At 46.7% G+C, this 72089-nt stretch overlaps 1 protein-coding gene across 1 annotated transcript; it reads left to right on the forward strand.

Annotated features, from left to right (window-relative positions):
• The first annotated feature begins 48208 nt into the window (after positions 1-48208).
• LOC127347962 (syntaxin-32) lies at positions 48209-50750 on the forward strand. The gene is made up of 5 exons (XM_051374092.2): positions 48209-48498; positions 49017-49267; positions 49373-49545; positions 50049-50246; positions 50404-50750. The coding sequence occupies exons 1-5, from the start codon at positions 48324-48326 to the stop codon at positions 50561-50563; spliced, it is 957 nt and encodes a 318-aa protein (XP_051230052.1). The 5' UTR covers positions 48209-48323; the 3' UTR covers positions 50564-50750.
• Positions 50751-72089: the final 21339 nt, after the last annotated feature.

A 72089-nucleotide genomic window follows, 5' to 3' on the forward strand; every position in this document is an offset into this window, starting at 1 on the left:
CAAGATAACCATACAGTTTATTATCACGCAACACTTGCAAAACATGTCGAATATGTATAGTATGATCAGATTCATTGCGGCTGTAGATTAATATATCATCAAAATACACAACCACAAACTTGCCAATAAATTCACGCAAAACATGGTTCATCAGTCTCATGAAAGTGCTAGGTGCATTAGTCAAACCAAAAGGCATTACTAACCACTCATATAAACCAAATTTTGTTTTAAAGGCTGTTTTCCATTCATCCCCTTCTTTCATCCTAATTTGATGATAACCACTACACAAATCAATTTTAGAGAACACAGCAGCACCACTCAATTCATCTAGCATATCCTCTAAACGGGGAATAGGATGACGATATCGAATAATAATGTTGTTTATAGCTCTACAATCTACGCACATACGCCATGTACCATCTTTCTTAGGAACTAGAATAACATGAACATCACAAGGACTAAGGCTTATGCGGATATAACCTTTGTCGAGTAGCGCTTGTACTTGCTTTTGTATCTCCTTCGTCTCTTCGGGGTTTGTTCTGTATGGCGCCCTATTGGGCAGCGAAGCTCCGGGAATCAAGTCAATTTGATGCTCAATACCTCGCAATGGTGGTAGTCCTGCGGGTACCTCCTCCGGAAACACATTGCCGAAGTCCTGCAAAACATTAGAAACACCAAAAGGAAGAGGGTTCATGTCGTTAGAAACCAAAACCGTACCCCTGTACAAAAGCACAAGAGGCATGGTCGTAGGATCCTCACTAAATTCTCTCATGTCTTCTTTGGTGGCTAATGAAACTAAGGAATTCACTCGCTCACTTTTCATTATATCACTCACAATATTACAATTTTCTCGCCTATCTAAAGGTGCATCCTCCAAGATTACTTCAATTTTCTGACGAGAGTCATTGACAATCTATTGTGGTGACATAGGCTGTAAGTTGATTTTCTTGCCCTTGTACTCCAAGTGATATGTATTGGCACGACCATTGTGTTGCATAGAACGGTCATAGAGCCAAGGCCGGCCCAATAGTAGGTGACAAACCGTCATAGGAACCACATCAAAATCAATGCAATCCTTATACGGTCAAATCTCAAAATCAACACGCACCATGTGGTTCACCTTCATCTCACCATTGTCGCTGAACCACTGGATATAGTATGGATGCGGGTGCGGTAGATACTTCAACTTCAGCTTGGTACACAACTCCTTGCTTGCTAAATTGCGGCAACTCCCGCCATGAATAATGAGCTTGCAAGCCTTGTCAGGACCAACTAAAACCTTTGTTTGGAACAAATTGCAGCGCTGAGTAGATGCACTAGGCAACACATTAAGAGCACGCTGCGACACAACGATGGTGCGAGCATCAGACGGATATGCATCTTCATCATCAGTGTCATAGTCATCATCTTCTGGAAGCATTAGGATCAACATCATCTCCAGTCTCATACTCATTGTCCTCATTGATAATCATAACTTTATGGTTAGGACAATCTCTCTTGAAGTGACCCTTGCCACCACATGTATGACAAGCCATATCACGGTTGCGTGCGGTAGACATGCTAGAACCACTCGAACTTGCAGCAGAATCGGATTTCTTTGTGTTAGACACATTGGAGACCGGCTTGCTAGGTGGAGTAGAGTAAGGGGCTGAGCGCGTCGCCGGCGCCGGCGCCGTAGATGAGGGCGCGCAAGGCGTGAAGCGCCCAGCTCCCATAGCACGACCTTTGACCTTCGCTTCTTCAGCCATTTGTGATTCAGCCTGATGGGGATATGCCCATAGGGGGTGGGTCGCCAGTCCCACTCGCCGAGGAGACGGAGGCCCAGGCGGACCGCCAGTCGCCCAAGCGACTGGGCCCTAAGGCGACTGGGCCGTGATCCCAAGGAGGTCATCTACGCGACTGGATAAGAAGATTACTTGCAAGAGGGTTAGCGGATCCCGGATTAGTAGCAACTGATACGATTCGGAGTTATCTCCATGTAACCCTAGATCGGGGGTGCCTATATAAACCCCCGGGCTTAAACCCTAGAGGACACCTTACTCGAGATCTAATCTCCCTTTGTAAGCTCTTGGCGTAGCCGCCGACTGTGCCCCCCCATTGTAATTCTCCACTGAGCAATAAGATCTAGCAGGACGTAGGCCTTTTACTCTCCGGAGGGGCTGAACCTGGGTAAAACCCTTGCGTCTCTTGCACCTCGACCCGTAGATGGCGATGTTCCCTTACCCTCGCATCAATGAAGTGCTACCCCCTGTAGCATCTGCCGTGGTCACATCCACGACAGTGGCGCCCACCGTGGGGCATGGGACATCAAGCCTCCGAGCTACGGCGAGGCCCTACTCGCCAGTGCGGCGGCCGGTCGCTTCCGGCAGGATGATCGCCACCGGCAATTTCTTCCACATCCAGCCAAGCACCTACCGGACCACCTCGTCACCTCTCAAGCACGCCTGGATGGTGCCGATCGGCTCCATCAACCTCTTCGTTGGGCTCGCCGGCGTCAGCGACCCCGCCGAGCCCCGCCCCGGTCGGTCGCACGACCCCTTCGCGCCGGGACAACTCCTCACCGCTACTCGCCCGGTCACCGGCGAGGTATACGCGGAGGCTGAGACGGCCCTGGAGGATGACGCCGATTCGGCGGTCGTGGCGCCGACCGCCAACTCCATCGTCGCCTCGACGGCCGCCGACCCCGTCGACACCGTCCCAGTCATCGACTCCGTTATCTTCGCGATCGACGCCGACTTCACCGACATCATCGCTATAACATCGGCCGCCGGGTCCACCGCTGCGTCCCCGACTGCCCGCTCTGTCGCCGCGGCATCGGCCAAGGACTCTATCTCCTTGGTCTCTCACCCGAGCGACTTCGAAGATGGCTTCGAGGACGACTCCATCCTCTCCCTCTTCGGCAGCGACTCCGACCCGGACTCTGTCGACGCCCCACGCTACCGCTACCCGACCGCAGTCTTCATGGCTGGGGGCGAGGAAGAGCTTCCAGTCGACGCCTTCACTACCCCCCTCCCTGCAACCGCCACCGCAACAGAGATCGAGGCCCATCGGGCGGCCCTCGAAGAGCAGAGGAAAAAGGAGCTCACCGAAAGGCAGAAATTTCGTCTCGAGCAAGACGAAGTGAGAGCCGTATCTCATTATCATCAGCAGCGAAACCGCCGGCGCATGGAGCGCGCCCGCGCAAATGACTTCCCCAGTGCACGCCTTAACTTCGACGACCCAGACGGAGAAATCCGGGTCGCCCGAATCCAGAACCCTGACATCCCGGAAGGAAGTCGGGCTGCCGCCGATAGAGCGGCGCGCGGAGCACCTCCGCCACCCCCACCGCCACCACCCGAAGTTCCTCGGGCAGAAGTCGACGCCAACGGCCTACCATTGCACTCGTCTCCAGCCGACAACGTTGCAGCTGCACAGGCCGTCCTCGCAAGAATCCCCGAAACGGGAGACGGTGCAATCCTTGTCCAGCACGCCAAGGCTTTGGTAGCCAAGGCATTGGAGCAGCAGCACGCCGCAGCCGACTCGCAAGGGCGACTCTATTCACGCACATCCGCCAGTCGCGCGGCGTCGTCGGACGCGGCAAACCGCGCAATCGTCAACGCCAACAACGGCCCGCCACCAGCACCGCGCGCGGCCCACTCGTCTAACAACCGAATCGAGCCGCGCCCCGCGCGGGTGATGGTCGCCGCAAATGGACAGCCGGTCGACGCACGGACCCACATCGTCAACAACCAAGAATGGCGGGCGCGAAATCGGTTGAACGACCGCCACGCCGATGAAGCCCCGCGCCAGAGCGCGTTCACTCGGATTGGCCCCGCTTGCTTCGGGCCTAGGATCAGAGGCGAGCCGTACCCGTTGGGTTCAAAGGACCACGTGACATCGAGAAGTACGACACACATATCGACCCTACGGTCTGGATCGACTCGTACGCCATGGCAATGGGGATCCAAGGCCACTCCGAGTTACTCGTAGCACGGTACCTGCCTCTCATGATGGACGGCGTCAATCGCCACTGGTTCAACACCCTCACCGTCAACAGCATTGACTCTTGGGAAGAGGCCCGCGCCGCATTCATCCAGCACTTCGCCAGTGCGTACACTCGTGCTACAACCATAGAAGACCTGGATCGCTGCGTCCAAGGCCCACGCGAATCGACCCGCCGGTGGGTGCAGCGCTGGCAGGACATGTGGACGACCTCCAGCGGCATCAGCACGGACACGGCAATCTATTGCTTCCGATGCTGCTGCCTGTACGAACCGCTAAGCGCCAAGCTCCGTCGCGTCAGCAGGGATAACATCTCAATCTCCGAGCTCTTCGACATCGCCACCCGCTACGCCGACGAAGACCCTACAGTCGACTCGGACGACGAGTACGGCCAGCGACGCAATCGCCGCCCCGCGCACACGGAGCCCCGGCGTGGCGACTACCGATTCGCCGGCCGGTCTAACAACGGCAAGCGCCGCCGAGAGGGAGGACACAATGAGCTGGTCGCCACCACCGACTATGAGCAGCGCGAGCCAAAATCGTTCCGGCGCGACACTCGCGCACCACGGGAAGAGCGGCCTCAGCCCAAGCGCTTCGACGCCCGCAGCCTCCTAGATGCACCATGCATCTATCACAGCAAGGAGGGCAAACCCGCCAATCACACGACGGGAAATTGCTACTCCCTGAAGCAGATAGAAAGGGCCCGCCGCACAAAGGAAAACGACGGTGGTAATCAGCACAAGGACCGCGCCAAAGACCAAGACCAGCACAAGGGAGAAGGCTTCGGTCGCAGCGCCGGCTCGCTCCACACTTTCACTGGGGTCGGTGACCGGCGGGACAGGAAGGTCCTCGCAAGGGCAGTGGCGGTACACGCAGTCATACTTTCTGACGTGCCCCGGTGGCTTAACTGGTCCGAGCAAAGCATCACCTGGAGCCGCGAAGATCACGCCCCCCGCATCGAGTACCCCGGGCGAGTGGCGCTAGTCGTCAGGCCCAAGGTCGCCGACTACTGGCTACCAAAAACCCTGATGGACGGGGGAAGCTCCATCAACATTATGTACTACGAAACCTTCCAGCGGCTTGGTTTACCAGACTCACGCCTCGAGAACACCAAGGTTACGTTCCACGGCATCGTCCCTGGGCGGAAGGCCTTCCCGATCGGCAAGGTGACGTTGCCAGTCACCTTCGGCACGCCCGTGAACTACCGCACCGAGCGGATAACGTTCGAGGTGGTGAACTTCCGCAGCTCCTACCACTGCGTACTCGGCCGACAGGCGTTCGCCCGCTTCATGGTGACCCCCCACTATGCATACAACATGATGAAGATGCCAGGGCCTCGAGGCGTCATCACCGTCCACGGCGATCCGGAGATGGCACTGGAATGCGAGGACGTCAGCGCCAAGCTCGCCGACGCCGTCATCGCCGACGAACAAGACAACTCCGCCGAGCTCGCCAAGTACCCAGTAGATCGCAACGACCCCGCCATCCTGGAGAAGCCAACCGAGCTCGACTCGTCCGCAGCAACCTTCAAGCCTGCAACAGGCACTCGCCAAGTAGATCTTGTAGAAAATGATCCAAGTAAGCAAGTTACCATTGGGACGGGCCTGTCCGCCCAATAGGAAAGCGCGCTCATCAAGTTCCTCCGTGAGAATAGAGATATCTTTGCATGGAAACCGTCTGACATGCCAGGTGTCCCGAGAGAACTTGCTGAGCACAAATTACACGTCGATCCCTCCGCGCGACCCGTTAGGCAGGCAATGCGCCCTGTAGGAGAAGAACGGCGACGCGCAATCGCCGAAGAAGTAAACCGGCTACTCGCCGCCGGCTTCATCATCGAAATCAAACACCCCAAATGGCTGGCAAACCCAGTCCTGGTGCTAAAGAAAAACAAGACGTGGCGAATGTGTATCGACTACACAAGCCTCAACAGCGCATGCCCCAAGGACCCATTCGTCCTACTGCGAATCGACCAAATTATCGATGCGGTCGCCGGGTCCGAGTCGCTATGCTTCCTTGATGCGTACTCCGGGTACAATCAAATAAAGATGGCCAAGGAAGACCAAGAGAAGACAGCATTCATCACGCCCGGGCGCCATCGCTACACGTCCATGACCTTCGGCCTCAAGAACGCCGGAGCAACGTACCAGCGGTGCATGAACAGCTGCCTGGAAAGCCAAATCGGCCGCAATGTGCACGTCTACATCGACGACGTGGTGGTCAAATCGACTCACCAGACTGACCTCATCAATGACCTCGCCGAAACATTCGCCAACTTACGACGATACAAGATCAAGCTCAACCCTCTAAAGTGCACCTTCGGGGTTCCGTCCGGACAACTGCTAGGCTACGTCGTCTCCAAACGAGGCATCGAGCCCAACCCGGAGAAGACACTGGCGGTCATGCGCACCAAGCAACCGACCTGCCTAGTCGACGCGCAGAAACTCGCCGGCCGAGTCGCCGCCCTCAGTCGCTTCATACCCCGGCTCGGCGACAATGCCATGCCACTCTACCGCTTGCTCAAGAAGTCGGAATCATTCAGGTGGACAGATGAGGTGCAGCAGGCCCTGGAAGAACTCCAGCACGCTCTTTCGAATGCCCCTATCCTCGCGGCCCCGCTGCCAAAATAGACTATGCTCCTATACGTCGCCGCGTCGAACCGCGCTATAAGCGCGGTCATGGTTGTCGAACGGAAGGAAGAGGGAAGGGAGCAACTGGTACAACGCCCGGTCTACTACATCAGCGAAGCTCTAATCGAATCCAAGCAGCGGTATCCGCACTACCAAAAGCTGGTGTACGCAGTCCTCAGGGCCCAGAGGCGACTGGCCCCTTACTTCCACGAGCACCCCATCAAGGTAGTCGCCTCAACGCCACTCGCCGACATCATCCGCAACCGCGACGCAACAGGCCGGATCGCCAAGTGGGCAGTCGAACTCGGCGTCCACAACATCACCTACGAGTCGCGCCACGCCATTAAATCTCAGGCACTCGCCGACTTCCTCGCCGACTGGGAAGAGGCCCAGCAGCCAAGCTCCCCCGCGGACCTCAAACACTGGACGCTGCACTTCGACGGTTCTAAGAACCTCGAGGGTGCAGGCGCGGGAGTCGTCCTCACATCACCAAAGGGCGACACCGTGAAGTACGTCCTGCAACTCAGATTCGAGCCCTGCACCAACAACATGGCCGAGTACGAGGCGCTTCTACATGGTATGCGAGTTGCAAAGGAGATGGGCGCAACGCGGCTGCGCTGCCTCGGCGATTCCGACCTGGTCGCCAGCCAGACTTCCGGCACCTGCGACGCAACCGATGCCAACATGATCGCATACAAGCGCGCCGTCGACCAAGCCGGCGCTGGCTTCGCCGGCCACGTCGTCGACTGGGTCGACAGGCGCAAGAATGAAGAAGCCGATGCACTCGCCAGAATCGGGTCCAAGCGACTCCAACCTCCTCCGGGCGTCGTCCTGGATATCCTCAGCCACCCCTCGGTACACGCACCCCGCGAGCTGGACATTGCTGAGCCACCTGCTCCCGACTCCACCCTAGTCGCACTCACCGCCGACAGCATCGATTGGACCGAGCCGTACATAAGCTACCTCGAGCGCCAGACACTGCCAATGGACGAAGCCAAAGCACGGGCCATCGTACGTAGGTGCAAGTCCTTCACAATCATCAACAACGAACTATACAAGCGCAGCGCCTCGGGAGTTTTCCAACGATGCGTCGCTACCGCAGAAGGGCGCAACATTCTGCGCGACATCCACGCAGGGGAGTGCGGCCACCACGCAGGCGCGCGTTCAATCGTCGCCAAAGCCTTCCGTCACGGCTTCTATTGGCCAACAGCCCACGAGGACGCAGTCGCGCTCGTCCGGTCATGCGCCGGGTGCCAAAAGTACGCAAGCCAGTCGCACATGCCAGGATCAGCATTGAAGACCATTCCCCTTACCTGGCCCTTCGCCGTCTGGGGCATGGACATGGTGGGGAAATTCAAAACGGCCCCCGGCGGATATACTCACCTCCTGGTTGCGGTGGATAAGTTCACCAAATGGGTAGAAGCAAAACCCATAAAGAAGTGCGACGGGAAGACAGCCACAAAGTTCCTACGCGAGCTTATCTATCGATACGGCTACCCTCACAGCATCATAACCGACAATGGCACCAACTTCGCCAAAGGGGAGATGGCCGACTTCTGTGAAGAGAAGGGCATCCGACTCGACCTCGCGTCAGTCGCGCACCCCGAGTCGAACGGCCAAGCGGAAAGAGCAAACCAGAGCATCCTACACGGACTCAAGCCGCGCCTGGTCGTGCCCCTGGAGCGCGCAGCCGGTTGCTGGGCAGAAGAACTCTCTTCAGAACTGTGGGGCATCCGCACAACGCCAAACAGGTCAACTGGCTTCACGCCTTTCTTCCTGGTGTATGGCGCCGAGGCCGTTATGCCTACGGACATCGCCTACGACTCGCCTCGGGTCGCCAACTACGCCGAAGAAGACAACGAGCGAGCTCGCCAAGATGACATCGACCTCCTCGACGAGGCCAGAGATCTCGCACTCTCCAGAACCGCCATCTACCAGCAGGATCTCCGTCGCTACCACAGCCGCCGCGTTCGGAGTCGCTCCTTCCAAGTCGGAGACCTGGTACTCCGGCTAATCCAAGACAAGAAAGGCATGCACAAGCTGTCCCCGCCCTGGGAAGGACCATTCGCCGTCAGCCGCGTACTCGGCAACGACTCCTACTACCTCATCGGCGTCCGCAAGGACGACAAAGGCGAACCGCTCACCAAAGAGGTGGAGCGCCCCTGGAACGTCAACCTCCTCCGACGGTTTTACACCTAAGGACAAAATGTAGCCCGCAAATTCAGAGGTTAATAAAAATCGCCGACCGCATTGATCTCCAACTCCGACTGCCTCTCCTTCGTCCGCTAGATATCTCCATCTCACATCCCGGTACATACCGGCCCAGTCGCCGCGATAAGCGACTCGGTACTGAGAGACCTTCGGTCGCCGCTGCTGGAAGAGTGAAGTCCACGATCGGCCAAGTAGCCGGGCTAACAAGGGCATGGCGGCGTGACCGGACGCAACACCAGGTCCGGTCACCCACCACCCCTTACGCCGTCGGGTGAAAACGGCGACTGGAACCCACAGCAGGGCCGCATGCTCGGCCAGCCCCACGGGCCACGGCGACCGTCTCGTGCTACGCTATACAGCACACCAATGCCCTCCTCTACCTTAGGCTGGCAAATTACGCGGCTAAGTACTTCGACTAGGGACCCCGCAAAACGGACCCGCGGCTCGCCAAGGAAAATACGCCCGCAATGACCCCCTTTGGAGTCGCCTAGCGACTGGCTCACCGAGCCACGACGAGTGGCGCGCTAAGTATTAACAGCGCAAACTACAACTTACCGCTACTCCACCCATGAGGCTGCTATTCGAACTATAACGACTACGTACTGCGACTGGGGACGCCCAGCTCGAAAAGGAAAACAGTCAAGTCGATAGCCTTCATCGGGGTCGCAAGGCGACTGGCCTGAAGGCCATGGATAGTCGGAACCAACTCCAAAGCATCGCCGCCACAATAACATAAATTCAAAAGCAACCACCGAATTATAGTTAAGCAAAAATTACCACTTTATGTACAACTGACACCCGCTCGCGGGAATTCAAGTTACTTCTTACACAGGAACTTAGAAACCTACGAGGACGGCCCCGGAGCCCCTTCTACGGCAGGCTCGGCGCCACCATTGCCGTGACGAAATTTCGGTGTGTACAGAACGACCGGGTACGTAGGCAAGGAGCCGGTGGCCGCTGCATGGAAGAGACGCTCCGCGGGGTAGTCCACCGGGCCTGGCTCCTTCTCCGCGTCCCCAGGCGCCGCTTGGCTGGAGATGTGAGTCTCCAAGTCCGCAGTCGCCAGTACCCGGTCGGCAAAAGGGCGCACCGCATCCATCAGGCGCAGCATTTCGGCAACGTCGAACTCGCCAGTCTCCGAGGGGAAGCCAGCGGTGACCTCCTCCACGTCGAACCCCTCGGAGTAGTGCGCCAGCACCATGCTAAGAGCCATGGTAATGCCAACACGGCAGGAGGAGCGGCGGAGCCAGTCAACGACGGCCGGAATGTTGGACACGGCCCTGAAGACGGACGGCGTGTCCCGCGGAATCACCTCCCGCGGACTCAGGTACTGGAGCGCAGCCAGTATCTCCCCCGCACAGGCAATGATGCGCGCGGTCGCAGTTGACAGGCATTCCCGCGGCGTCGCCGTCTCCGTGAAGTCGCTCGTACCTACAACCAACAGTACAACGAAGAGAAAATAAGAACTCGCCCTTGACATCGACTCGCCATGCTCGGGGACTGGCCCCCGAAGCCGACTCGCCATGCTCGGGGACTGGCCCCCGAAGCCAACTCGCCACGCTTGGGGACTGGCCCCCGAAGCCGACTCGCCATGCTCGGGGACTGGCCCCCGAAGCCGACTCGCCACGCTTGGGGTCTGGCCCCCGAAGCCGACTCGCCACGCTCGGGGACTGGCCCCCGAAACCGACTCGCCATGCCCGGGGACTGGCCCTCGGAGCCGATTCGCCATGCTTGGGGACTCGAAGCCCCGGCAATCAAACAGTAAGCGAAAAGACAAGAACTTACCAAGAAGCTGCCGCGACATCTCACGGACGAAAGCCTCGAAGTTGGTCTTCTCGGCCTGCACCGCCAAGACGATGCCTTCGGACGCCTCCTTTTCCGCAGCCAACTCCTTGGCGTGCTGCTGCTTCAAGGCCGCAACCTCTTCCCGCAGAGACGCGGCGGCCCCACGCGCGGAGTCCCGCGCATCAGTCGCGGCCTCCAGCTTTACCTTGTACTCGGCGATGACGTCTTCCAGTTCCCGGCCCTTCTGCTCCAGGACCTTCGTCAATTCCGCCACCTCCGCTTTCGCCCTTTTCCGGGCCTCTTCGGCCTGCTGCGCCCGGAATTTGGCTTCGCGGTAGAAAGATTCCTTGATGAATCCCTCCCGGGCCTCGGCAAGAGCCTTTGCCTGCGCCTCTGCTACAAAAAAAAGAAGACGGTGAGAACGGAAGTTCAGTCAGGGCCGGTGATACCGAGAGAAGAAGGCGAGCGGGCATGACTTACTGCCCAGAGCAATCAACTTCCGGTTCTTTTGCGCCGCCTCCTCCACGAGCGCGATCAATCGCTTAACCTCCGCCTGCAAAAATCCAAAAACAATGCCAAGGTCAACAAAAGAAGACCAGACAGACAAAAGGAGACTCGACTCGCCCTTTCAGACCAAGTCGACCCTCGGGGACTGGGGGTGACTAGACTACGAGTTTAGAGACACTCACCACGTGTGCTTCACCAAGCGCCGTGTGGAGCTCAGTGAAGGTCAAGGTAGAAGGCGGCGGATGGCGCGACTCGGCCGCCTCCCCCGCCTGCATCACCGCCTCAGTCGACGGCACCTCGCCTGCCCGCGTGTCGGCGTCGCTGGGCGGGGCTCGGTCCCTAGCAGCCTTGGACCGGCGCTCCTTCAGCGGCTCCGAGAGGCCGCCCTCCTCGACGATGTTTTCTTCGACCTTGGGCGCCTTCTGGCCCTCGGTCGACCCGACGCCCGCCGACCCCTCCTCCACCACGGGTGGAACGGCGTCCGGTCCCATCGCTGCGCTCGCCATGCCCCCGCGAACCATGCTGGGTAGAGGGAAGACTTCGGCGATGGGCTCGGCGTGGCTGGCGCCCACCTTCTCAGCTTGGCTCGCGGTGACGGGCTCTTCCGGAGCCGACCCCGCGCCCCCAAGGTCGGATGGCGCCGCTTTCTTCTCCGCGGCCTTCTTCTTCGCCTCAGCCGCCCTCGTGGCCGCCACCCCAGCCGCGGCCGGTTTCGCCAAGGTCTTCTTCTTAGACCTACAGGGGAGCAAGGTGAGTCGACACCCAATCCCGCCACAAGGAGAACAAGTTCGACAAGGAGCACTTACTTCACCGTGGGGATTGCTTTCACGCCCGGGCCGGCCCGAGCTCCTGCATCGATCGCGTCCTTCAAGGGGCGCTGAAGCCTCATGGAACCTTCCAGGATAGTTGGGCGCAGTCGCTTCGATGGCGGCTCGGCCCCTTCCTTGGAAGGCTCCGCCTCGCCCTCCGGGTGAGAGGTCGCCTCCTCATCAACCGCGCCCTGAGACGAGGACCCGGTGCCCCTCTTCGATCCGCGCGGAAGTCGGACGAAGTCCCGCGCTTCGGAGTCCAACTCGGTGCGCTCCTCCTCGTCGTCGACCTCTTCTTCTTCGCCTTCGGTCATTTCCGGAGGCTCCTTCCCGGCGAGGGGGGGAAGGTGGTCAGCGATCTTTTGCCAGCGCTACATTCGAATCAAGGAAACAAGTCAGAAGAGAAGAAACGCGGCCAAGCCGCTCGGAGTCACCGTACAAAGCATTACCTGAGGCGCCGGGGTATCTTCGGAGTAGGGCTGCAGGCCGTCCTCGAAGGAGGTAAAGGTGGCCGTGGTGATCTTGGCGAGCGCCTTCCGGTACTCGCTCTCGTCCCACTCAGTCGCCATCGACCGGGTGCAGTCGTTTTGCCCCCGGTATTCCCACATGGGGTGAGCTCGGCACCGCAGGGGGATCAGCCGCCGGCCAAGCCAGCAATTATACATATTGACCGCCGTCAGGCCGCTATCCTTCAGCGCCTAGATCGCCTGGCGCATCTCCTTCACCACTTCCTCCTGCTCGCCGGGCAGCGACCGGACGTTGAGGCGTCGCGGGACGCTGGGCTCGGGGCTGAATTGAGGAATGCAGACCTCGCCGGGGGGAGTGTACTCCTTGGCGTAGAACCAGAAGCGGCGCCACTGCGATTGCGCCTTCTTGGGGAGCGCCATGTCGATGAAGCTTTCCCTGGACTTCACCTGGAAGGTGATTCCGCCGTTCGGGATGAGCGCCTCGCTGCTCTTGCTGGCCCGAGTCGCCCGCCCGTGGAAGATTGATACCCACAGTGGGAAATAGGGCGGACAGCCCAGGTAGCACTCGCACAGCGCCACGAACAGCGAAATCTGTTGGACACTGTGCGGCCCGAGGTCGGAGACCTTGATGTTGTAAAAGGCTAACAACTACCGGAGGAAATCGGAGGTGGGGAGAGCGAACCCGCGGTCGAGGAAGCTCAGGAAGATCACGAACTCCCCGGGCCGCGGGAGGGGTTCCACCTCGTTCGCCGGCGGAACTCGCCACCGCTCTTGCTTGAACTCCGGGATAACCCCGGAGGCGACGTACGGGAGGAGAGACTCCCGCGTGACCTTCGACTTGCCCCAGCCTTTCGCCGCCATGGATGCGTGTGGAGCTTGGAATGAGGATGAGATGAGGAGAAGATGAGAGAAGAGTGCGGAGGAGTGGTGAACCCTAATCCCAGGGGCAGCCCTTTATACCGCCCGCACTCGCCCAGATTAGGGACGAAATCCGTTCGTTAATTCGTCCCGGAATCGCCGCCCCGCAATCAACGGTCAAGATCTACGCCGGCTCCGGCTGAATAGCCGTTAAACTAGCCGTTAGCGGTCACGTCAGGCCCAACGGTCAACAACATGCAAACGGTTCATGCCTCGGTCAACGTGAAATCTAGCCGTTGGCTCCTCCACGTGTCTCCGTGGTGAATGCGCGCCGACTGGCAAACGACGACTGGCTAACACCGACTGTCATACGCCGACTGACCGACCAAGTTCTGGCGACTGGAGACTGGCACCGAACCCGCAACTTTATCTTCGGGAGCCCGGTGGCGATTCACCTTGATCCATCACCGTGCCTCTCCAAGACTCGCTCTAGATCCACGCTTCGTCACCACCGCGCTCGGGGACTACTGATGGGGATATGCCCATAGGGGGTGGGTCGCCAGTCCCACTCGCCGAGGAGACGGAGGCCCAGGCGGACCGCCAGTCGCCCAAGCGACTGGGCCCTAAGGCGACTGGGCCGTGATCCCAAGGAGGTGATCTACGCGACTGGATAAGAAGATTACTTGCAAGAGGGTTAGCGGATCCCGGATTAGTAGCAACTGATACGATTCGGAGTTATCTCCATGTAACCCTAGATCGGGGGTGCCTATATAAACCCCCGGGCTTAAACCCTAGAGGACACCTTACTCGAGATCTAATCTCCCTTTGTAAGCTCTTGGCGTAGCCGCCGACTGAGCCCCCCATTGTAATTCTCCACTGAGCAATAAGATCTAGCAGGACGTAGGCCTTTTACTCTCCGGAGGGGCTAACCTGGGTAAAACCCTTGCGTCTCTTGCACCTCGACCCGTAGATGGCGATGTTCCCTTACCCTCGCATCAACGAAGTGCTACCCCCTGTAGCATCTGCCGTGGTCACATCCACGACACAGCCTCTCTTGCATGATGTAACAATTGATTCATATTGGTGTAATTGTAGTGACGAACAATGCCTTTGATATCATACTTCAATCCGTTTAGAAAATGCTGCATTGTCATCTCTAGAGACTCACGGACACGGCCACGCTGCATAAGCATCTCCATCTCCATGTAGTACTCATCAACAGTCTTCACACCTTGTCTCAATAGGGTCAACTTATCATATATTGTACGCAAACAATTAGTGGGCACAAAACGAGAATTCATCGCCTCCTTCATAGCATGCCATGTGATAATAGGTGGCTCACCATCCTCCTGTCGATTGCGAACAAGTGCATCCCACCAACGCAATTCACAGCCATCAAATTCGGAAGAAGCAAGCTTGATCTTCCTATCTTCAGTGTAGTTCGGATGTAAGTTCCATAACTTCTCAATCTTGAGCTCCCAAGTGAGGTATTCTTCAACATCAGCTCATCCTTCAAACTTGGGTATGGAGAACTTAGGCTTACCCAATCCATCTTCCTCATCATGTCCACGACCTGGACGTCCAAGTTCAGCCAACCACGAGGACGGTTACCACGTCCAACACCACGGCCAGGTACTGCATCCTGTGGATCAAGGTCTTCATCCTCTTGTTGCTGTTGATTTGTAAGATTTTCAACAGACATTTGCAAAGTTTGAAGAGCGCGTTGGATATCCGTCATTTGATCTTTCATTGTAGTGACGGTCTCATTAGTAGCATCTAGCTTCTGGGAGATCCCTTGGACCGTTCCCCTAAGCTCATCACCTTGAGCGCGGAATTCACGTCGCATCTCATTATGAAGAGCTTTATACTCCCTCCATGTGATGATATCTGCAGAATTCTTTTTTTCCTGGTTAACAAGTTTTTGATCACTAGCAGACATCGTTAGTAGATTAGTGCACTAAATCAAAAATATATGGTGGTACTCTCACAACTCACTAAAAAACTGATAAGAAAAGGAAATCTTACCGTTCCAAAGTACATTAGTGTTGCTTACCACTTGTAGTAACAACTAGTGCACAGATGTAGCGAAGCGAATATCAAGGGTATAAGAACAATCACACGGCAAAGAAGGATATATGTGGGGCTGTAGGTAGGCTACCTATTTGCACCAATAACAAGCTCTAGCGCTGACCGTAGACAACCAATGATACTCACACAAGGCGATAAATGTGGCAATGCAACTATATGGAGGAAAGGTTGCAATGCACTCGAGAGACACTAGCAAAGCTCAACGAAACAGGCACAAGACTGCTCAACTACACGTGCATAAAAGTAAACTAGGCGTTCACTTGATCTTACTAGCACTTGACACTTCTTCTTTTTGGAGTTTCTTTTTGGAACACACCCAGCTATGTATCTCTTTTTGCTTCTTTTCTATTTTCTGTTTTTTTATAAGACAAAACTCCTTGATAACACGACCAACAAAATATGCAAAGCACCAAAACCCTAATGAGCAGCCTGTCGAGCGGTAAAACTAGTCTCTTCTGGGAAAGTTCCTAGTCACTTATATCGATCGGCTGTGTCTATGGGTGGGAACAAGCACACTGTACGCTATGTGGACTCGGAGTAGCAAAAACTGAAACTAGATGATAGTGGAGAGTCAAACCCTAACAATACTAGATGGAAGAAAAAGATACACAAAAAGAACTACGAAAAGCACCTAAACTCCAAATTAGTGCAAGCTAAAGCTATGGCAAACCCTAACCCTAATAATTTTGGCTTTTTCTGGATAGGAAAACACTCACAACTCAACTATGGGGTGGATTGTGGATGGCTTACCGAGGAAACCCGAGAATCTGATACCAAGATGATAAGGGGTGGCCCGATCTTCTCAGTAAGCAACAGTGGTGATGATGATCACAGGATGAACATAGAGGATGAACACGACGATGTAGTGGATGATAACTTGTATGACGCAACGAGATCTCTCGATTGGTCCCTGTCACCAATGCAACAACTCTCAACCCTGCAAGATATTCGCAACTCCACACACTTGCGCACGTAGCCGCCGACCACGAAGCGGTAAGTTGCAATCTACTAATTCCCAATGGAACAACAAATCACACAAGACTTTCAGGGATTCCACACCAAATCAATGCAATTGGATGTAGAGATTCAATAGAGTTGCAAAGCAAACAACTATGAACTAGGGTTTATCTTAAACATGGTCTAAAGGAACTTTGGGGGCGTCCTGGGCACTTATATAGGGGTTCAGGACGACCTCAGGTCGAAAAAGTACGAAAATAACCGACCCAGAATAGATCTGGTCGAGACAGACTCGGAGTTGGCCGGTCTGGCGGCCGGTCGACCGGGTCTGGGACCGGCCGGTCCGGTTCAAACCGGACCTGGCACCGGGTGGTGACCGGGCGAGGCTCCCGGGCATACTGTATAGTGCCCGGTTGGCACAAGCGCCGCAGCCGGTTTGGACCGGACGTACCCGGCGCTGGATCCGGTCGGACCGGGCCTGGGACCGGTTGGTCCAGCGGCACGGCCGGTCGGACCGGATCTGGCACCGGCCTGAACTTAAGCTTCCCCTCTCGCGCATGCCTCCCGCTCCTCCCTCGCGCGTCCATGGGATGTCTTCATGTCCAGCTCCATGTCCAGCTTCACGTCCATCTTCTGGTCCAGCTGCTCCTCTCCTCCTCGTGCGATGCTTGCTCCCTCCTCATACATGATCATACATAAGTAATAGCAGTTAGGCAGTATAAAGTTCTCATCAATCAAAGTATCGTTTAGGAACAAGTTCACCTGTTGTTTAAGTAGCTTTGCACGAGCTCGTGTCATTGGTCCAATCCTGACTTCATTGGACTTGAGCTACACAGCAGGATCATCTTCTTGTAATGACAAAGGTAGTAGTGAGGTAGGGATGTCCTCATCATCTCCCCCCCTTCAAAAGGCGTCGACCTCGACACTCCAAGGTCTTCTCCGTCATATGGTGTCAAATTAGCAACATTGAAAGAATTACTGACACCAAACTCATCAACTGGAAGATCTATCGAGTATGCATTATCATTGATGTTGGAAAGCACTTTGTAAGGACCAGCACCACGAGGCTTCAACTTGGACTTCCGCAGCTTTGGAAACCTATCCTTGCGAAAATGTACCCAGACCATATCACGAGGCTTGAACAATATCTCCTTACGCTTCTTATTCATCCTTGCAGCATTGCTCTTGGCTTTCTTCTCGATCAACTCTTTAGTCTTCACATGTATCTTCCGTACAAAATCTACCCTCTTGGATGCCCCCATATTAACTCTCTCATGTATGGGTAGAGGCAACAAATCAAGCGGAGTAATGGGTTTGAAACCACACACCACCTCAAAGGGACACAGCTCTGTGGTAGAATGTACCGCCCTGTTGTAAGCAACTCCACATGCGGCAAACACTCTTCCCACTCCTTCAGGTTCTTCTTGATCATGGATCTCAACAGTTGTGAAAATGTTCTATTCACCACTTCAGTTTGACCATCAGTTTGAGGATGACAAGTAGTGCTGAAAAGCAGCTTCGTCCCCAGCTTTCTCCATAGCGTCTTCCAGAAGTAGCTCATAAACTTCACGTCACGATCAGAAACAATAGTCTTTGGGACTCCATGTAGACGTACAATCTCCCTGAAAAACAGGTTAGCAATATGCGACGCATCGTCGCTTTTGTGGCAGGCAATAAAGTGTGACATCTTAGAAAATCTATCCACTACCACAAATATAGAATCATGGCCTCTTTTAGTACGCGGTAAACCCAACACAAAATCCATACTAATGTCTTCCCAAGGTGTAGTAGGTGCCGATAAAGGAGTATACAAACTGTGAGGCTTCAGCTTGGACTTGGACTTGTTGCAAGTAATGCACCTCTTTACATACCTGTTCACGTCCCGCCTCATCTTTGGCCAATAAAAGTGGTCAGCTATCATGAGTAGCGTCTTCTCACGCCCAAAGTGACCCATCAAACCTCCAGCATGTGATTCCCGCAATAAGAGCAAACGCACAGACGATTCTGGAACACATAGTTTGTTAGCTCTAAACAAGAACCCATCATGCATGTGATATTTTTCCCATGCTTTACCAGGAGCACATAAGCGATATATGGTTCAGCAAAATCATGATCAGTAGCATACAAATCACATAGTATCTCTAAACCAGGAATTTTAACATCAAGTTGAGTTAATAGCATATTCTTCCTAGATAGATCATCAGCAACAATATTATCTTTTCCCTTCTTATGCTTGATAATGTATGGAAAAGACTCAATGAACTCAACCCACTTAGCTAGGAGCTTATGCAAAGTAGATTGGGCTTTCAGATATTTCAAAGCTTCATGATCAGAATGTATGATAAATTCTTTTGGCCACAAGTAATGTTGCCAAACCTCAAGAACTCTAATTAAAGCATACAATTCTTTATCATATATAGGATAGTTCAACTTAGCACCAGAATGTTTCTCAGAAAAATATGCAATAGGGCGACCCTCTTGCATCAACACACCACCAATTCCAATACCACTAGCATCACATTCAATCTCAAATTGCTTATTGAAATCAGGAAGTGCAAGCAATGGTGCAGAAGTTAACAATCTCTTAAGTTCATCAAAAGCATGATCTTGGGCTGCGCCCAACTCAAAGACAACACCATTTTTAGTTAAATCATTCAACGGTGCAGCAATAGTACTAAATTTGGGCACAAATCTTCTATAAAACCCAACTAGACCATGAAAACTTCTTACTTGACTCACATTCATGGGAGTAGGCCAATTTTGAATAGCTTAAATTTTAGACACATCTACTTCTACTCCATGCTTAGAGACAACATAACCAAGAAATATGACCTTATCTTTGCAAAATGTGCACTTCTCAAGATAACCATACAGTTTATTATCACGCAACACTTGCAAAACATGTCGAATATGTATAGTATGATCAGATTCATTGCGGCTGTAGATTAATATATCATCAAAATACACAACCACAAACTTGCCAATAAATTCACGTAAAACATGGTTCATCAGTCTCATGAAAGTGCTAGGTGCATTAGTCAAACCAAAAGGCACAACCACTTATATAAACCAAATTTTATTTTAAAGGCTATTTTCCATTCATCCCCTTCTTTCATCCTAATTTGATGATAACCACTACGCAAATCAATTTTAGAGAACACAGCAGCACCACTCAATTCATCTAGCATATCCTCTAAACGGGGAATAGGATGACGATATCGAATAGTAATGTTGTTTATAGCTCTACAATCTACGCACATACGCCATGTACCATCTTTCTTAGGAACTAGAATAACAGGAACAACACAAGGACTAAGGCTTATGCGGATATACCTTTGTCGAGTACGCTTGTACTTGCTTTTGTATCTCCTTCGTCTCTTCGGGGTTTGTTCTATATGGCGCCCTATTGGGCAGCGAAGCTCCGGGATCAATTTGATGCTCAATACCTCGCAATGGTGGTAGTCCTGCGGGTACCTCCTCCGGAAACACGTCGCCGAAGTCCTGCAAAACATTAGAAACACCAAAAGGAAGAGGGTTCATGTCGTTAGAAACCAAAACCGTACCCCTGTACAAAAGCACAAGAGGCATGGCCGTAGGATCCTCACTAAATTCTCTCATGTCTTCTTTGGTGGCTAATGAAACTAAGGAATTCACTCGCTCACTTTTCGTTATATCACTCACAATATTACAATTTTCTCGTCTATCTAAAGGTGCATCCTCCAAGTTTACTTCAATTTTCTGACGAGAGTCATTGACAATCTATTGTGGTGACATAGGCTGTAAGTTGATTTTCTTGCCCTTGTACTCCAAGTGATATGTATTGGCACGACCATTGTGTTGCACAGAACGGTCATAGAGCCAAGGCCGACCCAATAGTAGGTGACAAACCATCATAGGAACCACATCAAAATCAATGCAATCCTTATACGGTCCAATCTCAAACTCAACACGCACCATTGTGGTTCACCTTCATCTCACCATTGTCGCTCAACCACTGAATATAGTATGGATGCGGGTGCGGTAGATACTTCAACTTCAGCTTGGTACACAACTCCTTGCTTGCTAAATTGCGGCAACTCCCACCATGAATAATGAGCTTGCAAGCCTTGTCAGGACCAACTAAAACCTTTGTTTGGAAGAAATTGCATCGCTGAGTAGATGCACTAGGCAACACATTAAGAGCACGCTGCGACACAACGATGGTGCGAGCATCAGACGGATATGCATCTTCACCATCAGTGTCATAGTCATCATCTTCTGGAAGCATTAGGATCAACATCATCTCCAGTCTCATACTCATTGTCCTCATTGATAATCATAACTTTACGGTTAGGACAATCTCTCTTGAAGTGACCCTTGCCACCACATGTATGACAAGCCATATCACGGTTGCGTGCGGTAGACATGCTAGAACCACTCGAACTTGCAGCAGAATCGGATTTCTTTGTTTTAGACACATTGGAGACCGGCTTGCTAGGTGGAGTAGAGTAAGGGGCGGAGCGCGTCGTCGGCGCCGGCACCGTAGATGAGGGCGCGCAAGCCGTGAAGCGCCCAGCTCCCATAGCACGACCTTTGACCTTCGCTTCTTCAGCCATTTGTGATTCAGCCTCTCTTGCATGATGTAACAATTGATTCATATTGGTGTAATTGTAGTGACGAACAATGCCTTTGATATCATACTTCAATCCGTTTAGAAAACGCTGCATTGTCATCTCTAGAGACTCACGGACACGGCCACGCTGCATAAGCATCTCCATCTCCATGTAGTACTCATCAACAGTCTTCACACCTTGTCTCAATAGGGTCAATTTATCATATATTGTACGCAAATAATTATTGGCACAAAACGAGAATTCATCGCCTCCTTCGTAGCACACCATGTGATAATAGGTGGCTCACCATCCTCCTGTCGATTACGAAGAAGTGCATCCCACCAACGCAATTCATAGCCATCAAATTCGGAAGAAGCAAGCTTGATCTTCTTATCTTCAGTGTAGTTCGGATGTAAGTTCCATAACTTCTCAATCTTGAGCTCCCAAGTGAGGTATTCTTCAACATCAGCTCCTCCTTCAAACTTGGGTATGGAGAACTTAGGCTTACCCAATCCATCTTCCTCATCATGTCCACGACCTGGACATCCAAGTTCAGCCCAACCACGAGGACGGTTACCACGTCCAACACCACGGCCAGGTACTGCATCCTGTGGATCAAGGTCTTCATCCTCTTGTTGCTGTTGATTTGTAAGATTTTCAACAGACATTTGCAAAGTTTGAAGAGCGCGTTGGATATCCGTCATTTGATCTTTCATTGTAATGACGGTCTCATTAGTAGCATCCAGCTTCTGGGAGATCCCTTGGACCGTTCCCCTAAGCTCATCACCTTGAGCGCGGAATTCACGTCGCATCTCATTATGAAGAGCTTCATACTCCCTCCATGTGATGATATCTGCAGAATTCTTGTTTTCCTGGTTAACAAGTTTTTGATCACAAGCAGACATCGTTAGTAGATTAGTGCACTAAATAAAAAATATATGGTGGTACTCACACAACTCACTAAAAAACTGATAAGAAAAGGAGATCTTACTGTTCCAAAGTAAATTAGTGTTGCTTACCACTTGTAGTAACAACTAGTGCACAGATGTAGCGAAGCGAATATCAAGGGTATAAGAACAATCACACGACAAAGCAGGATATATGTGAGCTGTAGGTAGGCTACCTATGTGCACCAATAACAAGCTCTAGCGCTGACCGCAGACAACCAATGATACTCACACAAGGCGATAAATGTGGCAATGCAACTATATGGAGGAAAGGTTGCAATGCACTCGAGAGACACTAGCAAAGCTCAACGAAACAGGCACAAGATTGCTCAACTACACGTGCAGAAAAGTAAACTAGGCGTTCACTTGATCTTACTAGCACTTGACACTTCTTCTTTTTGGATTTTATTTTTGGAACACACGCAGCTATGTAGCTCTATTTGCTTCTTTTCTATTTTCTGTTTTTTTATAAGACACAACTCCTTGGTAACACGGCCAACAAAATATGCAAAGCACCAAAACCCTAATGAGCAGCCTGTCGAGCGGTAAAACTAGTCTCTTCTGGGAAAGTTCCTAGTCACTTATATCGATATGCTGTGTCTATGGGTGGGAACAAGCACACTGTACGCTATGTGGACTCGGAGTAGCAAAAACTGAAACTAGATGATAGTGGAGACTCAAACCCTAACAATACTAGATGGAAGAAAAAGATACGCAAAAACAACTACGAAAAGCAACTAAAACTCCAAATTAGTGCAAGCTAAAGCTATGGCAAACCCTAACCCTAATAATTTTGGCTTTTTCTGGATAGGAAAACACTCACAACTCAACTATGAGGTGGATTGTGGATGGCTTACCGAGGAAACCCGAGAATCTGATACCAAGATGATAAGGGGTGGCCCGATCTTCTCAGTAAGCAACGGTGGTGATGATGATCACGGGATGAACACAGCGGATGAACACGACGATGTAGTGGATGATAACTTGTACGACGCAACGAGATCTCTCGATTGGTCCCTATCGCCAATGCAACAGCTCTCAACCCTGCAAGATATTCGCAACTCCACATACTTGCGCACGTAGCCGCCGACCATGAAGCGGTAAGTTGCAATCTACTAATTCCCAATGGAACAACAGATCACACAAGACTTTCAGGGATTCCACACCAAATCAATGCAATTGGATGTCGAGATTCAATAGAGTTGCAAAGCAAACAACTATGAACTAGGATTTATCTTAAACGTGGTCTAAAGCAACTTTGGGGGCATCCTGCGCACTTATATTGGGGTTCAGGATGACCTCAGGTCAAAAAAGTACGAAAATAACCGACCCAAAATAGAATTGGTCGAGACAGACTCGGAGTCGGCCAGTCTGGCGGCCGGTCGACCGGGTCTGGGACCGGCCGGTCCGGTTCAAACCGGACCTGGCACCAGGTGGTGACCGGGCGAGGCTCCCGGGCATACTGGATAGTGCCCGGTTGGCACAAGCGCCGCAGCCGGTTTGGACCGGACGTACCCGGCGCTGGATCCGGTCGGACCGGGCCTGGGACCGGTTGGTCTGGCGGCACGGCCGGTCGGACCGGATCTGGCACCGGCCTGAACTTCAGCTTCCCATCTCGTGCATGCCTCCCGCTCCTCCCTCGCGTGTCCATGGGATGTCTTCATGTCTAGCTCCATGTCCAGCTTCACGTCCATCTTCTAGTCCAGCTACTCCTCTCCTCCTCGTGCGATGCTTGCTCCCTCCTCATATCTGATCATACATAAGTAATAGCACTTAGGCAGTATAAAGTTCTCATCAATCAAAGTATCGTTTAGGAACAAGTTCACCTGTTGTTTAAGTAGCTTCGCACGAGCTCGTGTCATTGGTCCAATCCTGACTTCATTGGACTTGAGCTTCACAGCAGGATCATCTTCTTGTAATGACGGAGGTAGTAGTGAGGTAGGGATGTCCTCATCATGTTCCTTCCTTAAAATTTGATTAGTGTATCACGTTTGGATAAAGACAGTTATCAGTGTTATTTGGACATGGAAAGTTTGCCATATGGTGTAATAATACTTATGTGGGGGTTGCTTTACTCCACGATGAGCTTTATTTATTGTCCTTGCGTGAAAAAATATTGTCTGTGTGTAAAGTGAATGAACAAATACCCGCGTCGGAAAAAGAACAAAAGAAAAGAAAAAGAACTGATGAATCATCGAAATTACAACACTGTCGCTTAGGTCATATTTCGAGGGGGAGAATAGAAAGACTTGTTAAAAATGATATTCTTCCTCCATTAGAATTCTCAGACATAGAACAGTGCATCGATTGCATTAAAGGAAAATTTGTAAAGCAAATTAAAAAGGGTGCAAATCGAATCACAACAACACTAGAAATAATTCTCACCGAAATATGCGGACCATTTCCTGTGAAAAGTGTGGATGGCTATGATTTGTTCATAACATTCACGGATGATTACTCCCGATATGGCTATATTTATCCAATCAAAGGAAGAACAAAAGCGTTGGATAAATTTAAAATATTCAAAGCTGAAGTTGAAAATTATCATGATAAAAGAATAAAGATAGTCAGATCTAATCGTGGAGGGAAGTACTACGGTCGACATACTCCGTATGGCCAAGTCCCTGGACCTTTTGCAAGGTTCTTACAGGAGACTAGAATAGTCGCCTAGTATTCTATGTCGGGCGAACCTCGGCAGAATGGGGTAGCTGAAAGGCGCAACCGTACCTTTATGGATATGGTGCGCAATATGCTGATCTATTCCATCCTACCATTGAGATTGTGGATTGAGGTGTAAAAAACCGCTATTCACATTCTAAACAGAGTACCAAGCAAATCAGTGCCCAAAACACCGTATGAGCTATGGATAGGGAGAGTGCCTTCTATAAACCACCTGAAAGTGTGGGGGAGCCCTGCTGAGGCCAAAGTATTTAATCCAAATATCACAAAGTTAAATACCAAAACAGTCAGCTGCCATTTTATTGGCTATCCTGAAAAGTCAAAAGGTTATCATTTCTACTGTCCAGACAAATATACAAAATTTGTTGAAATGAGACATGCTATCTTCTTAGAGGACGAAATGATGAGGGGGAGCATGGTAGCTCGGAAAATTGATCTAGAGGATAAGAGGGTGCATGCACCTAATCCGATGACTCAGGAGCCATTTTTTGCGCTACCATGTGCACCTGCACCGATAATCCCTGCGATTATGGTGCAAGCGCCTGTTGTGACTCCACCCATGACAATGATGAGTGAAAATTTGGAACCTATCCGTCAGGAGTCGAATGAACCATTTGTTGAGCATGAAAGGGAGCAACAACAGCCACCTCCAGAAGCTGAGCCACAAGTTGAGGAACAGAATGCTCTAGAGAATGAGGCCCCTAGAAGGTCTACAAGAGCTAAAAAATCAGCCATTTCGACTGATTACAAAATTTACAACACAAAAACAGTTCATATGGAAGGTGATCCCACTTCATATGAATAAGCCATGAGAAGCCCAGATTCATCAAAGTGGGTGGAGGCCATGTAAGACGAAATGAGATTGATGAGTACCAACAATGTTTGGGACTTAGAAGATATTCCTAAAGGAGCCAAAGCAGTGGGCTGCAAATGGGTCTATAAAATAAAATATGACTCCAATGAGAATGTGGAGAAGTACAAAACACGACTTGTGGCAAAAGGATTTACGCAAAGAGAAGGGATATATTACAATGAGACATTTTCTCCAGTCTCATGTAAGGATTCCTTCCGAATCATAATGGCACTAGTTGCACATTTTGATTTAGAGTTGCATCAAATGGATGTAAAGACGGCATTTCTAAATGGGGATTTAGAAGAAAATGTCTACATGAAACAACCCAAGGGTTTTATCATTGAAGGCAAGGAAGAAATGGGATGCCGCCTAAAGAAATCCATTTATGGATTAAAGCAAGCCTCCGGACAATGGTATCTAAAGTTTATTGAGACAATTAAGAGATTTGGATTTAAATAAAATATTGAGGACAACTGCATGCAAAGTTTAAAGGTGGGGAATATATTTTCCTAATCTTGTATGTGGATGATATTCTGCTAACTACAAGAGTCAAAGAAGTTCTTGTCCTCAAATTTTGATATGAAAGATCTTGGTGAAGCATCATATGTTTTGGACATAGAAATTCACCAAGATAGGAAAATGGAGTATTAGGACTATCATAAAAGGCTTATTTAGAAAAGATTCTAACTAAGTATAATATGCATAAGAGCAATGCCACAGCTTCCCCTATAGTCAAGGGCGAAAATTTTGGGAAATTTCAAAGTCCCCAAAATTAATATGCGCTCGATCAAATGAAAGCGGTTCCATATGCTTCGGCAATTAGAAGCCTATAGTATGCACAAGTGTGCACTCGTCCTGACTTAGCCTTTATCACCGGAGTACTCGGTACATATCAAGAAAATCCAGGTTTTGAACACTGGAACATGGTAAAGAATGCATTGCGTTATGTGAAAGGCACAAAGAACTACATGCTAACATATAAAAGATCTTATTCCCTAGAAATAAGAGGTATTCAGATGCAGATTTTGCGGGAGATAAAGATGATAGAAAATCCACATATGGACATAGTTGCATCATCCACGATGTATGCAGAATTTATAGCATGTTATGAAGCCACGAGGCAGGCATTGTGGTTAAAGAAATTTATACCCGACTTGAAAGTGGTAGATTGTATTGAAAAACCACTAAAGATGTACTGCGTGAGCATGCAGTATTTTTATGCTCACAAAAACAAGTCGAGTAATGCTACGAAACCGATTGAGGTTAAGTATTATGTTGTGAAACACAAGGTCTAGGATCAAGCTATAAGTCTCGAGCATATAAAGACAAAAGATATGCTTGCGGATCCGCTAACGAAAGGCTTACCACTCACCGTGTTCAAGGAACACGTAGCCTTCATGGGTTTAAGGGAAAGTCTTACCTATCCTGGATCATAAGAGGCCCAAAAGTTAAACAATTTATTTCAAAACAGAGAAGTGTATTGTGGCTGTCTCATTCTATCAGCAATAGAGCCGTGACGATGAAACATGTCCTATGGACTGATCCAACATGAAAAAAATAAAATGAAAGTATAAAGTTCAAAATAAAATTTGAGATCAAGGGGGAGAATGTTAGATTGATCTCCACCCGATCGAGCCCAACGGTTCGATGGGCCCTTTGACTCGCGCCCTGATCGGGGGCGTCCAACCCTCTTATGGTTGGTGGCCCCCTGTGACCTGCGCTATATAAAGAGGTGGGGCCCGGGGCATGCAGTATGAGGTTGACCGCGTTGTCAGTCACCCCACCAATATCCCGTACCGATCTAGGGTTCGCGCAGTGCTCACGGGAAGCACCACCACCGCTGCCTCTCACTCTATCCGCCGCCACCATTTTGACATCCGAAGGGTCCTCCTCGAATGGAGAAGGTGTGCCTCTGTCTCTCTCAATCTCTCTCAGAACTCGCAGTATACATACATCAATAGTATCTACCGATTGCATCTAGCCTAGCAGATCTAAGGGATTCAACAGTAGGCTCAATATAGCTTGGCAGAATCCTTTGGATACCTTTCAAAGAGACCAACCCCTAAGAAAGGCTCTGAGAAAGACGTGCAAGAGAAGATGAAGCCTTATCTATGGTTATAATGCTGCCTCTAATGTTGCAGTCTAGGAAGTTTGTGAGTTGGTTCGGGATAATATTTAGTCCATGTCTTCTTAAGGATAGGCACAAGCACTCTTTTTGTTGCGAGAGTAATCTTGAGGTAGTGGAGATTGGCTTCGTTGGGTACGAGGTGTTTTCGATGGTCTTGGGCCTAGGAATACTTGTATCTGGCTCAGACGATGTTCCCTAATTGCTAGTCGGGCATATGTTGTTTTGCCGGTTTTTCTTAATTAATCATGCTTTGTATTGTTTTTGGTTTGGTTTTCTTTATTAGTTGAACTAATTTTCTTCTTCTTATAATACAATGCGGAAGCTCTCCGCCATCTGACGAGGTTCTGTAAAAAAAGTTTATTATAAACAAAAAGACATAAACAATAGTATAGTAGCAAGCAGGCACAATATTGATGGATCGATCAGCTGTGTGCATCTATGATTTGCCTTTTTTTTCATTTCTTGCACTACATTTTCAAGCAGCATGTTCGATATGGCCTTTGAGGGCCAGTGACTTCTTGCTGAAGTTGATCACGAGGTGCTGGTGAAGTTTAAAGCTTTCATGAACATGCATCAAGAAATTCGTGACAACCTAGTCCATATCCAACTTTGCGATGATCCAGTGGAGAATTTGTGAACGAGAAAAGTAAACTTCTCTTGATGTGGCTCTTGAACTATTGAATTGCCTAATTAATTTTTGTTTGTTTGAATTATTGTATAAACTATTTGATTTGATGTGTAAATTATTGAGTTTATTTGCTTCAAATTATAGTAATAAACAAATTATTTGATTGAATTACACAATTTAGACCACATAAAATTTGGGGCTCTATTTGGGCAGAGGCATCAGTGTGGACAGCCACGCCCCCAAACGGCGACAGTTTTTACCGGAGCCTCCAAATGGCCAAATGGTTCTTCCAGCGCAGTTGTCGGGCGCCGTTCTGAAGCCACATGTGTGGATGCTCTAAGCTATCTCCAACGGCAGCCCGCAAACAGAAAGTTTATGTCCGTTGCTATCCATCGGGATCGACAGCGAGACCCAACGGTGACCCGCGAATAGACTGCACCCCGTGGACATATCCGTTTTGGAGCAAACCCGACCCAAATTTGAGGCAGATTTGCGGCGGCGCGGACGGGTCGCGAACACTTCCGCGGCCCATAAGTCAATGAACCAAATTGCCATTTCATTTTTTTTGGGATGGTACATGTTTCCATTACATTCTAAACTTAATTAACTAAATTAAACCTAGAGATGCCCTGTGCCGCCTCTAGCCTCGTTGCCGAAGCATCCTGTCGCGGGCGGCTTGACTCTACACATGGTGCGGGCGCTGCTCATGGATTCCCACTACGGCACCTGCCGTCATGAGTGGCAGCCGCACGCCTCCCGCTCCAAGGGCGCCTTCTGATGCGACAACTCGACTGTCGTCGTGGTGGAACAGCAGATGCCATAGGATGGCTTAAGTTGGGGCCGAATGTGCGCTAGAGGATTCGGGGGAGGGTTTGTGTTACAGGGAGAGGTGGAAAAGAAACCGGATTGTAATGATGAACTTAGCCAAATGGCCAGAGGTTGAAGATAGTACGGTACAATCTCCCTCTGGATCTCTCTCTCTCTCTTGTTGTCCGATGTTCGTCGTCCCGCGCAGGGGTGTGCCCCCTCTTCTTATATAGGGGAGAGGTTGGCTTACAAGGGAATAAACCCTAATGGAATCTAAGATGAGCTAAGCTACTTTATAAAGCTACTTTGGCCCAGCTGGCGCCGGTTATGACTTTAAACAGAGAGCGATGACCTCGTCCGGTATCTTTTACGTCATCTTCTGCTTTGGCGCGAGATCTTCGTTTAAAGCTGAAGTGCTTCGCTCATCCTTGTCCTTTAGTTCTTGATGGAATCTTTGACCAAAGTGCCGACAGGCTATAGTGACCGCTGGTACCGGTTTGCCGGTACCTTTACCTCTGGTTCCGGTACCTTGGTACTTGGCGGTACAAACTTCCCGTTGCCAAGACTCCGGTACACCCCTCTTAGGATATCGGTTCGTACCAGCTTTGCTTAGCTGAACTTAAGTTTAGAATCTGGATCACTCTTTGATCCGGTTAACCACTACCATATTATGGCTAACTTGCCATAGCTTTGGCCTACCAGGGGCCATCCCCCCGACATTAGTCCTCGAAGCTGGTATAGCCTAGAGGATTCTCTCCAACGGGCCATGCCAGGTTCCTACTCAAAATGTACCAGATTAATTCTTCCGGTTTCCTTTTAAACACACTCGGCCTCTTGCCGAAACCACTCCACATTATATCTCCGGCTTCTTTTTGCCGTTTTCTTTGTCATTAAGGCTCACCTCGACGAAGTCGAGAATAACTCAAAGTCCGCATATGTCAGAGACATGCGCACTGTGCCCTGCGCACCAGTGTCAAACGTCAAATCCTTCGACTCCCGCGCGCAGTTAATGTGCCACAGTGGATCCATGTGGCCTTCTATGTGGCAACCTTCTGCGGCACGTGTATTCCCGCGCCACGTGGCGGCCCATGAGGCGAAGCAGCGCGGGCCTGGCCGTTTTCGGCCCATGATCCACTTCTCCATATAAGGGCGCGACGGTTCCTCGTCGCCCCTACGCTCTCACTTCTTCTCCCATCAACCTCTCTGCGCACTCTGCTGCTCAAGCTCTCCGCGCCGCCGTTCGCCGCTGCGCCCAAGCTCTCCGGCGAAACTCCGCGGGAGTGCATTGCGGAGCCTGGCCTGCTCCATCTTCTTCGTCAAGATTGCGCAGTGCTGTTCTTCCTCAGCCCAGGGACGCACCACCGTGCCCGATTCCGCCTCCTCGTTCTCCGCCATTGACCTCCTTCTTGACGAACTCCGGCGAACCCTTGGGCCCGTTGACCCTCAGGACCTCCGCCGCCGTTCTCAGGTCAGTTTTCCCAGATCTGGCCCTCTCCTCTTCTTTCTGTTCTTCTCGGGTGCGGTAGGGTATTTATCCCCTCTTTTCTTTTCGTTTTTTTCTCTTGCGTAGATCTTCGCGAGGAGGTAGATTTGGGGAAATCGGTTTTTAGTTAGCCCCAACACTTAGGGAAAATGTCTTCCGAAGAAACCGAAGGGCAGCATTCCGGAGACACCCAGTTTAGCGAATCTCCCGAGATATCGTTGGGGGGAGGAGCCATCCGTGGCCCAAGAATCCGACGGGCTTGAGGAAGAACTTGCCCGGATGGATGAAGAATCCGGCGCCCCGGACGAAGATACCGTTCGGGACCAGGAAGCCAGCAGCTCTGGCCAGGCTTCCGGCGTGAACTTGGCAGCGTACACCCGCAGGGCCTAGAAGGGTTCCGATGTAAATCAAGCCGAGATTGACTGGCTCTACTGGTCCAGGAGGATACCGGAGGAGGTGCTCTACCGGATCCCCGGCGAAGAGCTGGAGCCTGCACCCGAGCCAGGCGAAGTCGTGGTCTTTGCCGCTCATTTTGAGCGCGGCTTTGGCCTCCCGGCGTCGAACTTCTTCTGCGAGTTCCTAGACTTCTACGAGCTCTAGCCTCACCACCTTCCTGGCAATGCCATCTTTTACCTCTCTTCTTATGTTTCGTTCATGGAGGCTTTCGTTGGCCTCCTTCCTACGGTTGAGACTTTTGCTCGCTTCTACAATCTTCGGATCAACTCGGTCCAAGATAAGAAGCTTCCGAACACCAATCCCGTTATACAGTGCGGGGCGTGTATCCTCACGCCCTGCCAGAGGGGCCCCTTCTACAAATTCTCCATTTTGGAGTCTTGCCGGTCATGGCAAGAAACTTTCTTTTACGTTAGGAACCTTAGCTCCACCGATTTCATCAACCTTCCGACATACGCTCCCGGCGTACCCTGATGTCTACGCACGCTTCTATTCCTGTAGACAGTGTTGGGCCTCCAAGAGCAGAGGTTTGTAGAACAGTAGCAAGTTTCCCTTAAGTGGATCACCCAAGGTTTATCGAACTCAGGGAGGTAGAGGTCAAGGATATCCCTCTCAAGCAACCCTGCAATTAAGATACAAGAAGTCTCTTGTGTCCCCAACACACCTAATACACTTGTCAGATGTATAGGTGCACTAGTTCGACGAAGAGATAGTGAAATACAAGTAATATGGATGATTATAAGTAGTAATTGCAATCTGAAATAAAAATGGCAGCAAGCGAACATGTAACAGAACTTGTTGGAAACGGTGTTTCAATACTTAGAAACAAGGCCTAGGGATCATACTTTCACTAGTGGACACTCTCAACAATGATCACATAATTGAATAAATAAATGCTACTCTCAAACACTCTCTTGTTGGATGACAAACACCATTCATTGTTGATACGTCTCCAACCTATCTATAATTTCTCATGTTCCATGCTACTTTTATGACAATACCTACATGTTTTATTCACACTTTATATCGTTTTGATGCATTTTCCGGAACTAACCTATTAACAAGATGCCGAAGTGCCAGTTCCTATTTTCTGCTGTTTTTGGTTTCAGAAATCTTACACAGGAAATATTCTCGGAATTGGACGAAATTAATGCCCACGATCTTATATTTCACGGAAGGTTCCAGAGCACCGAAGAGGGGCCAGAGGGGAGCCAAGGGGGCCCCACCCCACATGGCGGCGCGACCAAGGGGGGGGCGCCCCCCTATGGTGTGGGTCCCCTGGGACCCCTCCGAGGCTGCCCTTCCGCCTATAAAGTCTCCCCGACGCGAAAACCCTAAGAGGATAAGCCACGATACGAGAAAAGTTACGCAGCCGCCGCCATCGCGAAGCCAAGTTCGGGGGATAGAAGTGTCTGTTCCGGCACACCGCCGGGATGGGGAATTGCCCCCGGAAGCCATCTCCATCGACACCACCACCATCTTCATCGCCGCTGCTGTCTCCCATGATGAGGAGGGAGTAGTTCTCCCCCGAGGCTAAGGGCTCTACCGGTAGCTATGTGGTTCATCTCTCTCTCCCATGTACTTCAATACAATGATCTCATGAGTTGCCTTACATGATTGAGATCCATATGATGAGCTTTGTAATCTAGATATCGTTATGCTATTCAAGTGGATTTTACTTATGTGATCTCCGGAGACTCCTTGTCCCACGTGTGTAAAGGTGACAGTGTGTGCACCGTGTGGGTCTCTTAGGCTATATTTCACAGAATACTTGTTCACTGGGTTATGATTTGAGTTGGATGTCTCTATGAAATTGTGGTGTGTTAGTACCTCCTATGAATGCTCACAGTGACAGCGTGGGATGTTTATTAGTATTTCATTCTTTGTCTTTGCAATACATAGCTCATGGGAAAATAGCTTAAAAACTATTGTGGTATTGCTTGTATCTTATTTCTTATAAGTTGCTTGTTGAGCGGTAACCATGTTTCTGGGGACGCCATCAACTTTTTACACCTTTGTTGAATATCATGTGAGTTGCTATGCATGTTCGTCTTGTCTGAAGTAAGGGCGATTTATCATGATCAAATGGTTTGAGTATGCATATTGTTAGAGAAGAACATTGGGCCTCTAACTAAAGCCATGAATCATGGTGGAAGTTTCAGTTTGGACACTAATCCTCAATCTCTTATGAGAATATTATCTGTTGTTGAATGCTTATGCATTAAAGAGGAGTCCATTATCTGTTTTCTATGTTGTCCCGGTATGGATGTCCTTAGTTGAGATCTATCAAAAACGAGAAATCAAATGCGATCTATCTCCTTGGACCTTTGTACAGGCGGCATAGAGGTACCCCTTTGTGACACTTGGTTGAAACATATGTTATGCAATGATAATCCATGTAAATCCAAGCTAATTAGGACAAGGTGCGAGCACTATTGGTATTCTATGCATGAGGCTTGCAACTTGTAGGATGGCTTATGCATAACACATATGAATTATTACTACCGCTGACAAAATTGTTTCTATGTTTTCAAAATAAAAGCTCTAGCACAAAAATAGTAATCCATACTTCCCTCTGTGAAGGGCCATTCTTTTACTTTATGTTGAGTCAGTTTACCTACTTCCTTCTATCTTAGAAGCAAACACTTGTGTCAACTGTGTGCATTGATTCTTACATGTTTACTTATTGCACTTGTTATATTGCTTTATGTTGACAACTATCCATGAGATATACATGTTACAAGTTGAAAGCAACTGCTGAAACTTAATCATCCTTTGTGTTGCTTCAATGCCTTTTACTTTGAATCTATTGCTTTATGAGTTAACTCTTATGCAAGACTTATTGATGCTTGTCTTGAAAGTACTATTCATGAAAAGTCTTTGCTATATGATTCAGTTGTTTAGTCATTGTCTTTACCATTGCTTTGAATCGCCTCATTCATCTCATATGCTTTACAATAAGTATTGATCAAGATCATGTTGGTAGCATGTCACCTAAGAAATTATCCTTGTTATCGTTTACCTATTCGAGGGTGAGTAGGAACTAAGCTTGGGGATGCTTGATACGTCTCCAACGTATCTATAATTTCTTATGTTCCATGCTAGTTTTATGACAATACCTACATGTTTTATTCATACTTTATATCATTTTGATGCATTTTCCGGAACTAACCTATTAACAAGATGCCGAAGTGCCAGTTCCTATTTTCTGTTGTTTTTGGTTTCAGAAATCTTACATAGGAAATATTCTCGGAATTGGACGAAATTAATGCCCACGATCTTATATTTCACGGAAGGTTCCAGAGCACCGAAGAGGGGCCAGAGGGGAGCCAAGGGGGCCCCACCCCACATGGCGGCGCGACCAAGGGGGGGCGCGCCCCCCTATGGTGTGGGTCCCCAGGGACCCCTCCGAGGCTGCCCTTCCGCCTGTAAAGTCTCCCCGACGTGAAAACCCTAAGAGGATAAGCCACGATACGAGAAAAGTTACGCAGCCGCCGCCATCGCGAAGCCAAGTTTGGGGGATAGAAGTCTCTGCTCCGGCACGCCGCCGCGACGGGGAATTGCCCCCGGAAGCCATCTCCATCGACACCACCACCATCTTCATCGCCGCTGCTGTCTCCCATGATGAGGAGGGAGTAGTTCTCCCCCGAGGCTAAGGGCTCTACCGGTAGCTATGTGGTTCATCTCTCTCTCCCATGTACTTCAATACAATGATCTCATGAGCTGCCTTACATGATTGAGATCCATATGATGAGCTTTGTAATCTAGATGTCGTTATGCTATTCAAGTGGATTTTACTTATGTGATCTCCGGAGACTCCTTGTCCCACGTGTGTAAAGGCGACAGTGTGTGCATCGTTTGGGTCTCTTAGGCTATATTTCACAAAATACTTGTTCACTGGGTTATGATTTGAGTTGGATGTCTCTATGAAATTGTGGTGTGTTAGTACCTCCTATGAATGCTCACAGTGACAGCGTGGGGTGTTTATTAGGACTTGGGAATAGATCTTTAAGGTTTGCTCTTGTAGCCCTACACGGTGAATTAGTGTTCGTTATCCCGCCAGAGAGTAATTCCGAATAGCATAGTGAAGTGCTTATTTATATTCAATTATGATTGCAATGTTGAGAGTGTCCACTAGTGAAAGTATGATCCCTAGGCCTTGTTTCTAAGCATTGAAACACCGTTTCCAACAAGTTATGTTACATGTTTGCTTGCAGCCATTTTTATTTCAGATTGTTATTACCACTCATATTCATCCATATTACTTGTATTTCACTATCTCTTCGCCGAACTAGTGCACCTATACATCTGACAAGTGTATTAGGTGTGTTGGGGACACAAGTGACTTCTTGTATCTTAATTGCAGGGTTGCTTGAGAGGGATATCCTTGACCTCTACCTCCCTGAGTTCGATAAACCTTGGGTGATCCACTTAAGGGAAACTTGCTGCTGTTCTACAAACCTCTGCTCTTGGAGGCCCAACACTGTCTACAGGAATAGAAGCGTGCGTAGACATCAATTGTGTATGGCTACAAGAGCACCCTCTAGCCGGAGTAAACAAGCTCCACAACGTCATAAAGGAATCACACACGATGCGCACACTGTCACCGTCACACCGTGGAGAGTGAATCCGGAGTTCATATTAAAGTAACCTCTAGAGTGCATAATAGACCGTTGCAATTTAGACCGAGTACTAACATAGCATACACACTGTCAACAATAGCTATGAAAGTGGGAATAGATCACATCAATACTATCATAGTAATAGTTAACTTCATAATCTACAAGAGATTAGAATCATAACCTACACCAAGTACTACATGATGCACACACTGTCAACTTTACATCATGGAGGAGGAATAGACTACTTTAATAACATCACTAGAGTAGCACATAGATTAATAGTGATACAAAGCTCATGATCACATAAAGATCACACAATGGGAGAGAGAGATGAACCACATAGCTACCGGTAGATCCCTTAGCCTCGGGGGAGAACTAATCCCTCCTCATCATGGGAGACATCAACGGCGATGAAGATGGCGATGGAGTCGATGGAGATGGATTCCGGGGGCAATTCCCCGTCCCGGCGGCGTGCCGGAACAGAGACTTCTGTCCCCCGAACTTGGCTTTGCGATGGCGGAGGCTACGGAACTCTTCGTGGAATATGACTTGTTGTTTTAAGGTTTTCGCGACGGGGAGGATATATAGGCGGAAGGGCGGCCTCGGAGGGGTCCCGAGGGGCCCACCCCATAGCTGGGTGCGCCCCCCTCTTGGCCGCGCTGCCAGGTGGGGTGGCCACCTCGTGGCCCCTCTCCGTCTCTCCTTCGGTGTTCTGGAACACTCCATGGAAAATAAGGCCTTGGGCTTTTGTTTCGTCCAATTCCGAGAATATTTCCTGTGTAGAATTTCTGAAACCAAAAACAGCAGAAAACATGAACTGACGCTTAGGCATCTTGTTAATAGGTTAGTTCCAGAAAATGCATAAAAATGATATAAAGTGTGAACAAAACATGTAGGTATTGTCATAAAACTAGCATGGAACATCAGAAATTATAGATACGTTTGAGACGTATCAAGCATCCCCAAGCTTAGTTCCTACTCGCCCTCGAGTAGGTAAACGATAAAAAGAATAATTTCTGAAGTGACATGCTACCAACATAATCTTGATCAACACTATTGTAAAGCATATGAGATGAATGAAGTGATTCGAAGCAATGGTCTATAGTTTGTTAACAAATAGATAATGACTAAACAACTGAATCATATAGCAAAGACTTTTTATGAATAGTACTTTCAAGAAAAGCATCAAAAAGCTTTGCATAAGAGTTAACTCATAAAGCAATAGATTCTTAATAGAAGGTTTTGAAGCAACACAAAGGAAGATTCAAGTTTCAGCAGTTGCTTTCAACTTTCAACATGTATATCTCATGGATAATTGTCAACACAAAGTAATATGATGAGTGCAATAAGTAAACATGTAAGAATCAATGCACACAGTTGACACAAGTGTTTGCTTCTAAGATAGAAAGAAGTAGGTAAACTGACTCGACATAAAGTAAAAGAAAGGCCCTTCGAAGAGGGAAGCATGGATTACTCATGTGCTAGAGCTTTTATTTTTGAAAACATGGAAACAATTTTGTCAACGATAGTAATAATTTATATGTGTTATGCATAAAACCTCCTATAAGTTGCAAGCCTCATGCATCGAATACCAATAGTGCCCGCACCTTGTCCTAATTAGCTCGGACTTCCATGGATTATCATTGCATTACATATGTTTCAACCAAGTGTCACAAAGGGGTACCTCTATGCCACCTGTACAAAGGTCCAAGGAGATAGATCGCATTTGATTTCTCAATTTTGATAGATCTCAACTTGAGGACATCCATACCAGGATAACATAGAAAACAAATAATGGACTCCTCTTTTATGCTTTAAGCATTCAACAACAGATAATATTCTCATAAGAGATGTGAGGATTAATGTCCAAGCTGAAACTTCCACCATGATACATGGCTTTGGTTGGCGGCCCAATGTTCTTCTCTAACAATATGCATACTCAAACCATTTAATCATGAGAAATCTCCCTTACTTCAGACAAGACGAACATGCATAGCAACTCACATGATATTCAACAAAAGTGTAAAAAGTTGATGGCGTCCCCAGAAACATGGTTACCGCTCAACAAGCAACTTATAAGAACTAAGATACATAAGCGACATATTCATTACCACAATAGTTTTTAGGCTACTTTCCCATGAGCTATGTATTGGAAAGACAAGGAACGAAATTTTTAAAGGTAGCACGCAAGCAATTTACTTTGGAATGGCAGAAAAATACCACATAGTAGGTAGTTATGGTGGACACAAATGGCATAGGTTTTGGCTCAAGGTTTTGGATGCACGAGAAGCATTCCCTCTCAGTACAAGGCTTTGGCTAGCAAGGTTGTTTGAAGCAAACACAAGTATGAACCGGTACAGCAAAACTTACATAAAAACATATGTCAAGCATTATAAGACTCTACACTGTCTTCCTTGTTGCTCAAACACTTTTACCAGAAAATATCTAGACTTTAGAGAGACCAATCATGCAAACCAAATTTCAACAAGCTCTACGGTAGTTCTCCACTAATAGATTTAAACTACATGATGCAAGAGCTTAAACATGATCTGCTTGAGAGCTCAAAACAATTGCCAAGTATCAAATTATTCAAGACAATATACCAATTACCACATGAAGCATTTTCTGTTCCCAACCAAATAGCAATAAATGCAGCGGCTTTCAACTTTTGCCATTGAACATTAAAAGTAAAAGCGAAGAACACTAGTGTTCATATGAAAAAGCGGAGCGTGTCTCTCTCCCACACAAGGATTGCTAGGATCCGAATTTATTCAAACACAAACAAAAATAAAAGCACAGAGACGCTCCAAGTAAAGCACATAAGATGTGACGGAATAAAAATATAGTTTCACTAGAGGTGACCTGATAAGTTGTTGATGAAGAAGGGGATGCCTTGGGCATCCCCAAGCTTAGATGCTTGAGTCTTCTTGAAATATGCAGGGATGAACAGCGGTGGCATCCCCAAGCTTAGTCTTTTCACTCTTCTTGATCATATCATATCATCCTCCTCTCTTGACCCTTGAAAACTTCCTCCACACCAGACTCAAAACAATCTCATTAAAGGGTTAGTGCATAATCAAAAATTCACATGTTCAGCAAGGACACAATCATTACCAACACTTCTGGACATTACCCAAGGCTACTGAAATTTTATGGAGCAAAGAAATCCACTCAACATAGTAAAAGAGGCAATGCGAAATAGAAGGCAGAATCTGTGAAAACAGAACAGTCCGTAAAGACGAATTTTTTCGAGGCACTTAACAGGCTCAGATGAAAAAGCCCAAATTGAACGAAAGTTGCGTACATATCTGAGGATCACGCATGAATGTTTTCAGCATTTTACGAGTTTCCTACAGAGATATCAACTCAAATTCGTGACAGGTAAAAATCTGTTTCTGCGCAGGAATCAAAATCTAGTATCAACTTTTCTATCAAGGACTTTACTTGGCACAAAAACGAAATAAACATGATAATGAGAGGTTGCTACAGTAGTAACAACTTCCAAGACACAACAAAACAGTAGCAAAATAAGAACATGGGTTATCTCCCAAGAAGTGCTTTCTTTATAGCCATTAAGATGGGCTCAGTAATTTTAATGATGCTCGCGCAAGAAATAAGAGTTGAAGCAAAAGAAAGCATCAAAAGCAAATAAGAAACACTTTTAAGTCTAACCCACTTCCTATGAAAAGAAATCTTGTAAATAAACAAGTCATGTAAGCATAATGCAACATGAGGCACCTTACCCTGATAATGTGCAAACCATACCAGATCAACCCAAGGTAATGCCTTCCTATTATAGAACTTATCCAGGAATTTAATGAGTAGTGCAGCATTCTGCTTTTGGAAGTTGACAATCCCCAATCCACCTTTTAATTTAGGTTTACATACCAATTCCCATGCAGCCAATGACTGTTTTGCCATACCATCCTTATCTCTCCACAGACACTGTCTCAAAATTCTATCCAATTGGTTAGTCAGCCCAATAGGCAATTGCAAAGAGCACAGGAAATGCAATGGCATAGAAGACAGAGCAGAGTTAATGAGCTGCAAACGTGCCCCTTGAGATAAAAAACTAGAGTTGGATGTTAACTTCCTCTCAAGACGACACACCAATGGTGACAATTCAGTGATTGTTGGTTTAGTAGTGCCAACAGGCAAGCCCAAGTAAGTAAAAGGCATTTTACCCACCTGACATTGAAATACATCCACCAGTTCTTGGAGTAAATCCTCTGGAACATTAATTGGCAACATCTGAGACTTATCAAAGTTGATCTTTAATCCAGTTGATAATGAAAACTTCCTCAAAGTATCCTTTATGAGCAATAACTGATCCTTATCAGCAGGCAAAATAAGTAAAGTATCATCAGCATATTAGACAATAGGGAAGTCAGGGTCATTTGTATGAATAGGCAGTGTCAATAACCCTTGCTGTACCAAGTCATTCAGCACAGACTGCAACAGATCAGAACCAAAGAGATAAAACAAACGTGAAATTGGATCCCCCTGCTGACTCCTCTTTTGCACTCAAATTGTTTCCCAGGTATACCATTCAATAGAATAGAAGATGTACCAGTGGATAAGATGATTCTAGCCCAATTTATCCATTTATCATTAAAACCTTTATACCTCATAACTTGCAGTATAGCCTCATGCTCAATAGTATCAAATGCTTTAGCAAATCCAACTTAAGGAGTATGATTGGTTTTTTAGATGCATGGCACAAAAAGAGATATTCAAAAGACCAAGCCAAACAATCTTGAATGGACCTACCCCTCAAGAAACCATATTGGTTCTTATGAATACAAGAGAGGATTTTATCTTGTAGTCTATTTGCAGCTAGCTTAGTGAGAAATTTCACACACACACACACTTGTCAAAGAGATAGGTCTAAAGTCATTGACCTGCACTGGGACAGGCTTCTTAGGTACCAAGGTGATGAAAGAGCCATTAATATTCTTTAGCTGAACAGTCTCATCATAAAAATCAGCAGCTAGTTTATAAAAGTCTTGCTTGACAATAGACCAACACTTTTTTAAGAACAAACCATTAAAACCATCAGGCCCAGGAGCCCTATCAGCTGGCATATGCTTGATTATCTCATCCATCTCTGCCTCTTCAAAGGGTCTAGTTAGCTCCTGCAAACCATCCACTTTGCGCAAGATTCTATCCAAGTCAAATTGCATGGAGATGGACTCAGATCTGCCCATCCTCTCCTTATACTCCCTCCAAAACAATCCTGCCATACTATCATGATCAGTTACTTCATTCTCATCAACATCTCTGAGCATAGCAATGGTATTCCTCCTATATCTTTCAGTAGCCATGGCATGAAAGAATTTTGTGTTATCCTCCCCAAGTTGAATCCACCTAATAGTGCAACGTTTCCTCCAGTAATTACACTCAGCCAGGAGCAAGCTATCCAAATGCTCCTTAACAATTCTCCTGAAATTAAATTCAGCCACATACAAAGGCCTCTGCTCCTCCAAAGAGTCCATTGATAAAATCACTGAATTACAATTCTTGATCATCTGTTTTAATTTAGCCATACTAACATGCCACTTCTTCAGTTCATGTCTTAAAGTCTTTAATTTGTCTGCCAAAATAGCTGATCTATAATTCTTTTTAGACCCCTTATCCCATGAACTCTTAACACATTCCAAAAACCCAGGCATATTAACCCAATAGTTTTCAAATCTAAACAGTGATGCTTTGGGTATATTGGTATCCACATTTAAAACACATGGCACATGGTCAGAACCAATTTTTGCTAGGGGAAACACCATGGTATTGGGATAATATGTTATCCAGTTAGCACTGGTAAAGAACCAATCCAACTGCTCTAATAATGGCTCCTTCTGCATATTAGACCAAGTGTAAGCTCTGCCTTTAATAGGTAATTCAAGCAACCCCAAGTGACCAATAATTTCATTAAACAAGAACATATCATTTATATCACCTCCAGGCATGTTCCTATTATCTTGTGATCTCACAAAATTAAAATCCCCCAAAATAATCCAGTTCTCTTCAGCTGGAATATGTAAATTATAAAGCCAAGACACAAAGTTATCCCTTTCTTCCCCTTGGCAGGGCCCATAAACACAAATCAAATTCCAAGACTCATTATTATGCACGGAAGTAAATTCCACTTGCACCCCATACTTGACAGATTGCACCAACATACCAGTGAACACAGAGGAATTCCAAATGAAAATTATACCCCCAGAAGCCCCCACATATGTGCCCGGCTTGTTGTTTTCCGGCCAAAACCGGATCATACACAGTCATCTGCTGTGCATTTGCATCTTTTTCTCTTCTTCTGTCGGGATGGGCGGATGATGCCTGCCCATGCGACTTGCTTCCGGCATTCTTTGCCGAGCGAACCGATTTTTGACGCTGGAGCTGCTTTGTTAATTCGAGCTAGCTCAGCATTTTGTGCCACAATCATATCAAGCAACTCTCTGACTCGATCTTGCTGTTTTGCTAAGGCCTCGCCAGAAAGCGATTCACACATCTCTACTGCAGCCCTAGCAGCTTTTATCATTTTATCCGGACTGCTGTACTTAGGTTTCTCTACCATGCTCAAAGACACCGACACAATCTTACCGGGAAGAACCTCCCAGCGCAGATCCTGATCTAGGTTGCGACCTCTAAGCCGGTTTCCAGCTACTCTAGCAGGGTTTGCGCTAACGGAAGCAAAGCCATGGGCAGCGTTGTACTCACGTAGGGTCAGGTTGAGCTCTTGCTGGGCCTTGACGATGTTAGCCGCACCGGAGAGCAGCTTCTGCCGCTACGCCTCCAGTTCGACCTTGGTGACCGCGGCGTCGGCGTTCTGCGTAATGGGCGTGGCCAACACGCTCATGGCCGCTTGCAACGGGGTCGCTTCCGTGGCGCGGTAGAAGCTCCGGCGATGATCTCGTCGCGCTCGGTTGGAGGCTTGGTCGTGCGCGTGGACTTGGTTAGCCCAGCGCCCTCCCCTGCAGCTTCCTTGCCGGTTTCTCCTGCACCAGCCATCATCACCTCCACGCTGCCGGCGGCGCGGTCGGCGTGCGGCCCGCGAGCAGCTGAAGACCATGGCGGGTCCGGTGCCACCAGCACATGTGAGTGGTACTGGCGCTCCTTGACGGTGCCGAGGTAGATGCGGTGGGAGCCGAACTCGATGATGCAGTCGTTCTGGGGGAAGCGTCTGCCGTTGGCGAAGCAGCCCGCGTTGTCGTTGATGAAGTTCAACGAGCCGAGGCGCTGGACAAGGACATACACCACACGCTCGCCGGAGACGGTGAGGATGCCCGCCCGAATATGAACTCCAGCAAGCGCAGCTGCTGGCCCCACAGTGGGCGCCAACTGTCGTTGTGGTGGAACGGCAGATGCCATAGGATGGCTTAAGTTGGGGCCGAATGTGCGCTAGAGGATTCCGGGGAGGGTTTGTGTTACAGGGAGAGGTGGAAAAGAAACCGGATTGTATTGATGAACTTAGCCAAATGGCCAGAGGTTGAAGATAGTACGGTACAATCTTCCTCTGGATCAATCTCTCTCTCTCTTGTTGTCCGATGTTCGTCGTCCCGCACAGGGGTGTGCCCCCTCTCCTTATATAGGGGAGAGGGTGGCTTAGAAGGGAAGAAACCCTAATGGAATCTAAGATGAGCTAAGCTACTTTGGCCCAGCTGGCGCCGATTATGACTTTAAACAGGGAGCGATGACCTCGTCCGGTATCTTTTACGTCATCTTCTGCTTTGGCGCGAGATCTTCGTTTAAAGCTGAAGTGCTTCGCTCATCCTTGTCCTCTAGTTCTTGATGGAATCTTTAACCAAAGTGCCGACAGGCTACAGTGACCCCTGGTACCGGTTTGCAGGTACCTTTACCTCTAGTTCCGGTACCTTGGTACTTGGCGGTACAAACTTCCCGTTGCCAAGACTCCGGTACACCCCTCTTAGGATACCGGTTCGTACCATCTTTGCTTAGCTGAACTTAAGTTTAGAATCCGGATCACTCTTTGATCCGGTTAACCACTACCATATTATGGCTAACTTGCCATAGCTTTGGCCTACCGGGGGCCATCCCCCCGACATCGACAATGCTGGAATTGGCCGGCAAAGCTCTCTACCGCGCGCTCCGGAAGGTCTTGAGGACGATAGGCTCCTCTGCGCTGTCTAGAGAGCAGTGGGGACATATGGCCCCACAAAATATGCGGCATCATAGATGTTGCTGCCACCCGCAAAGGAATGTGTACTAATGGCATGTCCATATGCTGACGCAAACAGAACAAATTCCTTGTTTTCTTTCCCTGACTGGATGCCCCATATTGGCCCGTATATGACAAGTTGGGCCAATATGCGGTTTTCGCCTGTTTTTTTGCCAGGCCAGACACCACATCGGTGGTATGAGAGCATCTCCACTCGTCTCCCCACAGAGCCTCCACGGCCACTTTTTTTCATCTGGACGGCGAAAAACGGCCCAGTTAGGCCCCCGGTTCCTCGTTTTGGTCCGGATTTGAGCCTATTTTCGTCCGGACTCCCCATGCCATCCTCGGTTTCCCGGGGGTCTCCCGGGGACTCCGGATGAAGCTAAACCAACCGCCCACGCCCACGTGTCTCCTCTTTCGTCCGGATTCCCCGAGCCATCCTCTTTTTCCCCGAGAAACGCCGCTTGGGGAGCACACGACTGGGAAACTACTCCTCCCCACGCCAAATCTTCCTCCAATCCGGACGAAAATTTCGCCGGATTTGGGCGTGGGGAGCGCCAATGAGTGGGGATGCTCTGATCTGGACAAAATTTTCAGGCCACAGCCCAAACCCTCAGCGAGCCGCTATATATGGCGTTCGGCGGCCGCGGATGGGGGTCGAACCCCATTCGTCTCTCCACCCGCTCCGCTCCCGCCGACGAGCAATCCGCGCGCACCGGTGAGAAATCCGTGGGCCATGGTGTCCAGCGGAGGTCGAGAAGGCCGCGGCGAAGGGAGGGTGGGCGGCGCTGGATCCGCCACTGTGCGTAAGGAGCTTGAGTACCAGCGGCGCACCTCCAACGCCGCCCGCATACGCTGGTCGTACCGCTGGCTCCACCAAGGGCTCAAGCCGCCGCGCGTGTTCGCGTGGCTCGAGTCATAGTACTACCGCGAGCTCGAGGTGTCGAGGTCGCGGGATCCGCTGACACGCCGCTCGAGGTCCTGCGATCTGGAGGCGTAGGAGCTCCTCGGCGCCGCGTCGCCTCACCTTCTCCGAATCGAGCTCAAGCGCCCCGCCCCCGGCGCCGCGGTTCGACCCCAGTGACTAAACGGAGGACGACGACAACCCCACCCTCGCCACGAAGCTAGAGGTTGCTGCGCCCGCGCTGATGGAGGGCGACTTCGTCCACGACGCGGCCCTGGGCATGGTGACCGCGCTAGTGGAGGAGAAGAGCTGCCGCGACGTCGAGCAGAAGGCGGAGTAGCTCCGCGAGCAGGCGGCGCAGGACGCCTGCTACATCGAGCTCGATAGCGACTAGGCTGCCGGCTCCACCACCGCGGCACGTAGCTCCCCGGTGAGGTCCATGTTGTTTACCGGCCGCCGCGGCGCCATTAACATAGAGAAGCGGAGCACTAGGCTCTGCTGTTTATTTCCCCTATGTAACGAACAATTTCTGGCGCGAATGAATTTTTAAATTATGCAGTTTGTTTATGGCGGTTCTGAACTGCGCTTCCAAATTTAACCTGTATATATCGTTTGGGGTGGCCTCTGTTAGAGATGCTCTAAGGGCAACTCTAGCAGATCCCCCATATCGATCTGGATACGCGGTGGCGGGCCGATATAGGGGTTACGACCGTTTTTTTGGGCCAGACTAGACCCCGCATCGGTGGTCTGGCCCGGAAAATGTATCCAGGTCGCAGCCTAAATCGCCAAAACACCCGCATATATAGCGGTCGGCGAGGCGGATGGGGGCCAAACCCCATCGTCGTCGTTGGGGTCAAGCTCCCGCCAGCGCCCGTCGACGGCGTTGGTGGTGAAGATGGAGGTCGACGCAGAGTTGGAGCCGCCGCGCCTTCCGCATTTCGCCTCCGACGACTACCTCGACAACGAGCAGCTGAAACTCGTCATCCCACAGCTCGGCGTGAACGCGGGGCTCGCGCCTTGCGACTTCGTCGAGAAGCGCGACCTTGTCACGGTGGTCGGCCTCGTCGAGCGCTCGAGCCAGCAGGACGTGGACAATGCCGCCGAGTGGAAGCACATCGTCAAGGAGCAGGGGCGCATTTTCGTCGACCTTGTTAGCGACGAGGAGTGAGGAGGCTGCTCCGATGCGCCGCCGCCACGGCACAGCCGCACAGGGCTCCGGTGAGTATCCCGAAGCCGATTTTGCTGCAATGTGCTCCCGTGGCGGCGGATTTCAACTCGGATTTAGGAAATTCGAGTTCCTTTTGATGTAATGTAGATGAATTTAGGGTCAATAATGTAGCATGAATTGTCCCGTGTTTTTTGGGCACCACTAGGAATCGGGATCCGATAAATAGCTTCACATCGGACCTGGGTTTAGCCGTGCGATTCGAAGCACAAGGACGTTAGATTCTCACGAGGCCCCCTTGACTGTTTCGCTAAAATGTTGCCCAGATTGCATGCTTCGGTATTAACTGCCTAATGCTAAATTTCCTCAACAGAATCCGTAATTAGTGGGATACGAATTAACTGCTCACCAATCTAATTCTCGCTGATTTATTTTGATACAAAACATCTTTTGAAGGAAACTAACAACGTTAGCGAAATTTCATGCATGGGGATTTGCTTCCCTGGTAGGATTTTTTTTGTTTCCAACTATATTTAATTTTGCTTCCTGTTAAACTGATGAATCTTGCTTCATTACGAAACATATCTCGTTTCCAATGTTGTGCAAATCTTCTTCCGAGAAGCAAAACAAATCACGTTTCCAATATTATGCTAATGTACCTCCGATGAATGACAGTTTCCTCCAAATGCATCAAAACTATGTTTCCATTCAGTGAAGAATATGCATTCGTATGAATGAAATTTGCTTCCTTTTAATAGAACTAATATACAAATAGTTTGCTTCCAGATGAACCCAATTAAGTTTCGAATGGTACAATACTTTGCTTCCTGCCCAACTGAAGTTTGCTTCTATGAAATACATATATCTTTTACATTGTTCCTGCTAGCTACTTGCTTCCTACATAAGGAATATAGTTTCCTATGCATATTAGTATGATGCAGCTACTGCATCATTAAACTAAGTTGACCCAGAAGCTGGTCGACGTTCGTCGCAGGTTGATTTTCTGTAGCCCATGACGGGTGAGGACACTCCACGCTTGTATCTTGATGGTCGCTTGCTCAAGAATGTGTCACAAGTTGACGTAGCAACACGGCTGACGAGCTTCACCATGTCCTGGGTCAACTACTAGTTCCATGATGGCGATTCTATGTTAGAGTAGGAACTTAGGAGAATGGTAAGCATTGCATGAAGCACAACTTATGTACAATATAACCATTTACAAGAAGGAAGCAATATGTGTACATGGAAATATGCTACTATGAAGCACCTTAATGCTTGCTTGTGGGAAGCAGATTCTATGCGACAGGAACCTGTAATACGAAAGAAAGAAGCATGGCACATAACAAATTTTTATTGCAAAGTATATTGTTGTTTGCTTCCACTACAATTGATCGTATTCGTTGCAGCCATGAGAGCACTACTAGAATCCAAGTTGAGCGCGCGGACTCGCTACAAGGAAGAGGGGTGACGGCATGAAGTTCGGATTGGTTGCACGCGCATGGCCACGTCGTCTCGGCGGCGGGAAGAGGGGTGATGCCAAATGAACGTCGCACTCCACACTGATGTAGGGAAGCAGGGATTCAACTGTCTGGATTCATAAGATCCACCACATGCCGACGCTACACTAACCTAGAAGCACCACACCATGTCGAAGGTCGCGAGATACCAGCCACGCCAGCCTCCGCCGTCGACGTGGTCGGAGCTGTGCGGCACTCGGCCCTGACGTGCCCGGCTGATGCCTCAGCTGCGGTAAAACTGATTTCACAACTGCATGTACAAGGAAGATAGATTTAACGTCTAAAATATGCAGGAAACATTCACACTAGTTCTGTCACAATTACCTTCAATTCTTGCCGAATTGTGTTATCGTTGGAGGGATTGAGAGGGCTCCCGTGAGCGCAATGGAAGCAGCAAACGACCCACTGCTTCGGGCGGGGCTTGGAAGCCGAGCCACATAGGTGATTCGTGAGCGCGGACGCGAGAGCCGCAGGGGGAGGCGCGATCTGCAAGCTGAAGCTGAAACTAAGGAGGACGCTCAGGTGGTGCGTGTTCGTCGGGGTCGTGCATCATCGCTCACAGTACCGCGTTGAGCACGCCGGTGACGGGAGGTCGTAGAGGTGACGATGCGGGGATGCATGTCAATGCGGTTCGCTTGATTAGGGGAGGAATAATTAATGGGGCTTGATTAGGGGAGAAATAATTAATGGGCCAGGGGAGGGGCGTAGGGGTGGAAAGATGCAAAACCAGTCATTCGATCGTGAAAAGATCGACGGCGCCAGGCAAGTCCGACGATTTGTTTCCATCGGACCCCGAAATTTAGTGTTTACCTTTTTTAATTTACAGTTTTATATGTCATATCTGAACTGCGTTAGTGTTTTTCAAACTCCAAATCCGGGTTAAGGTGTCCTGGATATGGGAATTTGGGGTTTGGGATTTGCCCGTATCTGGCTCTAAGTAGGAGAAAATAGTTTCATATATAAGTCTGAAACTTTGGCTGTTCCTCGTCTTCTTTCCGTGTTTTCTTCCGAGACCCCAAGTCGTGGTGCTTCCCCCCTCCCACCGGCCGACCCAGATCCGGTGGCGGCCGGCAGCCATGAACCCGTTGTCCTTCCGAGACCGCACCAACGAGTTCCGCTCCGCCGCCAAGACCGTCGCCCCATCCCCCTCCGCCGACTCACGCTCGGCGCACTCCGACTTCAGAAGCCGCGCGTCCAACATTGCGCTCGGGATCCAACTGACCTCCCAGAAGCTCGCCCGCCTCGCCAAATGTATATATCGGACGACGTTTTTTTTTTTTTGGCTTAGCCGCCTAATTATTTTGTTCATCTTCCAGTGCTTAGTTTGCATATGCCTCACGCATGTCATGCCACTTATGTGCATTACTACTACTACTTGGTCTGATAATAGCTGTCACTTGCTAGATGAGCAATTGTTTAGCCATTGCTATGTACGTACTGAAGGAAGATAGATGAACGTTCTTTTCAGCCTCACTAGGACAGCATGTGTGATATGAGCGCAAGAGTATTATATTACGTGTAAACTGGTACTTTATCTCTAGATTATTTGTGTAATATATCTGCTCAACTGCTGTGCAGTAGTCAGGTCCCACTAATTTCATCTTTTCACCGGTACGAGGATGCATCCCTTTACCACTAATACTTTCGCCTTTTTTGGAGTGAAATGTGGGTATTCATATAGTTGCTAGTACTAATTTGTACCATCTTGTGTTGTTTCTCTCAATGGAGAGTATGAATTCACACTGATCCTGCGACATGATTATTTACAGTGGCGAAGAGGAGATCTGTTTTTGATGACCCAACCTTAGAGATACAAGAGTTGACGGCACTTGTTAAGAATGATATCGGTGCTTTGGATAATGCTGTAATTGACCTACAAGTTCTCTGCAGCTCGCAGAATGGGAGTGGTAACCTTTCCAGCGATACAACAAATCATTCCGCTAATGTCGTGGACAACCTGAAAAATCGCCTGACAAGTGCAACGAAAGAGTTGAAACAAGTTCTTACCATGCGGACAGAGGTCAGATAAAAGTTGCAACTGCTTTCAGTATTCAGATATGATGATCTACTACTTCCTTTTTCTGCTGATATCCTATAGTTCCTTGATTTTCCCTGAATTTTGCAGAACTTGAAGGTTCATGAAACTAGAAGGCAAATGTTCTCCTCCTCCTTATCCGCTGCCAAGGATACATCAAATCCACTCATGCCTCAGCGTCTGCTTGTTGCCAGCGAGGCATCCCACTCGGCGCCTCCAGCACCATGGGCCAGTGAATCTGCGTCTACGTCTTTGTTTCAGAGGTACCCTTGCGACTGTTAAAATTGCAGTTGTGTTTACTTCCGTTCCGAGCAAGTATGCACAACCACTTTAGTTTAGGCCTTTTGTGTGCTTTTGCTAGGAGAGTACAATGAAAACCAGTAAACACTTGTTGTCAGAGATTTGCGAAAACAAAAGATGGTGCCTGGGAAACTTGCTTTGTCAAACATGTCCCAATAGAGGCATTAATACCGTGAAGGTTATACTGTTATAAATAGATATGTGCAATTCGAGGTTGAGTCCTTGAACCCTGCTGTGTAGGTGCCGTTGTGGGCTGATGGTCACGGTCAATGAAAGATGTCTATGGACAACGAAAGTAGATAGTCAGGTAGGGGCAAGCGGGCAATAAAATTGTTCTTATTCCATTGCTTGATGAGAACTAACATGTAGACAAGTGCATATATGACCTGTTTAACATACTGATGGTATCAAATTGGACCGACTACAGAATAATAAAGATAACATGAGTTCTGCTTCTGTTCACCAGGAAGAAGACCAATGGAGCATCATCATCATCATCATCGACTCCTGCTTTCATGCAGCAGCAGTTGGCAGTACAGCAGGACAGTTACATGCTTAGCAGAGCAGAGGCTCTTCGAAATGTTGAGACAACTATCCATGGGCTGAGTAGCATATTTACTCAGTTAGCAACCATTGTGTCTCAGCAGGGAGAGCTAGCAATCAGGTGAGCTTTTCTGCTTTTTAAGTTCATTTCATCTAGTTTCGTGAGTAGTCAATGGTAGACTAAGTCATGTCCATACCTTCTGAAATATTTATTTACAACTTCAGGCTGTGGGACTTGAGTCTTTGCTAAACTGTATTGTCTATGGTATGTATGACAGAATCGACGACAACATGGTAGAGACAACAGCTAATGTCGAGGGAGCGCAGGGTGAACTCCTGAAGTACCTCAACAACATTTCATCAAACAGGTGGCTGCTGATGAAGATATTCTTCGTGCTGATGGTTTTGCTCATGATCTTCATATTCTTTGTCGCTTGATCCCCTTGTAATACCAGACCCCCGCTCTCGTTGTTCCGCATAAGTATATTTTTTGATTTTTACTGAAGCACCAGATACACCATTTCACTTGGATGATGAGCAGCCATCTAGCCTCTCTCAGTTGGTCATGTAAATATGGAGAAGCTCCAACTCTTAACTGTTACAATTGAACGACGATGTTTGTACATTTTGCTATACTCTCGAAGTGCGAGACGGGGTCCTTCAGAAATTTTCCAAACTTAAAAATAAGATGTTTTTCACCTGTTTGAAATTCGGTTCATGAGTGTACCCGTTTCCACATGTCTATTTCCCTGCTAAATATTCAAGTTCATTTGTCCTCGACTCCTCAAGTACCCAGGCGTGCATCCAGAAAATATTCATCTCCAAAAGGAACCCAACAGATCCCGAGGACAACAAGGTATACCTCGTGTCCGTCATGGTCTTTGACATCACGGAGCAGTTGCTGCGTTCGCATGAATTACCACCGCCAAGTTCCAAGCTGAATGACAATTCCTATTTATTCCTCAGAAATATCAGATGCATTAGCCTTTTTTTGCCCCCAACTTGCCAATGAAATGAAATTTATAATACAAAGTTCTGTTGACCGGTCACCCTCTCTGCTTTGCTTTGTTTGTAATTCCCTGTAGCTTATTCCCATCAGCCTTGGCTAAATTTTAGTTATTTAGAGTTGCGCGTCCATGTCCCTTCCTTCAACTGTATGGCACAATTAATTTCTGTGAAACGGATGCTCAAGTTTACCCATGTGTCTTTGTTCAGAAGTATCAACGCCTCTTGCATTCTAGAATCATCTGTTTAATTATATTTAAAATTGACAATACTGACATGTGGATTTTTTTTTTAATTTGTTAGATTGATGCACTCTCGAATTTTTGGAGTAGGAGATACTAAAGTTTGTTTACATTTAACGTGAAATCTATTGCAACAAAATAGTTTTAAGCATTTCAAATGAAAATATAATAAACATAATTATTTTGACTAAATATAGTTTTACTTTAGCACAAAATATAATATTTATTTGTAAGTCTTACATGACTTGTGCACATTCTGATTGTACTACAAATGTCTATTTTAACATATAGGAGTGTGATTACATTCTAAGTTTTTAGTTGTTAGTGAAAATATCATGAAGACATTATTCAGGATGTATATATAACAAACTACATAGAAATAAATTAGTATAGGATATACAAAAAAATGAAATTGTTCAATATAAATATACACGATTTTAACCTGGACTAGATCTAAAAAATGGAATCCAAGAAAATATGAGAAGCTAGGCAAACCATAAATACAAACACAACATTACATCTTCTTTATACACATCACGGTAGACACCTACAAACACGACATTGCAAGAACATGAGAGAAGTTGTAATCCTATTGGTTGGGCATCTACCAGGTCACATCTCTAGCGTTGTTAGCCCTTATTACCCGTAATTCCCCCTTCTCCACCATCTCCTGGGTCATCTAGCTTGGGGGGGGCAACTTCGGAGGTTCCATATTAATCTCCTAGCGAGAAGCCACCGATTGCTTTCTCAGGAGAAAAAAAGTGTCTTGTGCAAATATTTTTAAAAACATAAAAAATAAAAAATTGAGGTCCTTGTTTTTTGACCACTTCTGCAACTCGTGCATTCCTAGTTTACTACATACTACACGCACGCTCCGTAGGTCTTCTAGTGATGCCAACTAACTCTCTATCTGCGCACAATAAGAACATTAAAATGGTGAGTGTTGATGAAAAACAAACTTTGTTCGCACATGCACGCCGATCGATCCGTGAATCCTGATAGCCATATTTTTATTTTACTTTTTTTGGCTTAATAATAATATATTACATTCAGACACATGTCCAAGTATTTTGAAAGAATTTACATTTGTGACAATTTGAGCACCCATTGAACATGCTTTTAAGTGCAAAATAACCACGCTGGTGAAGCTTGATGGTATATTAGCATGACCACAAATGCAAGCTTTTGCACAAAAAATACGCAAGTGCAAATGGAATGTACCAATCTATCAAAATATGGATGTATTTGATACAACTTTTGATGAGTCGGAGAGAGTAGAAACTAACACACAGACTAGGAGAAAACAACTATTTGTAATTCACGATTTAATTACGAAACTCGCAGCTTGTAATATCAGGGTTGCAATTTTTTTTTGGGAAAGGACCATATTGGCAAAATAAAGAAAAGAAAGAAGTTATGCGAGAACACCTTTCATTAATTAGTTAGTACGAGCCAGTGCCTTGTTAGGTAGCCAAAAAAAAAAAAACATATCGAGTGTGGGGGCAGCGGGTGGTCAACCGCGCGCCCGGGCAGAGCTCCCGCGCCGGCCACCGCCCAATGAACACCGGCGCACCGCGCGCGACGCCCTCCCCCCCGTCTAACAATAGCCCGCGCGCACGTCCTGCATATATATATATATATATAAACACCACGTACGCTCAATCACCCATAGCACACACGCATATTCCATCTGCAGCTCGATCTCACGGACACGCACCCACCAAATAAACCCACCAAAATGGCTCGCGCCCTCTTCCTCGTCGCCCTCCTTCTAGCCGCCGTCGCGGTGGCGCCGTTCGCCCAGGCGCGCAACGTTGTCACGGAGAAGAAGCCTGCCGCCGGTGATGCCGAGTCGCCGGCGCCGGCCGCCGACTCGCCTGGCGAGGAGCCCGCCGCCTCGGAGCCCTCTGCGGCGGACGCACCGGAGCCTAGCAGCTCCGACTGAGAGAGATCCAGACCGCGCGCGCGCTTTGGTCCGTCCAGGAGGACTCCAGGGGATAATTAATGGATTCGAGCTCTCGTTTCCATCTTCACTTGTAATAATGCGCGCGGGCTGATTGATAATGATAGTACGTCGCGCCGCTCGATCAAAGCTTTTTTTCTTCCTCATGCTAGTTTTTCTTTCTTTTTGTCAATATATATGTTGTAATTATGTATATGCTGCACAACGTCGGTGGTTAAAAACATTTGGCATTCTTCTATTGAAAAGGATAAACAGTATTAGCTTGACTAATTCGCCATGTATGTGGGATAATAGGGGACGTTAATTTTTCGAGAAAGGGTGCTTCGTTACTCAATAGGCTTAATCATTACACCCAGCCTCTGCATAACTAAGATGCACACAGCCGTTCAAAGTATCAAAATAATCAAACACAGGAGTACACGTACAGTCGATAGAAAGATAAACGCTAGAGAATCCGGCACAGCCTAAAAAGCCTGAGATGCCTATTATGCTGCCACCCATGTTGGAAAATAAACTCCTTCGCCGTGTTCTCCAATCGCGTAGACACCTCCATACAAAGGTCGCGATCCTCCAAACGCTGGAGTGGCGACCATGAACGGAGCAAAGCCGTAGCGCGGTAAACAACCTGCAAAAGAGAAGAATTCTTGTCATTAAAAACTTTGTCATTTCTACATAGCCAAAGTGATCATATAACAGCAATCGCACCCATCCTGATAAGCGTTTTATACCTAGTTTCAACCCCGTTTAGGCAATTTTTGAAAATGTTTGGAACGCTACAGGGAGTATATAGGGTAGAACCTATCTGAATGATTGACCATATAGACCTAGCAATTCAACAACTGAAGAAAAGATGTTTTATTTTCTCATTTTCATGACAGAAAATACATTTCGTACAACCTTGCCAATTGCGTTTGGCAAGGTTATCTTTAGTGAGAATCACACCTCGACGAAGATACCATGCAAAGACTTTTGTTTTCAGAGGTATCTTCATCTTCCAGATGGATTTGTTATTAACAACCGGTTGACTAGGTATGATTAAAGCTTTATACATGGAACTAACCGAGAATTTACCATTCTTGGTAAGATTCCAACGAAATTCATCGCCCCCCTGAACCAGCTGGATTGAAGCTAATCACTATAGCAATTCATTCCATGAAGCCAGCCTGGGACCAATGAGATCACGCCTGAACGACATAGAGGGTGGAGAGGTTTCCATCACCTTCTGTAAGGTATCTCCTTTATGTCGAATAATATTGTACAAAGCGGGATATTGTTCTCGAAGAGTAGTTGTACCCAACCACCTATCCTCCCAGAACCTTATCTCAGACCCATTCCGAATGGAGAATGAACCGAATGGGAAAAAGTGCTTTTTAGTCACCATGATGCCAGCCCAAAAATGCGAATCTCCAGGTTTTCATATAACCTGAGATATTGCTTTCGAGCCCACATACTTTTTCCGCAACAGTTGTTGCCACCGACCATCCTCAGTTAACAACCTGGCCAGCCATTTTCCCAACAAGGCCCTGTTTTTAACTTCAAGATCATGAACTCCAAGTCCACCTTGATCCTTTGGACGGCAGACAACACTCCATTTGGTTAACATATATTTTTTCTTTTTATTATCCCCTTGCCAATGGAATCTTGATCGGAAATAATCCAATCTATGCAAGACTCATTTGGGCAATTGGAAGAAACAAATCATATACAGTACCATATTTGTCAGTACTGAATTTATGAGAACCAATCTTCCTCCAAGGGATAATAATTTACCTTTCCAACTACTCAGGCGTTTCTGGAGTCTCTCCTCCACAATTTTCCATTCGGCCAGCGTCAGCCTTCGATAATGAATCGGAATGCCAAGATAGGTAATTGGAAAACTCCCGAAGCCACATCCGAAAAGCTCGGCATATTGGTTGGCATCGTCTTTAGCCTCACCAAAACAGAACAATTCACTTTTATGGAAATTTATCTTTAGACCGGACAACTGCTCGAAAGCTGAAAGAATTAACTTCAGATTCATTGCCTTGTCCAAATCATGATCCATAAATAAAATTGTATCATCGGCATATTGAAGGATAGATAAGCCCCCATCCACCAAACGGGAAACCACTCCTTCAATCCGGCCATCAACTTTAGCCCTTGATGTCTACGCACGCTTCTATTCCTGTAGACAGTGTTGGGCCTCCAAGAGCAGAGGTTTGTAGAACAGCAGCAAGTTTCCCTTAAGTGAATCACCCAAGGTTTATCGAACTGAGGGAGGTAGAGGTCAGAGATATTCCTCTCAAGCAACCCTGCAATTACGATACAAGAAGTCTCTTGTGTCCCCAACACACCTAATACACTTGTCAGATGTATAGGTGCACTAGTTCGGCGAAGAGATAGTAAAACACAGGTGGTATAGATGGTGGTAATATTGCAGGAAGTAAAGATGCAATAAAACAGTAAACAAGCGATGTTTGCAGTATTTGGAAACAAGGCCTAGGGATCATACTTTCACTAGTGGACACTCTCAACATTGATCACATAACAAATAAATAACTTCTCCTCACTTGTGCTACATACACTCTCTTGTTTGATAACAAACACCATTCATTGTGTAGGGCTACAAGAGCTCCCTCAAGCCGGAGTTAACAAGCTCCACAACATTCGGCATTCATATTTAAGTAAGCTCTAGAGCATAATAGACCGTTGCAATTTAGACCGAGTACTAACATGGCCTACACAATGTCACCTTTAAGCTATGAAAGGGGGAATAGATCACATCAATACTATCATAGTAATAGTTAACTCCATAATCTACAAGAGATTACAATCATAACCTACGCCAAGAACTACATGATGCACACACTGTCACCTTTACATCATGAAGGAGGAATAGACTACTTTAATAACATCACTAGAGTAGCACATAGATTAATAGTGATACAAAGCTCATCATATGGATCTCAATCATGCGAGGCAGTTCATGAGATCATTGTATTGAGGTACATGAGAGAGAGATTAACCACATAGCTACCGGTAGAACCCTTAGCCTCGAGGGAGAACTACTCCCTCCTCATCATAGGAGACAGCAGTGGCGATGAAGATGGCGGTGATGTCGATGGAGCTGCCTTCTCGGGGCACTTCCCCGTCCCGGCGGCGTGCCGGAACAAAGACTTCTGTCCCCCGAATCTTGGCTTCGCAATGGCGGCGGCTGCGTAACTTTTCTCGTCCCGTGGCTTATTCCTCTAGGGTTTTCGCGACGGAGGTAATATATAGGCGGAAGGGCAGCCTCGGAGGAGTCCTGGTGGAGCCAGACCATAGGGGGGCGCGCCCCCCCTTGGCCGCGCCGCCTTGTGGGGTGGACCCCCCTGGCTCCCCTCTGGCCCCTCTTCGGTGCTCTGGAAGCTTCCGGGAAAAATAAGATACTGATACGTCTCAAACGTATCTATAATTTCTTATGTTCCATGCTTGTTTTATGACAATACATACATGTTTTATTCACACTTTATATCGTTTTTATGCATTTTCCGGAACTAACCTATTAACGAGATGCCGAAGTGCCAGTTCCTGTTTTCTGCTGTTTTTGGTTTCAAAAATCCTACAAAGGAAATATTCTCGGAATCGGACGAAATCAATGCCCAGCATCCTATTTTTCCACGAAGCTTCCAGAATACCCGAGAGCCGCCAGAGGGGAGCCCTGGGGGACAGGAGTCTCTGTTCCGGCACGCCGCCGGGACGGGGAAGTGCCCCCGGAAGGCTTCTCCATCAACACCACCGCCATCTTCATCAACGTTGCTGTCTCCCATGAGGAGGGAGTAGTTCTCCATCGAGGCTATGGGCTGTACCGGTAGCTATGTGGTTAATCTCTCTCCTATGTACTTCAATACAATGATCTCATGAGCTGCCTTACATGATTGAGATTCATATGAGCTTTGTATCACTATTAGTCTATGTGCTACTCTTGTGATGTTATTAAAGTAGTCTATTCCTCCTTCACGGTGTAATGGTGACAGTGTGTGCATCGTGTAGTACTTGGCGTAGGTTATGATCATAATCTCTTGTAGGTTATGGAGTTAATTATTACTATGATAGTATTGATGTGATTTATTCCCCCTTCATAGTGTAAAGGTGACAGTGTGTATGCTATGTTAGTACTCGGTTTAAATTGCAAAGATCTATTATGCTCTAAAGGTTACTTAAATATGAATGCCGAATGTTGTGGAGCTTGTTAACTCCGGCATTGAGGTGCTCTTGTAGCCCACACAACGAATGGTGTTCATTATCAAACAAGAGTATATGTAGCACAAAGGAAGAGAACTTATTTATTTATGTGATCAATGTTGAGAGTGTCCACTAGTGAAAGTATGATCCCTAGGCCTTGTTTCCAAATACTGCAATCATCGCTTGTTTCTTTGTTTTACCGCATCTTTACTTCCTGCAATATTACTACCATCAATCGCACGCCAAAGCAAGCACTTTTGTGGCGCCGTTACTACTGCTCATATTCATTCATACCACTTGTATTTCACTATCTCTTCGCCGAACTAGTGCACCTATACATCTGACAAGTGTATTAGGTGTGTTGGGGACACAAGAGACTTCTTGTATCGTGATTGCAGGGTTGCTTGAGAGGGATATCTTTGACCTCTTCCTCCCTGAGTTCGATAAACCTTGGGTGATCCACTTAAGGGAAACTTGCTGCTGTTCTACAAACCTCTGCTCTTGGAGGCCCAACACTGTCTACAGGAATAGAAGCGTGCATAGACATCAAGCACTTTTCTGGCGCTGTTGCCGGGGAGGAAAGGTAAAAGGCACTCATACTTCGGTCCCAGGTAACTAAGTACTTTTCTGGCACCATTGTGTGAGTGCTCGAAGCTAATTCCTTTAGATCCTGCAATTGCATCTTTTTGTTTCTTGTTAAACACTAGTAAGGCTTAATGGAAGACAACAACAAAATGAGAGATCTTTATGAACTTTATCTTGAATTAGGACATGATGTGTTTGAAGAGAAATTAAAAAACCCATGGAACTTATGCATGCTAATGGGAATGTTATTAGTATGAATGCTTTGAACACTATTGTTGCTAATGCTATGGAAAATTCTAAGCTTGGGGAGGTCGGTTTTGATGAAAATCATCTCTTTAGTCCTCCGGGTATTGAGGAGAAAGTTTATGTTGATTATGATATGCCTCCTATTTATGATGATTATAATGATAGTGGTCTTTTGGTGCCGCCTACTATGGAGGATAAGTTTAATTATGATTACAATATGCCTCCTATATTTGATGATGAGAATAATAATGATAGCTAGTTTGTTGAATTTGCTCCCACTACAACTAATAAAATTGATTATGCTTATGAGGAGAGTAATGATACTTTTATGCATGTGAATAAGAATGCTTTATGTGATACTTATATTGTTGAGTTTGTTCATGATGCCTCTGAAAGTTATTATGAGAGAGGAAAATATGGTTGTAGAAATTTTCATGTTACTAAAACACCTCTCTATATGCTGAAATTTTTGAAGTTACACTGGTTTTATCTTCCTATGCTTGTTACTTTGCTCTTCATGAACTTGTTTATTTACAAGATTCCTATGCATAGGAAGCATGTTAGACTTAATTGTGTTTTGAATTTGCTTCTTGATGCTCTCTTTTACTTCAACTCTTATTTCTTACGAGTGCATCATTAAAATTGCTGAGCCCATCTTAATGGCTATAAAGAAAGAACTTCTTGGGAGATAACCCATGTCTTTATTTTGCTACTGTTTTGTTGTGTCTTGGAAGTTGTTACTACTGTAGCAACCTCTCCTTATCTTATTTTATTGCATTGTTGTGCCAAGTAAAGTCTTTGATAGCAAGGTTCATACTAGATTTGGATTTCTGCGCAGAAACAGATTTCTGTCTGTCACGAATTTGGGCAGGGTTCTCTGTAGGTAACTCAGAAAAATCTGCCAATTTACGTGCGTGATCCTCAGATATGTACGCAACTTTCATTCAATTTGAGCTTTTTTATCTGAGCAAGTTAAGTGCCTCTGGAAAATTCGTCTTTACGGATTGTTCTGTTTTGACAGATTCTGCCTTTTATTTCGCATTACCTCTTTTGCTATATTGGATGGATTTCTTTGTTCCATTAACTTCCAGTAGCTTTGTGCAATGTCCAGAAGTGTTAAGAATGATTGTGTCACCTCTGAACATGTGAAATTTTTGATTATGCACTAACCCTCTAATGAGTTTGTTTTAAGTTTGGTGTGGAGGAAGTTTTCAAGGGTCAAGAGAGGAGGATGATATACTACGATCAAGAAGAGTAAAAAGTCTAAGCTTGGGGATGCCCCGGTGGTTCATCCCTGCATATTTCAAGAAGACTCAAGCGTCTAAGCTTGGGGATGCCCAAGGCATCCCCTTCTTCATCAACAATTTATCAGGTTTCTTCTCTTGAAACTATATTTTTATTCGGTCACATCTTATGTACTTTACTTGGAGCGTCTGTTTGTTTTTGTTTTGTTTGAATAAATTCATGCTTGTGTGGGAGAGAGACACGCTCCGCTGTTGCATATGAACACATGTGTTCTTAGCTTTACTCTTAATGTTCATGGCGAAGGTTGAAACTGCTTCGTTCATTGTTATATGGTTGGAAACAGAAAATGCTGCATGTGGTAATTGGTATAATGTCTTGAATAATTTGATACTTGGCAATTGTTGTGCTCATATAGATCATGTTTAAGCTCTTGCATCATGTACTTTGTACCCATTAATGAAGAACTACATAGAGCTTGTTAAAATTTGGTTTGCATGATTGTTCTCTAGAGTCTAGATATTTTCTGGTTAAGGTGTTTGAACAACAAGGAAGACGATGTAAAGTCTTATAATGCTTACAATATGTTCATATGTGAGTCTTGCTGCACCGTTTTATACTTGAGTTTGCTTCAAACAACCTTGCTAGCCTAGCCTTTGATACGTCTCCGACGTATCGATAATTTCTTATGTTCCATGCCACATTATTGATGTTATCTACATGTTTTATGCACACTTTATGTCATATTCGTGCATTTTCTGGAACTAACCTATTAACAAGATGCCGAAGTGTCAGTTGCTGTTTTCTGCTGTTTTTGGTTTCAGAAATCCTAGTAACGAAATATTCTCGGAATTGGACGAAATCAACGCCCAGGGTCCTATTTTGCCACGAAGCTTCCAGAAGACCGAAGAGGAGACGAAGTGGGGCCACGAGGTGCCCAAACCCTAGGGCGGCGCGGCCCCTCCCTTGGCCGCGCCGACCTGTGGTGTGGGGCCCTCGTGCCCCCTCCTGACTTGCCCTTCCGCCTACTTAAAGCCTCCGTCGCGAAACCCCCAGTACCGAGAGCCATGATACGGAAAACCTTCCAGAGACGCCGCCAACGCCGATCCCATCTCGGGGGATCCAGGAGATCGCCTCCGGCATCCTGCCGGAGAGGGGAATCATCTCCCGGAGGACTCTACGCCGCCATGGTCGCCTCCGGAGTGATGCGTGAGTAGTCTACCCCTGGACTATGGGTCCATAGCAGTAGCTAGATGGTTGTCTTCTCCCCATTGTGCTTCATTGTCGGATCTTGTGAGCTGCCTAACATGATCAAGATCATCTATCTGTAATTCTATATGTTGCGTTTGTTGGGATCCGATGAATAGAGAATACTTGTTATGTTGATTATCAAAGTTATATCTATGTGTTGTTTATGATCTTGCATGCTCTCCGTTACTACTAGATGCTCTGGCCAAGTAGATGCTTGTAACTCCAAGAGGGAGTATTTATGCTCGATAGTGGGTTCATGCCTGCATTGACACCTGGGACAGTGACAGAAAGTTCTAAGGTTGTGTTGTGCTGTTGCCACTAGGGATAAAACATTGATGCTATGTCTAAGGATGTAGTTGTTGATTACATTACGCACCATACTTAATGCAATTGTCTGTTGCTTTGCAACTTAATACTGGAGGGGGTTCGGATGATAACCTGAAGGTGGACTTTTTAGGCATAGATGCAGTTGGATGGCGGTCTATGTACTTTGTCGTAATGCCCAATTAAATCTCACTATACTCATCATGATATGTATGTGCATGGTCATGCCCTCTTTATTTGTCAATTGCCCAACTGTAATTTGTTCACCCAACATGCTGTTTATCTTATGGGAGAGACACCTCTAGTGAACTGTGGACCCCGGTCCAATTCTCTATACTGAAATACAATCTACTGCAATACTTGTTCTACTGTTTTCTGCAAACAATCATCTTCCACACAATACAGTTAATCCTTTGTTACAGCAAGCCGGTGAGATTGACAACCTCACTGTTTCGTTGGGGCAAAGTACTTTGGTTGTGTTGTGCAGGTTCCACGTTGGCGCCGGAATCCCTGGTGTTGCGCCGCACTACATCCCGCCGCCATCAACCTTCAACGTGCTTCTTGGCTCCTCCTGGTTCGATAAACCTTGGTTTCTTTCTGAGGGAAAACTTGCTGCTGTGCGCATCATACCTTCCTCTTGGGGTTCCCAACGAACGTGTGAGTTACACGCCATCAGCCTTGTATTGAGAGGAATTCTTCTCGTGCATCCAAATCCTTGAGCCAAAAACTATGCCATTTGTGTCCACCATACCTACCTACTACATGGTATTTCCTGCCATTCCAAGCAAATACTTCATGTGCTACCTTTAAACAATTCAAAAGCTATTATCTCTTATTTGTGTCAATGTTTTATAGCTCATGAGGAAGTATGTGGAGTTTATCTTTCGATCTTGTCATTTACTTCGGACAGACTTTCACAATGGACTAGTGGCTTCATCCGCTTATCCAATAACTTTGCAAAAAGAGCTGGCAATGGGTTTCCCAGCCCCAATTAATTAACTTGCATTAATAATTCTCTTCACATGTTTTGCTCTGATTCATCAGTAATCAACTTAATTTTGCAAATAGACACTCCTCCATGGTATGTGATTGTTGGAAGGCACCCGAGGATTCGGTTAGCCATGGCTTGAGAAATCAAAGGTTGGGAGGAGTGTCATCCATAAAAAAAACTAAACTAAAGTACATGTGTAAACAAAAGAGAAGAGGGATGATCTACCTTGCTGGTAGAGATAACGTCCTTCATGGGAGCCGCTCTTGAAAGTCTGGTTGATGAGGTAGTTAGAGTACCCGCTACCATTCGTTGAAAACAACAAACACCTCTCAAAACTTTACTTTTATGCTCTCTATATGATTTCAAAACTTGAAAAGCTCTAGCACATGATTTAATCCCTGCTTCCCTCTGCGAAGGGCCTTTCTTTTACTTTATTGTTGAGTCAGTTTTCCTACTTCTTTCTATCTTGGAAGCAAACACTTGTGTCAACTGTGTGCATTGATTCTTACATGTTTACTTATTGCACTTGTTATATTGCTTTATGTTGACAACTATCCATGAGATATACATGTTGAAGTTGAAAGCAATTGCTGAAACTTAATCATCCTTTGTGTTGCTTCAATGCCTTCTACTTTGAATTTATTGCTTTATGAGTTAACTCTTATGCAAGACTTATTGATGCTTGTCTTGAAAGTACTATTCATGAAAATTCTTTGCTATATGATTCAGTTGTTTAGTCATTATCTTTACCATTGCTTTGAATCACTTCATTCATCTCATATGTTTTACAATAGTATTGATCAAGATCATGTTGGTAGCATGTCACTTAAGAAATTATCATTCTTATCGTTTACCTACTCGAGGGCGAGTAGGAACTAAGCTTGGGGATGCTTGATACGTCTCAAACGTATCTACAATTTCTTATGTTCCATGCTTGTTTTATGACAATACCTACATGTTTTGTTCACACTTTATATCGTTTTATGCATTTTCCGGAACTAACCTATTAACGAGATGCCGAAGTGACAGTTCCTGTTTTCTGCTGTTTTTGGTTTCAGAAATCCTACAAAGGAAATATTCTCGGAATCGGACGAAATCAATGCCCAGCATCCTATTTTTCCACGAAGCTTCCAGAATACCCGAGAGCTGCCAGAGGGGAGCCCTGGGGGGGCCACACGCCAGGCCGGCGCGGCCCAGGCCCTGGCCGCGCCGCGCTATTGTGTGGTGGCCCCATCAGCCTTCCGACTCCGCCTCTTCACCTATAAGAAGGTCCCTGACCTAAATCTTCGATACAAAAAAAGCCACGGTACGAGAAACCTTCCAGAGCCGCCGCCATCACGAAGCCAAGATCTGGGGGACAGGAGTCTCTGTTCCGGCACGCCGCCGGGACGGGGAAGTGCCCCCGGAAGGCTTCTCCATCAACACCACCGCCATCTTCATCAACGCTGCTGTCTCCCATGAGGAGGGAGTAGTTCTCCATCGAGGCTATGGGCTGTACCGGTAGCTATGTGGTTAATCTCTCTCCTATGTACTTCAATACAATGATCTCATGAGCTGCCTTACATGATTGAGATTCATATGAGCTTTGTATCACTATTAGTCTATGTGCTACTCTTATGATGTTATTAAAGTAGTCTATTCCTCCTTCACGGTGTAATGGTGACAGTGTGTGCATCGTGTAGTACTTGGCGTAGGTTATGATCATAATCTCTTGTAGGTTATGGAGTTAATTATTACTATGATAGTATTGATGTGATTTATTCCCCCTTCATAGTGTAAAGGTGACAGTGTGTATGCTATGTTAGTACTCGGTTTAAATTGCAAAGATCTATTATGCTCTAAAGGTTACTTAAATATGAATGCCGAATGTATTGGAGCTTGTTAACTCCGGCATTGAGGTGCTCTTGTAGCCCTACACAACGAATGGTGTTCATTATCAAACAAGAGTATATGTAGCACAAAGGAAGAGAACTTATTTATTTATGTGATCAATGTTGAGAGTGTCCACTAGTGAAAGTATGATCCCTAGGCCTTGTTTCCAAATACTGCAATCATCGCTTGTTTACTGTTTTACTGCATCTTTACTTCCTGCAATATTACTACCATCAACTGCACGCCAGCAAGCACTTTTGTGGCGCCGTTACTACTGCTCATATTCATTCATACCACTTGTATTTCACTATCTCTTCGCCGAACTAGTGCACCTATACATCTGACAAGTGTATTAGGTGTGTTGGGGACACAAGAGACTTCTTGTATCGTGATTGCAGGGTTGCTTGAGAGGGATATCTTTGACCTCTTCCTCCCTGAGTTCGATAAACCTTGGGTGATCCACTTAAGGGAAACTTGCTGCTGTTCTACAAACCTCTGCTCTTGGAGGCCCAACACTGTCTACAGGAATAGAAGCGTGCGTAGACATCAGATACTGGGCGTTGATTTCGTCCAATTCCGAGAATATTTCCTTTGTAGGATTTCTGAAACCAAAAACAGCAGAAAATAGGAACTGGCACTTCGGCATCTCGTTAATAGGTTAGTTCCGGAAAATGCATCAAAACGATATAAAGTGTGAACAAAACATGTAGGTAATGTCATAAAACTAGCATGGAACATAAGAAATTATAGATACGTTGGAGAGGTATCAAGGATCCCCAAGCTTAGTTCCTACTCGCCCTCGAGTAGGTAAACGATAACAAGGATAATTTCTTAAGTGACATGCTACCACAACATGATCTTGATCAATACTATTGTAAAGCATATGAGATGAATGAAGTGATTCAAAGCAATGATAACGATAATGACTAAACAACTGAATCATATAGGAAAGACTTTTCATGAATAGTACTTTCAAGACAAGCATCAATAAGTCTTGCATAAGAGTTAACTCATAAAGCAATAGATTCAAAGTAAAAGGCATTGAAGCAACACAAAGGATGATTAAGTTTCAGCAATTTCTTTCAACTTGTAACATGTATATCTCATGGATAGTTGTCAACATAAAGCAATATAACAAGTGCAATAGGTAAACATGTAAGAATCAATGCACACAGTTGACACAAGTGTTTGCTTCTAAGATAGAAAGAAGTAGGTAAACTGACTCAACATAAAGTAAAAGAATGGCCCTTCGCAGAGGGAAGCATGGATTACTATTTTTGTGCTAGAGCTTTTCATTTTGAAAACATAGAAACAATTTTGTCAACGGTAGTAATAATTCATATGCGTTATGTATAAGACATCCTATAAGTTGCAAGCCTCATGCATAGAATACCAATAGTGCTCGCACCTTGTCCTAATTAGCTTGGATTAACACGGATTATCATTGCATAACATATGTTTCAACCAAGTGTCACAAAGGGGTACCTCTATGCCGCCTGTACAAAGGTCTAAGGAGAAAGTTCGCATTGGATTTCTCGCTTTTGATTATTCTCAACTTAGACATCCATACCTGGACAACATAGACAACAGATAATGGACTCCTCTTTAATGTATAAGCATTTCAACAACAGATAATATTCTCATAAGAGATTGAGGATTGATGTCCAAACTGAAACTTCCACCATGATTCATGGTTTTAGTTAGCGACCCAATGTTCTTCTCTAACAATATGCATACTCAAACCATCTGATCATGATAATCGCCCTTACTTCAGACAAGACGAACATGCATAGCAACTCACATGATATTCAACAAAGGTGTAATAGTTGATGGCGTCCCCAGAAAGATGGTTATCGCTCAACAAGCAACTTATAAGAAATAAGATACATAAGCTACATATTCAATACCACAATAGTTTTTAAGGCTATTTTCCCATGAGCTATATATTGCAAAGACAAGGAATGAAATTTTAAAGGTAGCACTCAAGTAATGTACTTTGGAATGGCAGAGAAATACCATGTAGTAGGTAGGTATGGTGGACACAAATGGCATAGTTTTTGGCTCAAGGATTTGGATGCACGAGAAGTAATCCCTCTCAATACAAGGCTTTGGGCTAGCAAGGTTGTTTAAAGCAAACACAAGTATGAACCGGTACAGCAAAACTTACATAAGAACATATTGCAAGCATTATAAGACTCTACACTGTCTTCCTTGTTGTTCAAATACTTCACCAGAAAATATCTAGACTCAGAGAGATCAATCATGCAAACCAAATTTTAACAAGCTCTATGTAGTTCTTCATTAATAGGTGCAAAGTACATGATGCAAGAGCTTAAACATGATCTATATGAGCACAACAATTGCCAAGTATCAAATTATTCAAGACAATATACCAATTACCACATGAAGCATTTTCTGTTTCCAACCAAATAGCAATTAACGAAGCGGTTTTCAACTCCGCCATGAACATTAAAGATAGAACTAAGAACACCAGTGTTCATATGAAAAAGCGGAGCGTGTCTCTCTCCCACACAAGCATGAATTTATTCAGAGAATGAAAATAACAAAACGAAAATAAAAGCACACAGACGCTCCAAGTAAAGTACATAAGATGTGACGGAATAAAAATATAGTTTCACTAGAGGTGACCTGATAAGTTGTCGATGAAGAAGGGGATTCCTTGGGCATCCCCAAGCTTAGATGCTTGAGTATTCTTGAAATATGCAGGGATGAACCACGGGGGAATCCCCAAGCTTAGACTTTTCACTCTTCTTGATCATAGTATATCATCCTCCTCTCTTGACCCTTGAAAACTTCCTCCACACCAAACTCGAAACAAACTCATTAGAGGGTTCGTGCATAATCAAAAATTCACATGTTCAGAGGTAACACAATCATCCTTAACACTTCTGGACATTTCCCAAAGCTACTGGAAGTTAATGGAACAAAGAAATCCATTCAACATAGCAAAAGAGGCAATGCGAAATAAAAGGCAGAATCTACCAAAACAGAACAGTCCGTAAAGACGAATTTTTCTGGGGCACTTAACTTGCTCAGATGAAAAAGCTCAAATTTAATGAAAGTTGCGTACATATCTGAGGATCACGCACGTAAATTGGCAGATTTTTCTGAGTTACCTACAGACAGGGCTGCTCAATTTCGTGACAGTAAGAAATCTGTTTCTGCGCAGTAATCCAAATCTAGTATCAACCTTACTATCAAAGACTTTACTTGGCACAACAATGCAATAAAATAAAGATAAGGAGAGGTTGCTACAGTAGTAACAACTTCCAAGAAACAACAAAACAGTAGCAAAATAAAAACATGGGTTATCTCCCAAGAAGTGCTTTCTTTATAGCCATTAAGATGGGCTCAGTAATTTTAATGATGCTCGCGCAAGAAATAAGAGTTGAAGTAAAAGAGAGCATCAAGAAACAAATTCAAAACACATTTAAGCCTAACCCACTTCCTATGAAAAGGAATCTTGTAAATAAACAAGTCATGTAAGCATAATGCAACAAGCATAGAAAGGCAACACAAGCGTAACTTCAAGATTCTCAACATAAAGAGGGGGAACTTAATATTATTAAGATGCATATAACCATGTTTCCCTCTCTCATAATAACTTTCAGTAGCATCATGAACAAACTCAACAATATAACTATCACATGAAACATTCTTATCATGAGCTACATGCATAAAATTATTACTCTCCACACAAGCATAATCAATTTTATTAGTAATAGTGGGAGTAAAACTACCACAACCATCATTGTAATTGTCATAAATTGCTGGCATGGTATAATCATAATTAACTTTATCCTCCATAGTAGGTGGCACCAAAATACCACTATCATTATAATCATCATAAATAGGAGGTAAAGTATCATCAAAGAAAATTTTCTCCTCAAAACTTGGGGGACTAAAAATATCATGCTCATCAAAACCAGCTTCCCCAAGCTTAGAATTTTCCATAACATTAGCAACAATGGTGTTCAAAGCATTCATACTAATAACATTCCCATTAGCATGCATATAAAGTTCCATGGGTTTTTTAATTCTCTCTTCAAACACATCATGTCCTGTTTTTAACAACAAGATCATGAACTCCAAGTCCACCTTGATCCTTTGGACGGCAGACAACACTCCATTTGGTTAACAGATATTTTTTCTTTTTATTATCCCCTTGCCAATGGAATCTTGATCGGAAATAATCCAATCTATGCAAGACTCATTTGGGCAATTGGAAGAAACAAATCATATACAGTACCATATTTGTCAGTACTGAATTTATGAGAACCAATCTTCCTCCAAGGGATAATAATTTACCTTTCCAACTACTCAGGCGTTTCTGGAGTCTCTCCTCCACAATTTTCCATTCGGCCAGCGTCAGCCTCCGCTAATGAATCGGAATGCCAAGATAGGTAATTGGAAAACTCCCGAAGCCACATCCGAAAAGCTCGGCATATTGGTTGGCATCGTCTTTAGCCTCACCAAAACAGAACAATTCACTTTTATGGAAATTTATCTTTAGACCGGACAACTGCTCGAAAGCTGAAAGAATTAACTTCAGATTCATTGCCTTGTCCAAATCATGATCCATAAATAAAATTGTATCATCGGCATATTGAAGGATAGATAAGCCCCCATCCACCAAACGGGAAACCACTCCTTCAATCCGGCCATCAACTTTAGCCCTTGATGTCTATGCACGCTTCTATTCCTGTAGACAGTGTTGGGCCTCCAAGAGCAGAGGTTTGTAGAACAGCAGCAAGTTTCCCTTAAGTGAATCACCCAAGGTTTATCGAACTCAGGGAGGTAGAGGTCAGAGATATTCCTCTCAAGCAACCCTGCAATTACGATACAAGAAGTCTCTTGTGTCCCCAACACACCTAATACACTTGTCAGATGTATAGGTGCACTAGTTCGGCGAAGAGATAGTAAAACACATGTGGTATAGATGGTGGTAATATTGCAGGAAGTAAAGATGCAATAAAACAGTAAACAAGCGATGTTTGCAGTATTTGGAAACAAGTCCTAGGGATCATACTTTCACTAGTGGACACTCTCAACATTGATCACGTAACAAATAAATAACTTCTCCTTACTTGTGCTACATACACTCTCTTGTTTGATAACAAACACCATTCATTGTGTAGGGCTACAAGAGCTCCCTCAAGCCGGAGTTAACAAGCTCCACAACATTCGGCATTCATATTTAAGTAAGCTCTAGAGCATAATAGACCGTTGAAATTTAGACCGAGTACTAACATAGCCTACACACTGTCACCTTTAAGCTATGAAATGGGGAATAGATCACATCAATACTATCATAGTAATAGTTAACTCCATAATCTACAAGAGATTACAATCATAACCTACGCCAAGAACTACATGATGCACACACCGTAACCTTTACATCATGAAGGAGGAATAGACTACTTTAATAACATCACTAGAGTAGCACATAGATTAATAGTGATACAAAGCTCATCATATGGATCTCAATCATGCGAGGCAGTTCATGAGATCATTGTATTGAGGTACATGAGAGAGAGATTAACCACATAGCTACCGGTAGAAACCCTTAGCCTCGAGGGAGAACTACTCCCTCCTCATCATAGGAGACAGCAGCGGCGATGAAGATGGCGGTGATGTCGATGGAGATGCCTTCCGGGGCACTTCCCCGTCCCGGCGGCGTGCCGGAACAGAGACTTCTGTCCCCCGAATCTTGGCTTCGCGATGGCGGCGGCTGCGTAACTTTTCTCGTCCCGTGGCTTATTCCTCTAGGGTTTTCACGATGGAAGTAATATATAGGCGGAAGGGCAGCCTCGGAGGAGTCCTGATGGAGCCAGACCATAGGGGGCGCGCGCCCCCCCTTGGCCGCGCCGCCTTGTGGGGTGGGGCCCCCCTGGCTCCCCTCTGGCCCCTCTTCGGTGCTCTGGAAGCTTCCAGGAAAAATAAGATACTGGGCGTTGATTTAGTTCAATTCCGAGAATATTTCCTTTGTAGGATTTCTGAAACCAAAAACAGCAGAAAACAGGAACTGGCACTTCGGCATCTCGTTAATAGGTTAGTTCCGGAAAATGCATCAAAACGATATAAAGTGTGAACAAAACATGTAGGTAATGTCATAAAACTAGCATGGAACATAAGAAATTATAGATACGTTGGAGACGTATCAGCCCTCTCGATTATAATAGCAAGCATATCCGTCACAATGTTAAATAACATTGGAGATAGGGGATTGCCTTGCCTCAACCCTTTTTTTGTCTCGAAGTATCTACCAATGTCATCATTGACTTTGATTGCAACACTTCCTCCAAAACAAAGTTATTAATCAGAGCGCGCCACTCATTAGAAAAGCCTTTCATCCTGAGTGCCTGTTGAAGAAAGGACCATTTAACCTTATCATAGGCTTTCTCAAATTCGATTTTGAGTATTACTCCATTCAACTTTTTACGGTGCATCTCATAAATTGTTTCATGCAAAGTGACAACACCATCTAGGATGTATCTACCTTGCATGAAAGTAGTCTGAGATGGAAGCACCACGTGATCAGCCACCGAATTCAGTCTAATAGTCGCAACTTTGGTAAAAATCTTGAAGCAAACATTTAGAAGAAAAATTGGTCTATATTGCTGAATCCGTTCCGCGTCCATCACTTTTGGTAAAATAATGATCTCACCAAAATTGACACGAAACAGATCCAGTTGTCCCTTATGAAGTTCACTAAAGAGTTCCAGTAAATCTACCTTAATTATAACCCAGAAGTTTTGATAGAATTCCGCAGGGAAGCCATCCGGTCCTGGTGCCTTATTGTGTTCCATTTGGAAAACCGCTTTCCTAATCTCTTCCTCGGAGTAGGGAGAAGTCAGAAGCGCATTTTCCTCTGGAGACACTCGAGGTATATCATCAATCCTGGACTTGTCCATAGATATATCAGATTCCTCAGGGGCACCAAACAGTCCCTTATAATATGATGTAATATGGGACTTTAGCTGTTCATGACCTTCAATCACGCCCTGTTCCTGGACTAGAGAGTGAATGAGTTTCTTTCTGTGTCTGCCATTGGCTACAGTATGAAAGTATCTCGTATTCGAATCTCCTTCCAACAAAAATTGGGCTTTGGATCTATGGTATCATTTGAGTTCCTCCTCTCTTAGTAGACCAGCTAACGTTGCATTGAGTTCACTTTTAAGTTCAATCTCATACGTAGCCAATGGTCGTACCTCAGCGAGTGCCTCTAGATCATCTATTTTCGATGATGGCCGAGTTTCTCTTTTTTTAGTTTCCCAGTCATGTGCTTAGACCATCCACCAAGGTATCTACGCATCGAGCGTAACTTATTGTTCCACCTTTGGATTGGAGTGTTCCCAGCAACAAGCTTGTCCCATATAAACTTAATCATACCAGAGAAACCTTCCTGTTGTAAACAACCAAGTTCAAATTTGAACGGACGTCTACGCATAGGAGATGGTGCCCCTGTTGAAATTAGAATAGGGGCATGGTCCGATAAAGCTTCTATACGAGGCAAGACCCGTACCGAGACAAGAGGGAACTTTAATTCCCAATCCGAGTCCATTAGTACGCGGTCCAACTTCTCGTAAGTAGGCTCTGGGAGGCTATTTGCCCAAGTAAATTGCCTCCCAACCATTGAAACCTCTCTTAAATCCAAGCTGTCAATGACGGCATTGAATAAAAAAGGCCAATGTGTATCGAACCGACCCCTGCTCTTCTACTATGGGAAATGAAGCAAATTGAAATCCCCCCCAATAATGATCGGATGCAGATTGTCCTTCGCTAGGTCAACCAATTCGTGGAGAAAAGAAGGTTTTGCCACATCCTGAGCAGCCCCATAGACGAAAACCAAGCTCCATATGAAATTATCAGACTTATTCCTGATGTGAAGCTTTATATGGAAGTCACCTCCAAAATTATCCAAAATTTCCATAGTAGAAGTTCGAACCCCGACTAAAAGGCCCCCTGAACGCCCTCGGGGTGGGCGGGATACCCAGGAAAAGTCTTACCCGCCTGAAA

Source organism: Lolium perenne, chromosome 4, assembly GCF_019359855.2.
Source record: "Lolium perenne isolate Kyuss_39 chromosome 4, Kyuss_2.0, whole genome shotgun sequence".
In the NCBI taxonomy this organism is placed as follows: Eukaryota; Viridiplantae; Streptophyta; class Magnoliopsida; order Poales; family Poaceae; genus Lolium; species Lolium perenne.

Excerpts from the sequence above, each read along its gene's own strand:
- LOC127347962 (XM_051374092.2), top strand. The coding sequence starts at position 48,324 with ATGAACCCGTTGTCCTTCCGAGACCGCACCAACGAGTTCCGCTCCGCC. Across the intron at positions 49,268-49,372 it reads TTCTTACCATGCGGACAGAG|AACTTGAAGGTTCATGAAAC; the intron begins GTCAGATAAAAG and ends TGAATTTTGCAG. Across the intron at positions 49,546-50,048 it reads TCTACGTCTTTGTTTCAGAG|GAAGAAGACCAATGGAGCAT; the intron begins GTACCCTTGCGA and ends TCTGTTCACCAG.